Here is a 51113-nt window from a genome sequence, read left to right on the forward strand (position 1 = left end):
AAATATAGGAATACATGAAAAATATCCTATATATATATATATATATATATATATATATATATATATATATATATATAAATGCATTTTTAAATATGGAACAATCATGATCTGTTGGGCATTATAAGTTTGTTACCTTATATAAATGTTATATTATTTAAATTATAATAAATAATAAAACTTTATGTAAATAAGTTATTGAATTAATTATAAAATAATAATAATAATAAAACAGAAAAATCCATCTTTTTATGTTGTAGGTCACTGGGTTGGCTGAGCATCTTGGGAGGTAACTGGGCCCATAAAGGTTGAAAACCTCAGATCTGTTATTCCTACTATTTAATGACACATTTGATTTAGCTGCAAAATTCTGAAAATTTATTTTTCTTGACAATCCAAAAATTGTATACATTAATACATAAGAGTTATATTAATCAAGACAGTCTTACACAAAACACAGTATAAATAGTAATTTTATTATTTATCTCTTCAGATTTTTTTTTCAGTGTTCTCAAAACTAACATCTAGAGGTAAAATAAAAACAACCAACCTAATATAAAAACTGTACATGCCCTCCCCTATGTTCATATATTCACAGAATGTACAATCAATCTGTCAGTAACAATGTTGGAGAGAATCTGCTGGCTTGTGCATTACAATGAAAAATGATTTTTGCTGCTGCTTTACAATAATCAAAAGTTTCATTTTGTGCTAAATTAAAATCTCCCATAGGCAAGAGGCCATAGAACTTGCCTGAAATTTGAATAGCAATACAATCAAGCCCTATCAGAGCCTGAAAGCTGTTTATGTGCTACTAATATGTTCCATAACTTTTGTGTTTGTTGGTTTTATGTCTTCAGCATGTCTGACAATACCTTCAAAGTGAAATTATACTTCCTAAGTTAAAGAGAGGCTGCAGACCCTCTATCCCCATGTAAAATACGTTTTTTGGTTGGTGTCAGTGCAAGACATGGGGTTTATATGCATTAGTAGTCTCCAATCAGTTCATTTTTAATACACACAGGCAACAGTTCATTTGGATGGAGAAAAGTCTATGACTGTAGGGCTCAGTCCTGCTCCTCGTCAGTGGCAGATTGCTGTTCAGTAGCCTCATCCTCCGAGCTGGCCTGACAAGCTGATGTATGGAACAGACGCATCAGGTCCCGAAATCTCTGTGAAACCTGCAGAAGCACGGTAACATTGAAAAAGGCCCATTTCTATGCTGAAATGTTGACACTGATTTTCATATATACTTTATTATTCAGGTACCTCGCTGGCTGTTTTGTTTCCAAGCTGCTCTGACACGGCCTGAAAAGTGCTCTGACTTGCTCCTTGCTGTTGACAGGTAGTAAGGATCACTCGATCTGCCTCCCTTTTAGACAAAAACAGAGGGACATGTCAATTATTAGCATCATCAGATGATGCTTTCTAAGCAGGGGCATCTGCAAAATATTGATTAAACTGAGGCCTGTCTCACAAAGTCGGTTTAAGTGGCTACCCGGGTAAGTTTGAACAAACTGGTTTTTCTGTCTCAAGGTGGCAGGTTGTCTTTTACCGGTGTTCATCGCCATGGTCACTTGCGCTACAGTGCTAACATGTTCGGGAGCAGGTTTTATTTTGGGTTACAGATCGCAAACAGATACTGAACCAATCAGCTGAGAGTAAAGTGACATCTCTTATGCAATAAAGTCACTCTCCTGTACCTCGCACTAGAACCTCTGAAAAAATACTGTTTACAGAAGTGTTCGTAAGATAATTCACAAACTTTAAAGATGCATTTATTGTGTGACGAGTCTTTTCAGCAGAACAAATATTCTGGCAAAATTATATTGTAAACTATCATACGAAGTGACATAGCTTGTACTTTTTTTAAACTCCATTAGGCTTTTCGTTGAATTTAATATAAAGTCTCACATTTTAAATATATAGAATTTTAAACTTTTAAAATGAATAAACCTGTATGTTCTTACTGTGAACCTAAAAGGCTATAAATTCAATTACACATTATATTCAGTTATTTTTTCCAGCAGTCATCTCAAAATTTCTCGGGAGCAGCTGTGTTTTTTCTTGCTGTGTAAATGTTTAAATTCTTCATATATCATAATGATCTCTTAATCTTCAGCTGAAAAGAAGCTTAAATCACAATGACTCTCTCCATGCTTCACACATTAGCTGTTCGTGGCAAACATCACTCATTCATGTACATGCACTTCAGGGTTAAGCACAAACATTAGGATCAAACTCTGAGCTGACAGAGAACGTTTATAGCAAGCGTCTTGATATCGCTGAACCCGATGCAAACTAGTTCGGCTCTAATTTTGTCAACTCTGAGTTTGTTCAACTAGCTTCTAGGGATGTGCTCAAATAATCGAGTATTCTTTCTGCACCAGCTACTCGAGAATTAAAAACACTACTTGAGTATCACAAATTAATTTTCCTTTATGCATTTGCCTGCCGTGAGCAGCGCTGAATTACACAGTTTTCCCTCTGAATCGCTCACCAAATCTCACAGTTACAATTTAGACCACTGGGGGGTGCAGTGGATGTTTATCATCAAGGTGTTGGATGAAAGACGATGATGTGCACCTGTGATTTTGAAAGCAAAGTGTGGCAATACCAGAGATTCTTTTATTTTCTGAAATAACAACTCCGTGGCTCTAGAGAGAGCATACCGGTCAACTAGCGTTACGAAAGTCACCGTTTGTGGATACCGTACAACTGAATGGGGAGAGCAGTAAACTGACACCTACCTGTTGCAAAACTGTCAGTGTCTTTTCTTATAAAACAGCAATTTTATCGTAGTAAACTCCACAAACAGTTAACTCCAAAAGGATAGTTTAGTGTAAAACATGTTGAAGATTAGCAATAGGCGGTCAATTCATTAAATGAGCCGTTTCCTCAAAAAAGCAGTCTATTCAGCACACTGAAGCATCTCCTCTATATTCCACAAAAAAACGGCCTCTTGTCTCACCAGTATATCGCCCAGAGAATGTCTATGTGACCATCGCGTTATGCTAGTGTTTGCTAAGCTTGTAGGCTCCCTTGATAGAAGGGCTCTGGCAATACTTGTAATACATTGTTTCTTTTTTAATTCTACTCTATCTATTTGTATTAAGTTCTTGTTGGAGTCATGCAAACCAACAGATGATGATTAGTTTTTTTTTGGTAGAAAGAAAATGTGAAACTCGGAAGCTGATCAGACCAGTATGCGTGTTAAATCTCCAGCAGAGTGCATTTTATAAAAAGCAAACTTTCCCCACTTGGTTTTTTGAATAATTACATGTGAAATGATAAAAATGTGATAGCCTTTATGTAGACTAAGAGTTTTATCTGTGCATTGCCCACATCATAGTTTGATGAAGGTATCTTATTTTGAAACCGTTCTTGGAAACGTTTGTGAATAAAACAAAATATGAGATTCATGTACGTGTCATACGTTTTATTTTTAACACGCATTTTAATTTAAGATTAATCAAGTACTCGTATTTTTGTGGGTTAGAGTACTCATCTACAAAACAAATTACTCAAAAAATCCCATCCCTGCTAACTTTGTGAAACAGGTCTCAGACCAACATTTCACAATAAACTCCAGCATTCTAGTGTGTGGTTTAGGATCTAGGTTTTCTAGTGGTTCAGAGAAGGAACCATAATTCCAAATAAACTAGGGTAAATGAAAGACATTGTTCTTAACTTTGAGAGGTCATACATGTTTTTTTTATTCATTTCATTTTCTTCCTGAGGTCCACTTATACTGAAGAGGTATTGTTGGTCTGTTCATATATTTAAATGTATTCATCTGTCTGATGTCAGTAAGTGGTAGAATTTGATTCCTTATAATATGACCCCGTTAAAGACAAAAATAGATTTAGCACAACAGGGCAGTGTTTGGATAGTGAAGTAATATTTGACTGGTGTTGAGAAGGCTTATGATCTGTGGCCATGCTCACCTGGTCCAGAGGATGACCTTCTCTCCACTGGGAGTTAGGGATATGTTTTTGGCACAGACGGGCGTGTCTAAGGCAGGACTCAGTGTGCTCTGCTGAATGGCATCTCTCTCTCCAGTTTCAGCTGCATCCCTGCTGTCATTAAGTGAAATCGTGTGAAGTCTCCCTTCTCCGTCTTTTTTCTCCTCATCTTCCTCATTCTGTTTTTCCTGCTCCTCTGGGACAGGGGAAGGGTGTCTCTCACCTCCTTCCCACACAGGCCCATCACCATCTGCAGACCAGGTACAGAATATTTTTATTTCGAAAACACTTTCTAGATAACTTTAATAACGTGTCAGAGCTCTTTGTTGGTTATATACTACATAACAGTGAAGTCCAGCACATACACTCAAAAGCAGACATCAAACAAGAATGACTGTAGATGCTGCTTTCACAATTAAAACACTAGCGTAAATTAAATAAAAAGATTTGAAAAAGCGTTACCATTATGTGGACTGTTTGCTCCGCTACCAGACTCATCTTTAACCTCCTTCTCTGCCTCTCCATCCTCCACTTGTCCTCTTGCCTCATCCTTGTCTTCTCCTCTTTCAGACTGTGTATCGGCAGATGGATATGCAGAATCCCGACTCTTCAGCACTTTAGAACCATTGGTGGCCTGCAGACACAAAACAAAAATTGAGTTCTGATCAAATGTGGAAAACACAACATGGTCACTCATTTATGTTAGTCTCCAAATGCTACCAACATAAATTACACAAATGACATTTTCCATAAAACAATTTTACCACAGAAGAACAGGCACCTTGTTGCTGTGGCAACGTAAGCATCCTTTCCTCTTATGCCTGCGATGTTTGGCATCATGGCTAGAGTCATGACAGGGACAGGAGCAATCTTTCTCTGGCCAATCACAGTCCTGCTGACAACAGAAGCTTTAATATTCCTCTCTTCACATAATCACCACATCAGAACTAAATCACAATATTACCAACTACATGCAAAAGAATGGTGAAAACAACTTTGAATGTGAAAGTAGAGTGGCAAGAATAAGTATGTGAACCCTTTGGAATTACCTGCATTTATGTATACATTTTTAAATTGTCTTAAAATCTGTTTTGATCTTCATCTAAGTTACAATAATGAACACAATCTGAATGAGCTTTATTGCCAAGTATGCTTACACATACAAGGAATTTGTCTTGGTGACAGAAGATTCCAATGCATAAACAATACAACAAGACAGAGATAATAATAATTAAAAAAAATATAATAAAATAAAATGTAAATAGAAAATAAGTATATGTAGAAATACACAATACACAATATATATATATATATATATATATATACACACACTATATTGCCAAAAGTATTCGCTCATCTGCTTTTAGACACATATGAACTTAAGTGACATCCCATTCAGAATCAATAGGGTTTAATATGACGTCGGCCCACCCTTTGCAGCTATAACAGCTTCAACTCTTCTGGGAAGGCTTTCCACAAGGTTTAGGAGTGTGTTTATGGGAATTTGTGACCATTCTTCCAGAAGCGCATTTGTGGGGTCAGACACTGATGTTGGACGAGAAGGCCTGGCTCGCAGTCTTCGCTCTAATTCATCCCAAAGGTGCTCTATCGGGTTGAGGTCAGGACTCTGTGCAGGCCAGTCAAGTTCTTCCACACCAAACTCGCTCATCCATGTCTTTATGGACCTTGCTTTGTGCACTGGTGTGCAGTCATGTTGGAACAGGAAGGGGCCATCCCCAAACAGTTCCCACAAAGTTGGGAGCATGGAATTGTCCAAAATCTCTTGGTATGCTGAAGCATTCAGAGTTCCTTTCACTGGAACTAAGGGGCCAAGCCCAGCTCCTGAAAAACAACCCCACACCATAATCCCCCTCCACCAAACTTCACAGTTGGCACAATGCAGTCAGACAAGTACCATTCTCCTGGCAACCGCCAAACCCAGACTCGTCCATCAGATTGCCAGATGGAGAAGCGTGATTCGTCACTCCAGAGAACGCGTCTCCACTGCTCTGGAGTCCAGTGGCAGCGTGCTTTACACCACTGCATCCGACGCTTTGCATTGCACTTGGTGATGTATGGCTTGGATGCAGCTGCTCGGCCATGGAAACCCATTCCATGAAGCTCTCTACGCACTGTTCTTGAGCTAATCTGAAGGCCACATGAACTTTGGAGGTCTGTAGCGATTGACTCTGCAGAAAGTTGGCGACCTCTGCGCACTATGCGCCTCAGCATCCGCTGACCCTGCTCTGTCATTTTACGTGGCCTACCACTTCGTGGCTGAGTTGCTGTCATTCCCAATCGCTTCCACTTTGTTATAATACCACTGACAGTTGACTGTGGAATATTTAGTAGCGAGGAAATTTCACGACTGGACTTGTTGCACAAGTGGCATCCTATCACAATACCACGCTGGAATTCACTGAGCTCCTGAGAGCGGCCCATTCTTTCACAAATGTTTGTAGAAGCAGTCTGCATGCCTAGGTGCTTCATTTTATACACCTGTGGCCATGGAAGTGATTGGAACACCTGAATTCAATTATTTGGATGGGTGAGCGAATACTTTTGGCAATATAGTGTATATATATATATATATACACACAAGTATGTACAAATACAAACACAAATCTGTTATATACAGATGCAAGGGAATGTATGGCAGAAGAGGTAGTGTATGTTGGATAAATATAAATAGACTAAGCTGTGTATTGCACATAATTATTGCTCAATGTGGCAGTTATTTAACTGTTCATAAGATGGATAGCCTGAGGGAAAAAAAATGTTCCTGTGCCTGACGTTTCTTGTGCTCAATGCACTGTAGTGCCTGCCAGAAGGCAACAGTTCAAAAGGTAGTTGGCTGGGTGAGTTGGGTCCAGAGTGATTTTTCCAGCCCTTTTCCTCACTCTGGAAGTGTATAGTTCTTAAAAGGAGGGCGGGGGCAACCAATAATCCGCTCAGCAGTCTGAACTGTCCTTTGTAGTCTTCCGATGTCCGATTTCATAGCTGAACCAAACCAGACAGTTACTGAAGTGCAGAGGACAGACTCAATGACTGCCGAGTAGGACTGTATCAGCAGCACCTGTGGCAGGTTGAACTTTCTCAGCTAGCGAAGGAAGTACAACCTCTGCTGGGCCTTGTGTCAATGTCTCCCACATCAGGTCCTGTGAGATGGTAGCGCCCAGGAACCTGACATGACTCGACTGCTGCCACAGTGCTGTTTAGAATGGTGAGCGGGGTCAATGTTGGGGTGTTCCTCCTAAAGTCCACTATCATCTCCACTGTTTTGAGCATGTTGGCTCCAGCTTGTTTTGACTGCACCAGTGAGCTAGCCGTTCAACCTCCCTTCTGTATACAGACTCATCGTCATCTTGGATGAGACTGATGACAATAGTGTCATCTGCAAACTTCAGGAGCTTGACAGAGGGGTCCTTGGCAGTGCAGTCATTGGTATACAGGGAGAAGAGTAGTGGGGAGAGCACACATCCCTGGGGGGCACCAGTACTGATCGTACATGTGCTGAAGTTAATTTCCCCTGTCTCACTAGCTGCTGCCTGTCCGTCGAAAGCTGGTGATCCACTGACAGATAGACATGGGAACAGAGAGTTGTGTAATTTAGTCCGGAGAATAGCTGGGATGACAGTGTTGAAAGCCGAACTGAAGTCCACAAAAAGGATCCTTGCATATGTCCCTGGTCTGTCCAGATGTTGCAGGATATGATGCAATCCAATGTTGACTGCATCATCCACAGACCTGTTTGCTCAATAAGCAAATTGAAGGGGATCTAGAAAGGGTCCAGTGATGTCCTTCAGGTGGGCTAACACCAGTCTCTCAAATGACTTCATGACCACAGACGTCACCGAGCGATGGGTCTTTAGTCATTAAGTCCTGTGATTTTGGGTTTCTTTGGGACAGGAATGATGGCGGAGCGTTTGAAGCAGCTTTATAAGCAATCTGTTTTAACTAATAAAACAAAAACTATTATATTGCCCTTTTACATACTGAATACATCATTCAAACATTCACAGTGTAGGTTGGAAAAAGTATGTGAACCCATAGGCTAATGACGTCATCAAAAGCTAATTCGAGTCAGGAGTTAGCTAACCTGGCATCCAATTAATGAAAGGAGATTGGAGGTGTGGGTTAGAGCTACTTTGACTTATAAAAAGCAGTCAAACATTTTGAGTTTGCTATTCACAAGAAGCATCGGCTGACGTGGACCATGCCTCACAAAAAACAGATACGACCTACGGTCAAGAATTGTTGCTTTGCATAAAGCTGGAAAGGATTACAAAGTTATCTCGAAGAGCTTAGATATTCATCTGTCCACAGTTAGACAAACTGTCTATAAATGGAGGCGATTTAGTACTGTGGCTACTCTCCCTAGAAGTGGTTGTCCAGCCAAGATGACTCAAGACACAACACAGAATGTTCAGTGAGGTTAAAAAGAACCCTAGAATGACAGCTAAAGACTTCCAGGAATCACTGGAACTGGTTATCATCTCTGTTCATGAGTTTACTATATGGAAAACTTTAAACAGGCATTGTGTCCATGGCAGGACACCACGAAGTCGCTTGCTGCCTTCCAACAAAAACATTGCTGCGCACCTGAAGTTTGCCAAGACCACCTTGACACTCCACAACGCTACTGGGAAAATGTTTTGTGGACTGATGAAACTAAGGTTGAATTGTTTGGGAAGAACACGCAGGAATATGTAAGGTGGCGGAAGCATCATGATTTGGGGCAGCTTTGCTGTTTCGGGCCTGTACCGCTTGCCATCAGAGGGAAAAATTAATTCCAAGTTCATCAACGTATCCTACAGGATAATGTCAGGGTGGCTGTGCACCAGCTAAAGCTCAGTAGACGTTGGGTGATGCAGCAGGACAATGGAAGTAAATCCTCTACAGCAGTGGTTCCCAATCCTGTTCCTGGAGGCCCACCAACACTACACTCCCTAATCAAACACACCTGATTCAACTCATCAGCTTGTTAGTGGAGACTCCAAGACCTGAATTGGGTATGTCAGAAATGGGAGACATACAAAATGTGCAGTGTTGCGGGGCCACAAGGTACAGAGTTAGGAACCACTGGTCTACAGAATGACTTTAAAAAAAAAAAGAAAATCCACCTCTTGGAGTAGCCCAGTCAGAGCCTAGACCTTAACCCAATAGAGATGCAGTGGAATGACCTCAAGATAGCCATTCACACCAGACATCCTAAGAATACATCTGAGCTGAAGTAGTTCTGTAAGGAAGAATGGTCCAAAATTCCTTCTGTATGTTGTGCAGGTCTAATCCACAGCTACTGGAAACGCTTGGTTGAGGCAATTGCAGCTAAAGGAGTATCGACCAGTTATTAAACACAAGGGTTCACTTACATTTTCCACAGCACTGTGAATGTTTAAAAGAATTTGTTCAATAAAGACATTAAATATTATAATTGTTTGTGTGTTGTTAGCTTAATCACACTGTGTTTTGTCTATACTTGTGATTTTGATGAAGATGAGATCATATTTTATGACCAATTCATGCAGAAAACCAGCAATTCCATGGGGTTCACATACTTTTTCTTGCCACTGTGTATTATTGGTACGAACAACATGAAGACACCTTGTAGTTGCCATGCGTGCGCATTTCTTTCCTTCTCTTGCTCCTGTTGCTAATCGGTCGTATCTTGTGTGACTCTTCGTCCTCCTCCAGATCAGGGAGTGTGACCTCCTCAAATCCCCCCCGTACTGCTTCACCAGAGCCCACATTTATCCCTCCTTCTCCATCTGTCCCAGTCCCCACATCCTCTGGCCAAAGCGCCTCCTCAAACTGGCCAGGACGTGCTGGAGGTGGACGCATCTCATCGAAAAACATCCAAAATTCTCCCTGTAGGTGGGTGTGGCCTTTAAGAAGGGTGGCCATCTGGGCTTTGAGCTGAGTTCAAAAGCAAAAATAAAGGTAATTTATATGACAAACACTTTCAAACCTGAACAATAAACAGTCTTAGTTCTGCCCTGAAGAACTTTTGATCAATTTCCTGCTTACTCTATGAAGCCACAGACAAATCAATAATTAAATGAAATTAATGGACTAGCTATTTAATGCTTATAAGTTATGTAATGCTGTCTAATCATAAATCTAGGAAACTGCAGAAAAAAGTTCATTCATCTATCCATACCTCTTCAATACCAGCAGGATTAAGTGCAGTTCCACTCTGCAGTGCTCTTACTATCTTCTGATAATGAGATGGATTCTCCCCAAAGCTGATCTCCAACTGCCGCAGGAACCGCCGACTCCTCTCAAAGGACTGCTGCTCCTCAAACTGGGGATGGGAGAGAGAATAAGTGAGAGAGAGGACATTTATAATAGTCTTCTATTCTCAACTGTAACATACTAAAGTACATGAATGAAATGACTACATTATGCATGGCAGTTCTTTGATCTGGTTGAAGTCCTGCATACAAAACTTTCTCTCTTTTTTATCTATAAAATGGTTAGAAGTACCAGTCCACACTCCAATGCTTGTTCGGGCAAGAGGAAGGCAGCAAAGTCCTTGAGGAGATCAGGCCAGTCTCTGAGCAAAGGTTTCAGCTGGGAGAAAAGCTCTACAATACTACGGCTGTTGCCTGCCTGATCAAACTCATAAAGCAGCCCAAAAAACTCCTCTACCTTACCAGGGGCGTCTTGCAATGCCTCACGCACCTAAAACAGGAAAGACGAGACAGAAAATGAGTGTTTCTCCAGTGGAAGACTCCTACAAAAGTAAGGGAGACTCTAGTTTGTTAGAGATACAATGGATGGATGTGAGCTAGCAGTCTGACCCTGCTGAGATAAGCCTGGGCAAAGGCCATGTCTTTGCTCTCTCTCATGGGATCGTTGTCTAGGATGTGGTCATCATAGAGTAGGAAGAGCTTTGCTGCATCTTTACTGCCTCGTTCCTGACGGCGACAACGCTTCAGACTACGAGAAGGGGGGCGACCACGCCCTGCAAAAATAAATAGATTAATTAACGTGAACATTTCACATTGATAAAGGCGGGAAGCTCTATTATTTATTTAATTATTTATTATATTTGTAATGCCATATCAGCATCAAAGGCTATTTTCATGGCAAGTTCCAAGTAGTCTAAGAAAACAAAATGAACATCCATTTAAGAACTTTCTGAATAAAATCGTTGTCTAGTGGTATTAAAAGCAGGACAGTCTTGTAAAAAATGTTTAATAGTCAATGGTATCTTACAGAAATCACATGATGGTGATTCTTCACCTTTCAATAAAAACACGTGCAAGTCTTGAATGAACAATACAACACCTTGTATACACAGTTCGATCATGTTTAGTTTCAAAAGTAAAAAGCATCTTTTATTGATGACAGGGTTGACTTCATATAATTTGTTATGAACACTCATTCCATTTGTCACTTTTTTGAAATATACAAGATCATTACAGGTTTGAGATCTAATGGTGGGATTTAACATTCTATAATTCTCAATTGGAGGGCTTCCTTAGCAACAGTATCTGCCTATTTGTTACCTGATTTCAATATGGCCTTTTATCCAACAGAAAACCATGTTAAAATGTTTCTGTAAAAAGACACTTTAGCTATTATGCTGACAGTTATGGAATGTTCAATGTTTAAAGATTAGAATGCTTGAAGGCAAGATTTTGTGTCTGTGCAAATGAATAAATTCTGTTGTTGAGCACTATCTATCTGTTTTAGAGTTAGGAGCAAAGCACAGGCCTCAACTGTAAAAACTGAGCTTTATCCTGGTATACGAATCCCTAAGTCTTGTTGTCCAAACACTACTGCTGCAGATACAGTGCATCCGGAAAGTATTCACAGCGCTTCACTTTTTCCACATTTTGTTACGTTACAGCCTTATTCCAAAATGGATTAAATTCATTATTTTCCTCAAAATTCTACAAACAATACCCCATAATGACAACGTGAAAGAAGTTTGTTTGAAATCTTTGCAAATGTATTAAAAATAAAAAACGGAAAAAAAAAAAAAATAAACAAAAAAAAAAAAAAAAATCACATGTACATAAGTATTCACAGCCTTTGCCATGACACTCAAAATTGAGCTCTGGTGCATCCTGTTTCACAACAGGAGCACAAACCAAACCATGAAGTCCAAGGAATTGTCTGTAGACCTCCGAGACAGGATTGTATCGAGGCACATATATGGGGAAGGGTACAGAAAAATTTCTGCAGCATTGAAGGTCCCAATGAGCACAGTGGCCTCCATCATCCGTAAATGGAAGTTTGGAACCGCCAGGACTCTTCCTAGAGCTGGCCGCCTGGCCAAACTGAGCGATCGGGGGAGAAGGGACTTAGTCAGGGAGGTGACCAAGAACCCGATGGTCACTCTGACAGAGCTCCAGCATTTCTCTGTGGAGAGAGGAGAACCTTCCAGAAGAACAACCATCTCTGCAGCACTCCACCAATCAGGCCTGTATGGTAGAGTGGCCAGACGGAAGCCACTTCTCAGTAAAAGGCACATGACAGCCCACCTGGAGTTTGCCAAAAGGCACCTGAAGGACTCTCAGACTATGAGAAACAAAGATTGAACTCTTTGGCCTTGTTGGGCCTCATGTATTCAGATAGAAGACAAAGGCAGGCCTAACAGTCGTAAAACCTAACTCAGCCCCCACACATTCCATGTCGTAAATTTTACTGATAAAAATCGCGCCAAAATCAAACAAAGGGAGTCCAAAACAGACTACAAATCCAGGAAGCCTTGCTCACTAAAGGATTGAGCTCTCAACTCCTACTGGATGAGGCACACAACAGAACGTCCCTCAAACATGACATCATCAGGAGTTCAAATAATTCTGAAACGCTTAAAGATTTCGCTTGCAGCGACTTCGTTCACCGAATACAGACGTAGCTTTTTGCTGCTCTCCGGTGCAGCCTCGTGGCATAAGGAAGTAATGTCAGACTTGAAATTGTAGCCATACAATCTCCATCTCGCTGGACGAGTTGAGATTACTCTGTGTTCAATAGAACACTCTAACAGATCCGAAGGAGACAGCCGAGCAATTCGCATCTTCATCCGTTGGCCTACAGAAGTGAAGAGATTAAAGATTTCTCTTCCATCTTCAATCAAGTCGACATTTCTGAGTTCTCCGCCAGCCCGCCGAGAATCAACAGCCGTACCGCCAGCCGACAGCGCGAGGAAACGGCCTCCCGTCATCACCCGAGCCTCAAGGAACCGGGTCAAAGTTAAAGGACGGAGGAAAACACATTCTACCTGTGTCCTCATGCGATTCAAGTAAGAGGTTACGTCTGGGCAGAGATAGAATATTATAGCGTGTTATTCTTGTGTTTCAAGGTTTTTGCTTGTACAGTTTACGGACCGCCATTTCTGCTCATTATTAATACTCAGGGTATTAATTATCACGAATTTCTTTTGCTGTACTGTGGTCCAACCAAATTGGATTGTTGTGCAATTTCGCCGTCGTGGGTGAAACAGAAACTGAGTTCATCCATTAAAGAGAAATAACGCAGGACTTTTACGAGCCCCGCTCGTAAAACCGCGTCTCTGAGTGATGAACACGGCTGCTTTCTCTCCAGCTATCGCGAAATCAGCTTTCGGGCTGTCACTTAATAATCTCTCTCTCACTAACCACACTGACACACACACACACTGTCACACACACACCTTATGTGTTATAAGATTATTTTATTTCCATATCTAATCATATCACTGTTTAGTTTGTAGTTGTAAGTCGGAAGTTTATTGACTGCATTGTATTAATTATTAATTGATATTACTGCATAAATAAATTTTTGTTTATATTACAAAGAGAAGTGTTTTGGTTTGTTTTGCATACGCCTGTGTCATGCTGACGGGATGTCAGTGCTCGGATTCAAACCTTCATTCATTGTTTTTTTCCCCGAAAATCGATATTCTTCGGATGTCGATTTTCCTAAGAAAACAATCTAATATTGAGACTGTTTTACTATTTGGTTATTAGTCCCTAATTCTAGGGTGGTGCCCCGTCAATGTTAATCTTTATTAATATTCTATTGATTTTTGATAATTGTTAATTATCTTTGATTGAATTTGAATGATCAATAAGCTAGTGTTAATTTTAATTAAAGTTTCATCGGTTAACAATTAACGATTATCTTTGATAATTGTTTTTTTAAAGGATTAAGAAAAGCTAACATTGATTCTCATCAAAGTTCTATTGATTTTAATGATTATCTTTGATAATTATTAATTATTGCTAATAACCAAACTTGCTCCTAAACGTAGCACACTACATTTACTGGAGTCCCATATGAGGTTTTAATGAGTTAGATCCAATTAATTAATTAAAATATTGATTAATAACTATAGCAATAATTATTAATTATTTTTGATAGTAACACTGATCTAAACAACCAGTAAAGCCCTACAGCCTGAATGGCAAATGTCATGTCTGGAGGAAACCAGGCACCGCTCATCACCTGGCCAATACCATCCCTACAGTGAAGCATGGTGGTTGCAACATCATGCTGTGGGGATGTTTTTCAGCGGCAGGAACTGGGAGACTAGTCAGGATCGAGGGAAAGATGCATGCAGCAATGTACAGAGACATCCTTGATGAAAACCTGCTGCAGAGCAGCTCTGGACCTCAGACTGGGGCGAAGGTTCATCTTCCAACAGGACAACGACCCTAAGCACACAGCCAAGATAACAAAGGAGTGGCTCCGGGACAACTCTGTGAATGTCCTTGAGTGGCCCAGCCAGAGCCCAGACTTGAACCCGATTGAACATCTCTGGAGAGATCTGAAAATTGCTGTGCAACGACACTCCCCATCCAACCTGATGGAGCTTGAGAGGTCCTGCAAAGAAGAATGGGAAAAACTGCCCAAAAATAGGTGTGCCAAGCTTGTAGCATCATACTCAAAAAGACTTGAGGCTGTAATTGGTGCCAAAGGTGCTTCAACAAAGTACTGAGCAAAGGCTGTGAATACTTATGTACATGTGATTTTTTTTTTTTTTCATTTTTTATTTTTAATACATTTGCAAAGATTTCAAACAAACTTCTTTCACGTTTTCATTATGGGGTATTGTTTGTAGAATTTTGAGGAAAATAATGAATTTAATCCATTTTGGAATAAGGCTGTAACATAACAAAATGTGGAAAAAGTGAAGCGCTGTGAATACTTTCCGGATGCACTGTACATGATTAGCCATCTGTGTATACAGGTTTATGGAGTGGAAGACTGCATCTTATGTCTAAGAATTACCATTTTATACAAATTTGGATGGATCACCCTTTTCTTATGTTGCTTTTTTTAGATTCCAGGGGGTATAGGGCATAAATTTGTCTCTGTTAGGATGTCTAAATTAATATTCATTTTCTCCAATTGGGGTTTTATGTGGATCCCAAGAGGACTAATGTACCTGGGTCTGGCTTCATACAAATGTAGATGTTGACGGTGGAAAACTGAAGAGTAAGCTGGATTGTGATGGTTTGCCTTAAGGTTAACTGCATGATGAAGAGCCAGTTTCAAGCTCCAGTTGTGAGGCGATGGTCCTTTGCTTCCATATACAAACTTTGAACAGGAGAAGTCCTGAATGCTTCCAGAAAGTTTTAATCCTGGATGATGTGCAGTATCCAGCATTTTTATGTAGGATTTCCTGGCAGAGCCATAATGAAACTACGCTTCCGTAGTTGACATCACTTGGGATCGGACCAGCAATGTGTAAAGGTGCAAAAGTATAGTCAAATTTGCACACTTATTTTGTCAGTACCTTTATGATGTTGATCGTTTTAAGGCAACAATTTTTTATTTGATATGTTAAAAAGATAAGTCCTACAAACTTAGTCTCTTTTATGACCTTGATAAGTTCCCCTTCCATGAAAAGCTCTGGATCCAGATGCTGGGATCGCAGAAGGCAAAAATGCATACAGACAGTTTTTGATTCAGAACATTTTTATATATTTTTAACCGACCAATCATTTATCTTGTTTATATAGCTCAATTCTACTAATTAATTTCAAATATGACATCACACAAAACAAGACAATAAGGGGCTGTTCAGACTGAATGCTTTCTTATGTAGAAAAAAACAACTATTTACCAGTTTCATGTGATGTCACTGTATGACCGCGCTGCCATGTTTGTGACCAAAATTCCATTTTCCTTCATTGTGCTGCGCTGTGAGATGTGGCGAAAGTTGGCAAAACTTTTGTTTGTATTTATAATTCTTGAAAAGGTGACACTGCTGTTTAATTACCAGAGCAAAAAAATATATTTTTTCAATAAAGTTGTCTCTTTTAAGTGACGCAGCTTAATTTTGCCGAAGACAAGCAGTGATGAAAGCAGAGAACAGGGATAAAAACACTTGTAGGTTTTTGCTAATTTATTCAGACATGTCAGTTCTCTGTACGTGTCCATTATATTTATAACATCATCGTTTTGTAGTCAATAAACAACACATCATAACATTATGACGCACAGAATTATTCACACCGCCAGACTACAAATGTAAACATATTATTCATATACACTAATATGCCTCGGTTTCTTTCTCTGCATTCTTCATGGGTTAAAAGCAGCTCTTACATTCACACAGACGGGATTATCACATACGTTTTGTAATATTGTGACGAAATCAGATCAGAAAACAACACAAACATGTGTAACTTCTGAATGAGAGATGTTTACGGTGATGTACTGGTAGGCGTGTGCACTCGCCGGTCACACAAAAGACTCGCCGGCATACGGAGGTAAATCGTGGATATTTAAATGTCCGCAAAAGTCACATTTGGCAGTATTTGTGCAGAGCTCAGACCTGAATACATATTTCCTGGGACTTGGCATTGCTCAAAAGCATTTTTTGATGTTTTTCTTGATATAGTTTTACAGGTGTTTCTACATTCACAGCCATTGTTTCCTCCCGCTGATGGTCACAAATATGGCGGCTGCGGGTAAAATGTCACGGAACAAAATGCAGGTGTCTCGAAACAAATAGTACTTTTAACTTGACAGAACATCTTAAAAATGCTGCGCTCCTGTGAAAGATGCTTAAAAATTAACAAGACACGGTGCAACGGTCAAAAGACGTCTATCCAGCGCATGTTTACAAATGAAAACCAATTAAAAACACAGACAGACATAACAACGTGTTGGGAGTGCACGGCCCTTAAGATGTAAACAGATTGATTGCTGACCTTTGCCACGACCTCCTCCTCTCCCGCTGGTCTGTGGGGGGTCATCCCCGGGTGGTGCATCTCCCTCAGGAAGCTTTCCACCATCCCCTTCCCCTGCTTCCATTTCATCACCCTTCATCACCCCATCCTCCTCATCCTCAGAGTTCTCCTCCTGCGAATTCTGGGATGCAGGGGAGTTCTGGGAGTTTGGGGAGGTGGGGGATGTTGGGGAAGTGGGGGAGTTTTCCTCGTCTGAGTCTCCCTCTCTGCACAATCTCCTCTCCGATGCCAACCAGGTCAACTTCTCCATTGTCTCCTACAGAGAGAATTGTATTTGTATAGCACTTTGCACAATATGTATTGTTTCAAAGCAGCTTTACAGAAAATCATGCCTTAATGTCTTAAAACCCACCAGTAAGCAAGACAAAGGGTTCGTGGCAAGTAAAAAAAAATAAAAAATCATAAAATGTTTAGGTAGTGGAGGGAGAAAAACCTTGGGAGGATCAGTTTCAGATCTGGAACACATCCTCTACAGTATATGTAATAATAGTAATTTAATGTCACAAACAAACCTGAAGTTCAGGCACTGAAAGCACTGATTCCTCTGATGCTGATGACATCACTTCCTCCTCATCTTCATCCTGTGTTAGATCATCAAAATCCTCCTCTTCCTCATCCCGCTCTCCATCTCTATCTTTCTCTCCATCTCCATCCTTCTCTTCCCTTCCTTTATCTCCACTTCCATTCCCATCTCTATTTCCACTGCCGCCTTCATCTCCATTCTTCTCTCCTTCTTTATCTCCATCACGTTCTTCATCTCCCCCACTCTCCCTCTCCTCTCTTTGTCTTTCCTGCCCATCACCCTCATTTCCATTGTTCTGTTTCTCTCCCCCACTCGAGTGTTGCTCCTTACCATCTCCTGTGCTGTGTTTGATCACTCCTGGGGTTTCCTGTGTATCAGACCCAGACTGGACAGGTTGACGCTCTACTGCAACACTATCCTGTTTCTTTTGCTCACTAGCAGACAAATGCCTTGTCTCATCACCTCCAGAAGAGTGTCTATTGTCCCTCTCCATCCCATCTGTGGCTTCAGCACCACCATCCGTGCTGGAATCAGTGCTGGTCAAACTGGGCTCTGGGCTAGAGGAGGACTCTGAGAGCGCCAGGAGAGGACTGCCAAACAGAGCACTTGCCATCTCCTCTTCCCATCTGTCTCCACCCATTTCTTCTTCTTCCCCCTCCTTTCTATTCCTAGCATCTCTGTCTCTGACAGGCAAAGATGTTGCTGGTGTTTTGATGTTTAAAGGCACCTCAGTCCCTCCTGTGTTATTTAGCACAATGGAACTAGTGGGAATCTCAGAACAGGCAGTTTGCTGTTGCGGCAACATTGATAAACTCACTGGTGCATCTTCAGCAGAAAGTCGAGCAGTTTGGTTTAGAACAATTGAGTCGTTGGGCAGAAGTAGAAACTGAGGCTCTCCTATATGTGAAACAGTCTGAACTAGCACAAACTGAGAACCTTCTGCTGGTGCTGCTGTGAGAGGTGAGAGGATCCGTGAGCTGGCTGATGGAACACTGCTTGTAAAAGTCATTAGTGATCCAGAATTATGATTTATGGTCCTTTGTCCATTTTCAACACTATTTTGGATGAGAGTGTCCTTCAAGGTTTGCAAAAAGTTACATTCTGCTGCAAGTGTTGTTCTACTCAAAGTGTTCTCCAGAGCCTGTGTTCCAGGGACTAACTGTATGACAAGGTCCTGAAGGGGAGGGGTATAAGACGATGTGACCAGTCTCTGTTCAGCAGTCAGATGACGGGCATTTTCTTTGGCCGGTGTGGAAGAAGGATCGATAACCACCATGGTAGAAGTGGTATCTGATGCAAAATTCGGTGTAAAATTCAAGGATACTGCCTGGTCCATAACAACAGCAGAATTATATAAACTACCTATACTCCCAGATGGCAGGGGCAATAATTGCGGCAGTTGGGTGGCTGGTTTCAAAGGTGCAAGTTTTCTTGGGAAAGTCTGTTTCTTGCGCTTATCTGACATCTGCTGCACTCGGGGCTTGCAACATGTTTTAACCATCCTGGTGGTAAGAAAAGGGCTGTCAACAGAAGGAGATGGGGACATCTGAACTAGAGTGGGGGGCAAGTTTGCAGGATTGTAGGCTGGGTTACAAGACCCCAATTCTGGAGTAACATACTGGAAGTTAATAGGAAAAGGAGTGCTAAGTGGCACAGTCCCATGGGCCGGTGCTAGAGGGGTTTGGACCAATGGGAGGACCCCATTTGCAGGAGTGCTAGGTCCTTGGGCCAACAAAATTACACTACGAGATGGATGTGCTGTGGAGACACTGGTCAATAAATTACCAGTACCTGTGGGACATATAGGGGCTTTAGCCAATGGCAAAAGAGCAGGTCGGGAAAACCCATGCAGAGGCCGGGCTTTGGTGTGCAAAGAGAGACTTGCTTTCCTTGAGGGGTGCAGGCGCAGAGAGATGCCTTTGGGGAGGAATTGTGGGTATTGTATTCTTTTTGGGAAGACATGGGCAGGAGATTTGTTGGTTGAGGTCACCTCTGAATTGGTCTGTGAAACTGCCCTATGGATGTGTGGTAAACTTTTCTGTAAAGAGAAATTTGAAACCAACAGGATAATGTCTGAAATCAGTACTATTAAGATGATCTGGTGTTTGATTTGGGTAATGAGACCAAGAGGGGATGAAATACCCGGAGCCAGTTGGGCATGACATTCTGCTCTCTCTCCACAGGAGGGTGCTCCTCTCCTGGTAATACAGGTCTGCACATTACTGGCAAAGGAGGAACCACGCCATTCTGGCAGTAAAACTAGAAAATTCAACAATATTACATTGTTATAATAAAGTAGAACTCACAATTAACATTACTTAATATTAAGATATTTTTCAACAATTTAGCTTATCAATTTGCTGCATTAGAATGTGTTGGAACTAAATTACTCAAGATGGCGCCGGGTATGGCTGCTGCGTTGCGAGCTCCGACACAACATAGTAGTGTTTTGTTTGTTTTGTTCACAATTCTTATGTTTTTTGTCTTGGATGTTGTCTGCCTTATTGCCTACGACAGACAAATACTTTTGGACATTGGTTCAGCAATTTCACACCGTAAACCGGACTTCAAACTTCTCGATGCCGACCCGCTGTTTACAAACACGCAAGTGGAGCCCTTTGTCTGGGCAGCACGGCCGCGGAAACGCAAAAGGAAAAGGGGAAACAGAGCCGGCGTTCTCATCGGAGTAAGACGCCGCGCAAATCGACCCCTGCTACCCACTATTCTACTGGCAAATGTTCAGCTTCTGGATAACAAGCTCTGCGAGCTGAAAGCGCGGATCCCTTTCCAATGAGATACAAGGGACTGCTGCATTATCTGCCTTACGGAAACCTGGATGTCTGCGGAGATTCCAGACTCAGCCATTGAACCCGCGGGGTTCTACGTGCACCGAGCGAACAGAGCGAAAGACCTCTCAGGTAAAAGCAGAGGAGGTGGTGTATGTTTTATGATTAACAAATCCTGGTGTGATCAGAGGAACGTTCATTCTATCAAGTCTTTCTGCTCTCATGATCTGGAATTTCTTACGCTTCTGTGTCGACCATTCTGGCTACCGAGGGAATTCACAGCGGTCATTATCACAGCTGTGTACATTACCCCACAAGCCGACACAGACCGGGCACTCAAGGAACTGTATGGGAGTATAAGTGAGCAGGAAACCGTGTACCCTGAGGCCATGTTCATTGTGAACGGGGACTTTAATAAAGCCAGTTTCAAATCAGTCGCACCAAAATACCACCAGCACATTAGTTTCAACACACGAGGGGACCGGGTTTTGGACCATTGCTACTCTCCCTTCCGGGATGGCTACAAATCCCTCCCCCGCCCACCATTTGGCAAATCGGACCACTCTTCCATTCTGCTTCTGCCCGTTTACAGGCAGAAACTGAAACAGGAAGCACCCACCCTCAGAACGATCCAGTGCTGGTCGGACCAATCAGATTCTACGCTACAGGACTGTTTTGATCACACGGACTGGGAGATGTTCCGGTCCGCCTCTGATGACAACGTCGAGCTTTACGCTGATAGCGTAATGTGTTTCATCAGAACGTGCGTAGAGGACGTCGTTCCTACCAGAACAATACGGATCTATCCGAATCAGAAACCTTGGATTAATAGCGATGTTCGCGTGGCACTTAATGTGCGGACCTCCACTTTTAATTCCGGGAACGCGGAGGAGCATAAACAAGCCAGTTATGCCCTCCGAAAATCAGAACCGCAAAACACCAGTACAGGAGCAAGATTGAAGGACAGCTTAACACCACCAACTCTAGAAGCATGTGGCAGGGAATTAACATCATCACGGACTTTAAAGGGAATAAAAACTCCGCCATGAACACCGCTGCCTCTCTCCCGGATGAGCTAAATACTTTTTATGCTCGTTTCGAGGGAAATAACACCGCCCTCACGGAGAGAGCTCTCGCGGCTGAAGCTACAGAGGTTAGTTCACTCTCCATCTCTGTAGCGGATGTAACCCGATCCTTCCGACGGGTGAATATCCGCAAAGCCGCGGGTCCAGACGGCATTCCGGGCCGCGTCAGAGCGTGCGCGAACCAGCTGGCTGGTGTTTTTACGGACATTTTCAACCTTTCCCTCTCTTTGTCTGTAGTCCCCACATGCTTTAAAACATCCACCATTGTGCCTGTTCCAAAGCAATCAAAAATAACTTGTTTAAATGACTGGCGTCCTGTTGCTCTGACCCCCATCATCAGCAAATGCTTTGAGAGACTAATCAGAGATTACATCTGCTCTGTGCTGCCTCTCTCTCTTGACCCGCTGCAGTTTGCTTACCGCAACAACCGCTCCACTGATGATGCCATTGCATCTACAATACACACTGCTCTCTCCCACCTGGAAAAAAGAACGCTTTTGTGAGAGTGCTGTTTGTAGACTACAGCTCAGCATTCAACACCATAGTGCCCTCCAAGCTCTGGGCTTAAACAGCTTGCTGTGCAGCTGGATCCTGGACTTCCTGTCAAGCAGACGCCAGGTGGTTAGAATAGGCAGCAACATCTCATCACTGACCCTCAACACTGGAGCCCCACAGGGCTGTGTTCTCAGCCCACTATTGTATTCCTTGTACACACATGACTGTGTGGCAACACATAGCTCCAATGCCATCATTAAGTTTGCTGATGACACGACGGTGGTAGGTCTGATCACTGACAATGATGAAACAGCCTACAGAGAGGAGGTGCACACTCTGACACATTGGTGTCAGGAGCACAACCTCTCCCTCAACGTCAGTAAGACAAAGGAGCTTGTGGTGGACTTCAGAAGAAAAGACAGAGAACACAGTCCCATCACCATCAATGGAGCACCGGTGGAGAGAGTCAGCAGCTTCAAGTTCCTGGGTGTCCACATCACTGAGGAACTCACATGGTCCATCCACACTGAAGTCGTTGTGAAGAAGGCTCATCAGCGCCTCTTCTTCCTGAGACGGCTGAGGAAGTTTGGAATGAACCGCCACATCCTCACACGGTTCTACATCTGCACTGTAGAGAGCATCCTGACTGGCTCCATCTCCGCCTGGTACGGCAATAGCACCGCCCACAACCGCAAAGCACTGCAAAGGGTGGTGCAAACTGCCAGACACATCATCGGAGGTGAGCTTCCCTCCCTCCAGGAAATATATACAAGGCGGTGTGTGAAAAAAGATCGGAGGATCATCAGAGACTCCAGCCACCCGAGCCATGGGCTTTTCTCACTGCTACCATCAGGTAGGCGGTATCGCAGCATCAGGACCCGCACCAGCCGACTCCATGATAGCTTCTTCCCCCAAGCAATCAGACTTCTGAACTCTTGATCTCCCACGATCAAATACATCAGCACTGCACTTTATTACTCTTACTCTTATATCTTACACCGGACTGTCATAAATTATATTATTATTATATTCTCTCTTAACAACTGACTATCAACCGACAGCCTGAATGTCAATACAGTACAATACTGTACATTCTATATATACTTTATAATAAAAATATTTATATATATTTTTATTTTTTATTTTTATTGAATGTGTATCTATATATTGCGTATTGTATACTGTACAGTGTATGTTATTATTTGTATATTGTTGAGTGTAATTATGTGTATATCAGATGTTTAAATTGTGCTGTGTTAATTTGATGTTATTGTAAATTGGTACTGTCTCATCACTGTCATGACTGCTATGTTGATCGGAACTGCACCCAAGAATTTCACACACCATTGCACTTGTGTCTATGGTTGTGTGACAAAGTGATTTGATTTGGAACTAAATTACATGTCAAAGGTTTTGACACACCCACTCATTCTTTTTTACTACTATATTTCACATTATACAATAATAGTGAAGACATTTGCTCTGCACACTCTGGGTACTACACTTGTTGCCTGCTTTTCCTTCATTATCTGGTCCAATTCATCCATTTCAATTGCCAATTAAAATGTTAGTTTTGTAAAGAAATTCATAAGTATGCACACTCTGTTTGTATACAAAAAGAATATCAAGTATATTAAACAAACTTTCTGATCAAAAGTTTTGAAAATCTTGAGAAACAAATTCAGTCACGTGTCAAAACCTTTGAATTCCTTCACACTTAGTAGTGTGAAGATAGGAAAGTGCAAAATAGCGGCAAAATGAAACGTCCTCCGCCATACATACACAGTTCAAGACAATAAATAGCAACTGCATTATATTCATAGTGCAAAGCATGAATGCATCATCTAGCAATTCTACTGGAGGTGTGTGATTAAAATCAGCATGTTATGGAGTGAAGATAATCAGAGTATACCAGGATGGACAGATGGTTTCTGAATCACCTTAATGATGTTGTGTGGAGCTCTGCTGGACGCCATGTCCTTTACACGCACACGCAGCTGCTCCTGACGCTTGGGCCGGATCAGATACTGACTCATCAGCTGATACGGAAACTCTGTTTGAGCAAAGTGCTTCAACCCTAAGACTATCAGACTGTAGAGAGGTGTGAGAGAGAGAGAGAGAGAGAGAGAGACTGGCTGAAAGTATAGCACACTATTTGCTTTAACACGAGTCAAACTTAGCAAAAAGCCCATATTTAAGGAGCACTAATTTTACCCTAAATAAAAAGTTGGCAGATGCCATTTACACCCTGGCTGGTACAAATAAAGATAGATGCTATTTACAACCCAGTGCAAATAGTGGCAGATACTATTTGCGCCCCTATTTAAATACTAACATACAGCATAGGGAGCTATACTGCAGCATCACGGCAGTGTGTTTATTGTGCTTATTTTGAGTCCCACAGTCACCCTACACCAATTCTTGCCCCTTAACCTAACCCTTAACTTCCCTTAGAAAAATTAACCAGTATCACCATGGTATTTTGTAGTAAAATAGTAACCACAAAATTAAAAATGATTACTATATTAACACTATATTACTGTAGTAACACCATGGTTAACTGCATCAAAACTATGGGTTATTTGTTATTAGTAGTAGTATTAAAAGGAAAAATGAAGAGTGGAGAGAGGAAACAGTATGGTAAAAAGAGTGGGACAAAAAGTGGAATCGAACCTGGGTCTCCACACGAAAAGCATATTCCCACCAGCGTTACCCCCCATGCCACTGCAGCAACACTTATTGCGGCAGTTGTTGCAAATGTCTATGTTTCTACCAGAAAATTGGGGTGCAAATATCCATGCTAACAATAAGAAAATGAACAGTACTTTTAAAATAATATGTATTAAAACCATGTACACTGACATGGGATAAAGAATCCAGTCATATCAGTAGCCTAATTAAAGTTTTATATAACATGGAGCAGATCGCCTCATGGGGGTCATCATGCTGAGATCACATGGCCAGCCAAATACTACTCACTTTATCTCAGTAAATAGCCCCCTTATTGGGTACTTTGCTCATGAAGTAAATTAATCATGGCTGATTGTGAATCGTGCATTTCTACAATGGCACCATTAACTGAAAACTATTGCTTTGCATGATGCTGAAAACACGCCACTGGGTGTCAGTATATGTCCAGGACAACAGCTTACAAAATTACTGAGTGCACCTTCTAAAGGTCATCATTTACTACTTTCAAAAACTGTTAATGGCTAACAACAATAATTTCCATAAAACATGGAAAAGGGAATCTATGGTGGGGAATTGATGTTAATACGTACCTGTCTTCTCCTTTACTGTAATAATATTTGCTGCGTGGGGCATGCAGGGCTGGATCCAGACTGCAGTGTGGTATGAGCTCAGGGTACAAAAACACAGAGCGTGTAGCAAACAACCATGCGAGACCAGCAGGGAGAAATGGATACGGACGGACTGTAGAAGCACAGAAAACATCCTGCCATCAGATATACACACTTCCATGTATGAGCACTTTTTTGGGGTCATATGAATTATTTATGAGGTGCCTGACCTGCATGCCGGCGTGTGGGTTTGGGAGGGAGATAAAGAGGAGAAGGAGATTCTTTTAACTCATCCAGTAGGTTAAGGGATGGCTGCAAGTTACACACTCTGAACATGCTTCTAAAACCTGGATTAACCACTGATCTGCCCTCCTCGGCTCTCTCCGCAAATGACAGCAATTCACTCTGTCAACCCAAGAAGAGAAACAATTACAGTAACATTATATCAGTGACTCACACAACATCACTAAAAGGGACAATTTACTGTGAAACTTCCTCATGTCCTGTGTGGGTAAATGTCTATGTTGTACTACGACTTGTCTCAGCACAGCTGTCAAGCTAAAACATTAAATGTCATTTGTCTTCTACCTGTTTCAGTATTAAATTGAATTTTTTAGGACAAAGTCTGAACCCAGGAAAAAAACTTTAAGGGTACAGACCATCTAGAAGTCAATCAATACTATCAAGTAAAAAGCTGTTATATTAGACATTCATTTGGTTATAATTTATGTAGTTTTAATTTAGGGATGTGCGAGACTAGTTGACTAGTCAACTAAACGGTTCTGATGCTGCTAGTCGACACTGGAATTACTAGTCAGTTAATATTTCCCCCCATTAAACTGATAATAATTTTTACACATTTACATTTGGCTTTATATATATATATATATATATATTTTTTTTTTTTTTACAGAGGCTGCACTTAAATTACTGTCATATTAAATGTTACATATTTTAAATAGAATTAATAATACAAATATTATAAAAAAAAAAAAAAAAGAGGATATCTGGAGCAGATACAGAGTTTAATTTCACCTCAGGCTGCGCGTGCTTCTTCCCTCTCTCTCGCGGCGCGCGCAGGAAAATATCCTCTCGCTAGACAAGCAACTCAGCAAAGTAGTTATGAAATCAGTTCGGTGGTGCGGGAATCAGCTTTCCAAATGTTTGAAAGTCCCTAAGGATGTTTTAACATTTGAGTCTTCTTTACATCTGTGCATGCTTGTACATTATTTTTCCGCTGGGCAGGATTTTCAAGCGCAGGATAGACGCCTCAGGTGAGTCAAATCCTGTCTTTCACCGGACCATGTCGACGTGTTAATTTTACTCATCAAAAAATTATGTTTTTGAGTAAGTAGCCTAGAAAATAACTGTTTTAGAATAGGTATGCAATTTTTTTAATCTGCTGATTAAGAAAGCTATTTTCAACGAAGTGCCGACTGCTTGACGTGTTAAACTATCTTTTATTCTGTGTGCATGTCATGTTTAGAGTACATTAGGTTTATTGCAGGCTGCATCACAGGCCTATGTTTTCTATCCTACAGCTATTTTTTTCTTAACTGTTAATGGTTAACGTTCTTTAATGAACAGCTGTCATATTAGATCAATGGTTAATGCACGACTACACGTCCTGAAATGCGCGCAACTTTTCAGCACATTTTTTTCTCTCTCATAGATTTGGCTTAGTCTACCTGTTAATTATTTTCAACAATGTCCTGACTGTTTTAATAAGTTAAGTAACTTTTACTTGGTGATTTCCATTTAAAACAGGCTTTTAATGGTTGTTCCATTGATCCTGCAATATTCATTCAATTGTTTTCAATAAATATGTCTATTAAATATTCGCTAATGTTGATTCAGTGAATGCGTGTCATGTTCTATATTTAATGTACAATGATCATAATTCAAGGGGAGCACATCACAGATAAATGCCCCATTTCAGTGGAATTTAGCGTCGGATTTGGAATACATTAAGTATTTTTAAATGGGTCGCATAAAACATTTTTTTTTTTTTTTTTTAACTGTTTTCTGAAGGTTGGTTTCTCTTTAGACTAGTCGGTTACAAAACTTCCATTTAAACAACAGTCAAATTAGTTGTAGCGCACATCCCTAGTTTTAATTAATGAATTCATTAAATGTTCACTTTCAAACCATGCTCATCAGTCTTTCGTTTTCTGTGGAGTGCCTGACAGATTCTGAACATATGAAATTAATTTCTTCCATTCCCAGTTTTCTTACCAGGAAAAGTTTGGTAGTTTGAGTTTCACTCTGTAGCGCCCCCACATAGCTGCAAAGCATATTGACCTGCGTCAATAACTGGACATGCTGCGGGAAGAACAGAATAAACAGAGTTAATTAAAGCAGTCTGTGGTCTTTTCAAAACAATGCAACAGCCTTTTTTCCTTTCCAAGTAATTTTTTAGCAAAATTGTTTGTAAATGGCCTGACTGATCATATTGTGCGAGTAATTATGTGTGTAGGGTCTGACACTTACTTGCTGTATCTGCTGCTGTAGCTGTACTCTCTGAGTGGATGTGACCACCAAAGGACAGTTGGGCTGCAAAAGAACCATACCAGGCCCAGCTGCAGGTTGGGTAGCCCGAGCTTGGTTCTCCCGCCTCTGCTGAAGTGTATCCATTTGCTCTCTGACTGTACGCCTGCATGCCGTCAACATGTGAGCCAGCGGCTCCTCAAATCTGATAGACACACATCAGAAACAACAGAGAATCTTTAGAGAGTAAAGGATCTTATAACAGCAGTGTATCAGAAACAGAGAATCTTGGAGAGTAAGGGATCTTATAAAAGCAGTGTATATAATGTGTGTGTAAAAAAAAAAGAAGCTCTTAAAATTATGACAAAAGAAAGCTGTTGAAGCGCCATACTAATGAGCAGCCTCAAACAGTGCCTAAACAATGCCAACAGTAGCCTAAAACAATGCCAAAAAAGCAATTGGTCATTTTCCCAGCCCGCACGGCCTAGGTAACTTCAGTCAAAATGGAAAGTCTTTTCAGAAATTATTATACCTACGAAAGATTAAAGCTTTTTTCTTTAAAATAACGTGCACTGATGAATAATGCACAATAAGACTGAGAACTTGTATTAAGAAAGTTTATAGTTGAAAATGAAATTTATTTTTTTCGCTTTTTGCCCAAAGGAAATTTGTGGAAAGACATTCTTCTCCCCCCACCCCAATTAAAATGTTTTATTGATTCGTACAGATAACAAAGACAAACAAAACATATATACACTGAATCAACATTTAACCCCCACTATTACCCCTCCCCAATCACAAACCCCACCCTGACCCTCAACGAACATCCCTGTGGTCACATATAAGTATACACACACACACACACACAAATAAATAATCATCATCATACACATTTCAAACTATGCTTCTCTCTCCACAGCCCCTCCACGAGAGTCCCCCCAAAACATCTCCCATTATCTCTTGATAGAAGTTGAAGCTCTGTCCTCCAGATTCTGAATTAGCAGGGAGTAATACACTGATGCCTCATGCCCTTTTCCAAAAGCAGTAATCACCACTCCCAGAGTATCTGCCACTTTATGGGGGTGTATGCTACACCCAAAAATAGTACAAAGCAGATGGCGCAGCTGTAAATAACTAAAGAACTGAGATCTGGGAACCCCAAAATGTTGAACCAAAGTTTCAAAGGATCTCAACACTCCACTCTCATATAGGTCACCGAGTTTAGTAACCCCCCTCACAATCCACTCTGACCAGCAGAAAGGAGGCTTATTAATACATAACTTTGGGTTCAGCCATATGCTCGAGGCAACATTTATTTAAATGTCTGAATTAAACACTCGACACTTTTGTCCATACCGATTGCAAATGCGAGATAACGGGGTGTAACTTAACTTCTCTGATTAGTTTGATAGAAAGGCTTTGCAATGGCAAAATAGGGGCAAGAACTTCCTGTTCAATACAAAACCAGGGATGGGCCCTCTCAGGTGGAAGCGACCAATGAGCCAAATGTCTGAGACCGAATGCATAATAATAAAATCTTGGGTAGGCCTAGCCCATCTTTGTCAATCGGCTTATGCAATTTATTAAAATGTAATCTGGGATGTTTACCATTCCAAATGAAGGACTTCGCTATGCTATCAAATTACTTGAAATAAGAGAGGGGGACATCTACAGGGAGAGATTGTAGCAGGTAGTTGAATTTTGGAATACAATTCATTTTAATAGTGGAAAGACATTTTTAATTATTTGTCAGCTGTACAATTAAAAGCCAAGTATACAAAAGTAGGGCTGGGTATTGATACAGATTTCCCGATTCGATTCCAATACACAAGCTCTCGATTCAATATCTATTCATAGGGGTATATTTCAGTTATAATGTTCCTTTTGGTACATATGAAAGCAATTCACTCCCAACTAATGCTGTTATTATACTGGGGACCTTCTAACTAGGTACATTACGAAAATATTAATTTGACTTTAGATTTTATTTGTTTTTTATAATTTGTCACATTTTGGCTTTTTAAAAATGAATAAATCCATGTATTCAAACAATAAATAAGATAATATTTCACATTATTTTTTGTTACATGTTTATTGTTTAATTGCATATTTTTTACTATTTACATTGATTTGTTGAACACATGCTAAAACCGGTACTGTCTCTTTAACAAAACCGGCATTTCTGTAAAGAGCATCTGTAGAAGAGTGCATGTTACCAAGAGAGACTCGAATGATTTTATCTCATCCGTGCTATGCATGATTAGAATGAAATGTTTCTTTTTTGGTGTTTTTGATCAACAACCGACTGCAGAGAAAAGAAAGGGTATTAAGAGAGACATTATTTAATGACAAATAGGTCACGTGGATCTTGTCTTTGGACACAAACGGAACAACTTTTACTCTCAACAGACACTGAAACAATTTTGCAGCTGAAATCTCCTCCACTATACTACACAATTACTGATGAGTGAAATGTAAACATTTACCAGCCAGTTGCCAAATATATAAATTTTAGTCGCATAGCGTGAAATTTGATTGCAAATGCGACTGATTTCCTCTCAATGTAGTTAAAGTTTGCACACAGAGTAAAAGATAGAACTTGGGATTTAAGAATCGATATTGAGATTGTTCAAATTAAGATTGCGATGCATCGGAAAAAATCTATATTTTTACCCAACCCTACACAACAATACGACATTGAAATGGACTGTACTTCCATCCCTCACTGCCTTATTGCCAATTAGTTGCATTAAATATGCTGTCTACTCATGCAAAAGCTCTGAGAAATCATATTTATGCTACAATAACAGCCTTAGCAATAGCCAATATAATTATTACTAATTATTTTGTATCGTTTCTGCTTTATAAATGCTGAAGCTCATGTGTTGCATAATTTTTAAAATCCAGCAGATGGAAATCTGGAGACTATTAGCTTTTAAAAAACTCCCCCCAAATCCAACATTACATAATGAAGGAAAAAAAAAAAATCTCTCCACCATGAACTCATTATGTTACCTCATAGCCATCAATCTGACCAGCTAATTAAACTGAACAAGCTTTTCACACTATCTGTAGCCTACAGAATGGCCATTATAGGGATCTGTCCATGGCACGAGTGTAGATGAAGACAGTACAGACATCAAAGTACCTCAATAACATTTAAAAACTCCCATCAGCTATACCCTGTGTCTGTATCCAGAACACAGTGATGAACAGGGATCACATACACACATGGCGAGCTGTAATTAACCCATGCTCAGTGTAAATAAAATATGCAACAGGGTTATTATAGTTTTTAAATGTAGCTTTTATTTCTATTTTTTCTTTTGATTTAATATCGTTTTTGGTTAATTTTCACTTTATGACTGTTAGTTTTACATACCGTCTACATCGCATGCATCCACTGACACAACACGTCGCTTCGGCTTGAGGCTGTCTAAACTGGATGCATTGAAGTGAACGTTCTAAATGACATGCAGCAAACACAGGCCAATCAGCTGTGAGCCTGACTTCAGCAAATGGCTAAATGGGTGAATTCTGGTAAATAACCTGTATTCTACTTTATTTTCATGGAAATCAAACTAGTCTAAACATTTACTTATTATACACACTCACTGAGCACTTTATTAGGAACATCAGTACACCTACTTATTCATGCGATTATCTAATCAGCCAATCATTTGGCAGCAGTGCATTGCATAAAATCATGTAGATACGGGGCAGGAGCTTCAGTTAATGTTCATATCAACCATCAGAATGGGGAAAAAATGTGATCTCAGTGATTTCGACTGTGGCATGATTGTTGGTGCCAGACGGGCTGGTTTGAGTATTTCTGAACTGCTGATCTCCTGGGCTCATCGGACCGATACCCGATCCGTTTAAAAATGTCAGTATCAGAGCCAATACCAATCCAGGTATCGGATCGGTGCATCCCTACTTTTCAGTACAATCACAGTGATGTAAAGACCTGTACAGTACTCAACAGAGAGGATGTGAACGGTGTGTGTGCAGAGGCCAGGGTACACACTGTGAGTGTGTGTAACTATAATGAATGTGTGCATGTAGCTCTGTAGCATCCATATTGTGTCCTGGTTCTGCAGTGATACAAGTGGACACATTAGAGCGTCTCTCTGCCTCCCTACCCAAACAGACACAGCACTTCTCTGCTGCTCTGTCCCAAAGGGAGGACTTGTGTGTCACATGTGCGCGTGCACACACACACACACCATGAGATTATAGGATCTCTGCTGACCTATGGCTTAATAGTTTTTGGCTGGCTGATGAGTGTACTAGGCAACAGGAGCGTAAGCAAGACAAGGTGTTTATATAAGCATATAAGGTGTGTAAACATAGGCTACGTGTTTTACCTGATGGCTTGAGGAACATTAAATTGCAGCGTGTCATTCGCCTCCTCATCATGTTCCTCATCTTCCTCATGACCTTCCTCATCCAGTTCATTAGCTGCCAACTCATCGTTGAACTGCAGAGGAGATAAGACAAAATGAGTGAGGAGTGTCTGGCTTTAGTTTGTTTCTGCATGTGTAAAGACCTCTTACCGTCTCAAACAGCTCTTCCATGAGCTCATTGACTTCCCTCTCTGTGAAAAAGAGAGATACAAATTACTAAAAAGCAACCTAAACAAACCAAAGAGGATATTACACATTATATCAGGCATGTTTGCAAAAATGCATGATCTTGCAGAGCTCAAATTGGACTCACTTGTGATACGAACAGCACGATCATTTCGATAATCTTCCAAATCAGGCTCATCTAAATCATCTAAAAAGTTATACTCAGGGTCATCATCTTCATCACCCTCTTCTGAAAGAAAGAGAGAAATAAAGAGAGACAGTCATCAGAAAAACTGTATTTTCCATGAGTGAGAGAATACACAGAATGTTGATGCTGTGAGGAGATTGGGGAAAAGGACAGAGAAGAAATACATCATTTAGAAAACAGAGGTAGTACTTAACTGCTGGCGCACACACATATACACATTAAACTCATCTTACACACAGAGGAAGCCATTATGGCATTGCAAAAAAAGTGCATGGACAGTAATTGTGTGAGAGCAGTGGCTCGGCATGACAGACTCATGGGTTGTGAGGTTTTTTAAGGACACGATCACATACACAGTTTCTTTGATACAGCCCAAGCCAGTAAACAGGAAGTGTGAAGAAAATCAAACACACTGAGTGCACCAAATCATTTTGAAAAAATGTTTCATTCTTTTTGTTTGTTTAAAATAGGTTTAAGAGTAGCGTCTGGAAACAGGGTACAAAATTAAAGGGATAGTTCACCTAAAAAAAGAAAATATTGCCATCCTAGATGTGAATGACTTTCTTCTGCTGAACACAAAGATTTTTAGAAGAACATTTTAGTTCTGTCAGTCCCTGCAATGCAAGGCAGCATAAAAGTAATCCATAAGACTCCAGTGGTTTAATCTATATCTATATAAGCCATATGATAGGTGTGGGTGAGAAACTGATGCTGCCTTTTATGTCATTTTTGGAGCTTCAAAGGTCTGGTCTCCATTCACTTGTATTGTATGGACCTACAGAGCTGAGACATTCTTCTAAAAATCTTTGTTTTTATTCTGCAGAAGAAAGAAAGTAATACACATCTGGGATGGCATGGGGGTGAATAAATGATAAGAGAATTTTCATTTTTGGGTGAACTTTTCTCAATTTACCCACCATTGACAGTTGTGGTAAAAAGTTAGTTCTGGGCCCTGTTTGTAAGTTTACAAACTTATGTGTGTTATGTGTAAAGGTCTTACATACAGGAAACAGAGTCAAAGCAATCACTGCTCGTATGCATTATTCTCTCTCTCTCTCTCTGACACGCTCAAGCTGCTGACCTTCATTGTCCAGGTGAGAGGTCATGAGTCCCTGCAGCCACTGAGTCCATTCGCGGTCCTCTGGTGTGGAGACATTATCGTACATATCTGGTGTGATGTCTGGTGCACGTAGCTCCGCCTCTAGCTGATCCAGAGGTATGTCTCTCAGCGGACGCTTTGACCGAGTCCGACAAGCTACCAGATTGTCGTTCGGCTCTCCACCACCACTGTTGCTCAGAGTCTTGGGCAGACAGAAACATACCGATTTTAGAGACCAAATCCGACCCTCCAGTTGGAGACAAATATACTAAGCAGAGAGATTTTCTGTGCATGTGAAATTCTATACCTGGTAAGGTTCCATACAGAGAGGACTGAGTTCGAGCTCTTTATCCACAGCATGGAGTTTCTCAATGAAGGGGTCAGTGGCCCTGAGGGACCGTGAGGGGCCACAGGACTGAGGAGGTGGGGCAGGGGGACCCATAGGCACTGCCTCAACTCTCAAGTGTCTGGATGGTCTTAGTTTCTGCAAGAAAGGAATAAAGGAAAACCAAAAAAAAGAGACAGTGAGATTTAAATAAGAGAGATAAAAGGGTTTAGAAGCCTTAAAAACTCAGCTAAAATAATAAAATTTAATAAGTCAGCAGCATGTAATCTTAATGATGTAAAGAGCACCGGTCTAGGGCTGTTGCTGGCATCATCACATTTGGAGGGCGAACGAGAGAAAGAATGTCGGCTTCCATGCGGTGAGGAGCCTGTGCTATCCACATCACTCTCCATAAAAGTCTGAGGAAAAAAAAAAAAAAATCATACATGTACACATGAAAACTCCAAACAGAACTTCTCAATTTAATCCTTTTAATTCTCAAGCCAACACATTTTTATGTTCATGATCTACACCTCCTCAGCAGTTTCATCTTCCTCGTCTTCGTCAGGACAATACTCTTCATCAGAGGAGTCCTCCTCCTCTTGCAGGGGAATGTCCACAAACTGGGGTGGCTGAGGAAAGTATCCCAACGTATCAATTATCAGTGGACATCAACAAAAAAGAAAACAAAATATTCACAGGTGACATCACAACCATTAATTTACCTTAATCTCATTTGTCTTCTTTATTGGTGAGATATTCCAGTTGCCCATTCCCTGAAAAGCCAAACAAAGCTGCAATTATAGAGTATGATACTCTTACATATGAATGTTTAAAATCTGAAAAGAAATACAACACTCACCACCCCTTTTTCAACAACTTCTTTGAGCTTTGAACGTGTCATCTTAGGCTCCTGGATTTTAAGTAAGAGGAAAACAATTAACAAAAGAGATGAAATCATGGAATAGCTACAATATTCAAACAAAACACTATGCTGGGTAATAAAATTACTTTCAATGCTGCACTACCAAAATAATTGCTATGTTCATATTAGGGCTGAGTATTGATACAGATTTCCTGATTCAATTTGATTCCAATTTACAAGATCGACTCGATTCTTATTTCGAGTCGATATTGATTCATATGGGTATATTTGCTTATACTGTATGTCCATTTTGCTTACATATAAAACAAATTCTCTCTCAGCTAATGCTGTTAATTATAAAGGAATCTTCTAACCTTCTAGGTAACCCTTCTAGGTACAATTATAAAATTTTTATTTTACAAATTATATTTTCATTAGTTTATCTTTATACTGGTTTAATTTTTAGTTTTTTAAAATGTTCAAATTCAGTGTATTCCATAAATAAACGTCTTGAAATATAATACATAGTATAAATATTTTTGTTATTTCTTTTTTTTTTTTTTACATGCATAATTTGTACAATTTGCAAGCACTGTATTTATATTAATATGTAGATCACATGCTAAATCGGTACTGTCTCTTTCTTTTTTTCTCCCAATTTGGAATTCCCAATGTGCTTTTAAGTCCTCGTGGTCGCGTAGTGATTCACCTCAATCCGGGTGGCGGAGGACGAATCCCAGTTGCCTCCACGTTAGAGACCGTCAAGTTATCACGTGGCTTGTTGAGCATGTTGCCACGGAGACATAGCGCGTGTGGAGGCTTCACACCATCCACACTCAACTCACCACGCGCCCCACTGAGAACGCACCACATTATAGCGACCACGAGGAGGCAACCCCATGTGACTCTACGCTCCCTGGCAACCGGGCCAATTTGGTTGCTTAGGAGACCTGGCTGGAGTCACTCAGCATGCCCTGGGATTCGAACTAGCGAACTCCAGGGTGGTAGCCAGTGTCTTTTACCACTGAGCTACCCAGGCCCCCTGGTACTGTCTCTTTAAGACTACTGGCATCAGCCAGTGAGCGCATACGTGTTCAGTGTAATTAGAATTAAATACTTTTATTTATTTTTTTTAACCAACAACTGACAGTAAAGAAGAGAAAAGTTATTGAAAGAGACATTATTGAATGACATGGATTGCATGGATCTCATCTATGGACACACAGGATGAGTCAAACCAAACTTTTTCTCTCAACAGGCAGTGAAAGGATCTCGTGCTAATAACTTCTTCACCACTATACTACTCAATTACTGGTGAGTAAAATCTAAAAGTTTAACAGCCAGTGGCTAATCACAGACATTTTTACTCGCACTGCATAAAATTCACATAGAAGAGGGTTGCCACATACTGTCAAAGATCGATGTTGGGATTTAAGAATCGGTATCAAGATCATTCAAACGAAGATCAAGATGCATCAGGAAATCTATATTTTTACCCAGTCCTAGTTCATATACACTCATTGAGCACTTTATTAGGAACATCAGTACACCTACTTATTCATGTGATTATCTAATTAGCCAATCATGTGACTGCAGTGCAATGCATAAAATCATGCATATATGGGTCAGGAGCTTCAGTTAATGTTCACATTAACCATCAGAATGGGGAAAAATGTAATCTCAGTGATTTAGACCATGGCATGATTGTTGGTGCCAGACAGGCTGGTTTGAGTATTTCTGTAACTGCTGATCTTCTGGGATTTTCACGCACAACAGTCTCTAGCGTTTACTCCGAATGGTGCCAAAAACAAAAAACATCCAGTGAGCAGCAGTTCTGCAGACGGAAACGCCTTGTTGATGAGACAGGTCAACAGAGAATGGCCAGACTGGGTCGAGCTGACAGAAAGCTACGGTAATTCAGATGTCAATGTGAACTTTATTTATATAGCACTAATAAAACAACATTTGTTGACCAAAGTGCTTTACAGACAAATACAAAAATTAAAAGAAAGGGCACATCAACCTCTCTTATTTTTCTTTAAATATTAAAAAGTTTAAAAAACAAAAGTAAAAACAAAACAAAAAACATGACATGTTTTATCAAATAGAGGATTTAGGCAGTATTTTAAGGCTGAAGAGAGATAGTGGGATAACCACTCTGTAGAATTGTAGTGAGCAGAATAGCATCTCAGAATGCACAACATGTCAAACCTTGAGATGGATGGGCTACAAAAGCAGAAGACCACGTTGGGAACTTTATTAGGACCACAGTGTTCCCAATAAAGTGCTCAGTGAGTGTATCTTTTACTATACTAAGTAGTTCCATTAGAACAGTAAAATGCACTGCTCATGTATTAAAAAGAAGAGGGAAGCTCTTACAAACATGGGCATGTCCTGGGTGTCTCTTATGGCTGCTTTCATCATGGCCACAACATGCTCATTGGTTACCACCTCCTGAGGTCAAACACAGAAAGTCATCTGTTAAATAGTGTGCAATTTGTTTCTGTTTACAGTTGTCTTGATTGCAACATTTTCATATGGTGATGATCTTTTCTTCATTTTCTTGATGGTTCAGAAAATAACCACAGAAGACCACAGAGAGCTTCAATACTTGGAGAAGAATATTTATAAGGCCCAAAAGTTTAAATAAATTTCAGGCATGTTTAAATCAGACTCACATGGATAATGTTTCGAACGTTGACAGAGGAGAGGTTGAGCTTTTTCGATTTGAGGGTTAAATCTCTGTCCAACTTCCTCAGATCTTCCTCACTCTCATCCTTTTCCTCAAGCCCTTCTTCCATCTCCCCCCTGTCTCCATCCTTCTCAGGGATCTCTCCTTCCTTTTGAGTTATTACACTCTTCTTTACATTCACTCCATTCTTTCTCTTAAGCCACTCTTCCCCTCCAAACCTGTCCTCATCTATGGATCGTCAAACAAAGACAGTTTAATCAGATCTAAATGAACCAGTTAAAAAAATAACACAGAAGTCCATATAACATATAGTTTTAAATAACAACTGACTAATGAGAGGAAGAGAACAAAAGTAATCTGCTAGTTTGTTTAATAGCAAGGCTGAAACATAAGGCAATGGAATAAAGGTTACTCACCCACAGTGATGACAAGACCCAGCTCTGCATCCTCCTCTGACAGCAGTGGGGATGAAACTGGGGTGGAGGACTGAACACCACCATCCTCAAAAAGGTCTACACAGAGAGAGAAAATAAACACATAGCAAGCTCTCATATAACTGTCACTCAAGGAAGAGCAAAGAGCAGTCTCACCATTACCTGCACTGGATTTCTGTTCCTGGGAATCACACTGCTGGACGTGTTTTTGTGGAAACAGTGTGTGGATTGAGGTCCAGCTCTTTCTCTTAGTGGGGGTAGAGATCTTCCTCATCCAGGAACTAGCGGAAAGTTTGTGTGAGAATGGCGATCTGCTGAAAGATTTCCTCTTAGGTGCTTTGGCAGGATTGGGTTGTGGGTCTGTTGAAGTCGACTTGCGTTTCCAACCCATTTTCAAAACGCTTCGGAGCCTAAAACACAATTCAAGAAAAACAAGTGATACAACCCTTTGTTTAACGATAGAGACTTCAACTAACCCATGTTTACAGTCCTTGTTCACGTCATTCAAACTCTGAACGGGCCATTATGGAAGACACAACATAGCCAGCCATTTCGACGAATTAAAAACAAAACAATAAAAAGCCACCATTTATACTCTGGCTGTGTCTAAATACAAAGTGAGCTGCCTAATTAGACAATATTTTAGGCCATCATACGTGCAAAAATCCACTGGGATATAATAACAGCATGAAAAACAAAGTGCCGTTTTTGGTTCCTTTTCAACGAGGCTTTATCTGATACACTAGTAGAATCACGGTAAAATATGCTCATCAAAATATGTTTATTTAATAGCAATTCATTGTTAATGAAGTGCAGAGAGATGGATTGTTATGAATCTGATTAATCTCCTCTGCAGTCAGTTAGCTCATTGGCTAACTGAAAATAGCATCCCTCCACTAAGCAAACCAAGCCAATCGAAAATATCTTATATTTATAACATGCAATTGTGTTGTTTGATCTCTTCATCTTTCGAAAGGTAAAAATCCATCTTACCCACGAACAAGTGTCTGAAGCCATCAGAAGCTACAATCCGATACACACTAGCCCGCCGCTTCACAACAAACGGCGGGTGTTACAGTCTTTTTCGTCCCTTGTAAACATAAGCGATAACAATCCGTTCCCAAACCTCAGTCCCGCGGACCGCAGCTTCCTCCTCCTCCTCCTCCTCCTTCTTCTTCTTTTTCTTCTTCTTCTTTCGATTTAATGGCGGGTTCGTGTCATAAGCACATACCGCCACCGACTGTACATTGTGCATCCATCATGGTGACACTCTATCACATGCTGTGCATTATGTAGTGCAGTGTTTCACAACCACTGTGCTGCGGCACACTAATGTGCCGTGAAAGATAACACTTAACACTGGCATTGAACGGAGCGTAGATGTCTCGACTCAACTCATGTAAAATGTGCTTTACAATGACGAAAGAACATTATTATTCAAAATTATTATTATTTGTCTGTTATTGCCCTTTTTTTCTGATAAAAGTCATGCTCAGCAGTTTAAATCTGTAGGAAAATGTTACCATAGATCTGCTTTGTGTTTATAATTCTTATACTGAAGTCAGCAGATTTGTAGTCATGCAAGTTTTAATGAAGGAGAAGGATGTTATTGAAACTCACTATTATTAGACTATTATTGTTGTCTTTTTGGATGAAAAATGATGTTCAAACTAAAGGAAAACTATAGATCTGCTTTGTTCTTTTAATGCTTAAACTCTAAAGTCTCTTGATAGATTCCGGTCGTGAACGACTCAAAATGATTCAGTGACTCGCTCATAGCACATAAGGCTCTCATTTGTCGCCACCTAGTGACATTTCCAGAAGGGGTCACTGAACTAATCAGTTCATAAAATTTAATAAGTTTGTGAAACAGAAGCAAACCACACCAAAATACCCATTATTTTTGCAGCTAATTCTGCAAAATTGTGCAGTTAATTTGCTATACTTGAATCATTAAAATTGCTGGAATTGGTGCTTTTAGCTAATTCTTTCAAAAAAAAAAAAAAAAAAAATCCCCGGAAAAAAATTTCATGGACCAGTGATTCTCTCACCTTTTTTGCCCTTCATGAGTTTGCATTCCTGTAATTTGCTGTGACATTGCAATAATTAATTTGCAAGAACAAATCTACAAATTAGAAAAATAAGCAAATTAGTTTTTTTTCATTACCCAGTTAGCGCTCTTGCCACCTGTGACCTCATTACACAGCATACCTACATCAAGTCAAGTCAACCTTTATTTATAGAGCACATTTAAAAACAACAGAAGTTGATCCACAGTGCTTTACAGATCAAACAAAAAAAATGACAGTGTGATATAAAAACAGATTGATTTAAAGTTAACTATAAAACATAATAAAATAAATAAAAACATTTAAATACAACATCATGTATTTATCAGTTTCAAACTATTCAATGATATATTCAAAAGCTACAGAATAAAAATATGTTTTTAAAGAAGATTTAAAAATGGCTAATGATGAAGCTGACCTCACATGGAAAAGAAGACTGTCACAGAAAAGGCACTGTCACCCTTAGATCTATAGTGGCAATGAGGAACCCTTAATAGAAGTTGATCAGAAGACCTGAACGCTCTGGTGGGGGAGTAAGGGTGTAGAAGGTCACTGATATATTGGGGCGCGAGACCAGATAGTGCCTTGTAGACAAAAATCAGAATTTTAAAATCCACCCTGAATTTCACTGGAAGACAGTGTAGAGATGCTAAAACCGGGGAAATGTGATCCCTCTTTCTTGACCCTGTTAAAAGGCAAACTGCCACGTTTTGAACCAGCTGTAGGCGGGATAACACATAACAATGTGCAATGAGTTACAGCAGTCTAACTTTGATGTAATAAGTGAGTGGATCACAATTTCCAAGTCTCTAAGGGAAATAAAATGTTGTATTTTAGCAATAGATCTCAGGTGGAAAAAGCTACCCTTGACAACAGCACTGATCTGCTTATTAAGAAGTAACGAGAAGTCTAAAATCACTCCAAGATTTCTTACATGATCTTATACATTCGACGACAGAGGACCTAACTGGGCAACCAGGCCAGGTAAGGAGGACATGGTGGAACCTAAAATCAGAACTTTTGCTTTCATTTAATTATAAGAAATTGTTTGCCAGCCAGTGTTTAATATCTTTGAAGCAATTTAGGGTGTTCTCAGATGAACAATTCTTGTCTACACTCACTGGGAAATAAAATTGGGAATCGTCAGCATAACAGTGATACAATATGCTGAACTTCTGAAAAATAGAGCTCAGAGGAAGCATATACAAGGAAAATAACAAGGGTCCTAAAATCGACCCTTGAGGGACACCACACTGTAATTGAGCTGTCATAGAAGAAAAATTACCTAATTTTACAGAGAAGGTCCTTTCTTTTAGATAGGAGGAAAACAACTGGAGGGCCATACCCTGGATGCCAACCATACATTCGATTGAGAAGAATATTATGGTCGATAGTGTCGAACACGGCACTGAGATCTAATAAAACTAAGACGACAGGTGAACCTGAATCCACAGAGAGAAAAATATCATTAGTGACCTTCAATAATGCAGATTCATTGCTGTTCAAGGGTCTGAAACCAGACTGAAATTGATCTAAAATGTTAAATGTATTTAGGTAGGAGTAGAGCTGCAAATAAACAACTCTCTCCAAAATCTTGGAAATAAAAGGCAGTGTAGAGATTGGTCTGTAATTGTTGTGTATTGCTGAAGTTTTTTTAACAAAGGATGAAGAATTGCATGTTTAAAACTACTTGGAACAACTCCACTTGCTAATGAGCTGTTAATTATAGCTGTCACACTGGAACTGATAGTCATGAAAACTTCTTTAAGAAAGCGTGGAGAAAGAATATCCAGCTTCTAACTGAAACACTTCATCTTAGAGACTATATCTGCTAACTGTGCTGACGATACTGGTTCAAAGTGAGTCAGAGAACTGGACGGGGAAGGAATTAGTGGCTGATCAAATTGTGAAGGTGCAATTGCACCTTTAATCTGCTCAATTTTGTAAGTAAAGAAATTTAAAAATGTTTCACAGGTCTCTTGGGTGACGTCCAGCATTTCTAGTTGGGTTTAAAACAGAATCAATTGTTTTGAATAATACTTTTGTTGATTTGTGTTATCAGAGATTAGAGGAAAAACTTAGCTTTCGCTTCCTTTACAGCTCTCTTATAGTAAGTTAAACACTCCTTTAAAATGTCAGAAGAGACCTGAAGCTTGTCTCTTTTCCAATTGTGCTCAGCTTTTCTGCACTCTTGTCTGAGAACGTGGGTGACATCATTAAGCCAAGGCTGTGAAATACCCTTAATTCTCCTTGGCTTGAGCGGAGTGACATTATCAAGTGTAAAAGTACAAGATTTATTAAAAGCTTCAACCAATGATTCAGTGTCGAGTCCAGCCAAGACATTATCTGTGAAATGCATTAGATAGACTTGATAGTGGTGTTCCGTGGTATTTTTTATTCGTAAAAAGTGTGTCGTGGCAGAAAAAATGTTGGGAAACACTGATGTAGTGTATGCTTTCCCTGTGATGTGTGATCTGAACTGCTGCGTGTTCAGCTCCTATGCCCCAACCACCTTATCTAAGGTGTTTATCAGTTCTGTGTGTATCCAATTAATTGTTATGTATCCTCTACTATTTAATTAGTATTTTACATTATTATATCCTTCAATCAAGTCTAGTTTTTTTTTCCAGAAATTCCATAACTACCCTACAGTTTCCTCTAACTTCTAGTCCTTTTCCCAACAACCACCATAACAAATCCATATCTCCCTCCTTTCCTTTCAAACTTTATCACATTATTTCCTTTCTACCTTAAACTGTTCACATTTTAACATGACATGTTCCACAGTTTCTAATTTGCCACATTTACACCTGCCTGTGTCATGTTTTCCTATTATTGCCATAGATGCCTTAAGTCCCGCATGTCCAAATCTTAGTCTTTTTTTTTTTTTGTAATTAACATTTTTTATTGTTTTATATACACCACAAACAAAAACCCAACACATATACTGTACAACGAATTAACATTTCACATTCAAACCCCACTAATATCCCTCCCCATTCACCAACCCCACTCTGACCCCCAACGAACACTCCTGTGGTCCCACATAATAACACACACACACACAACCAAAAAATAAATAAAAACAAAAAAGAAAATATAATAAACATACATAATTAAACTAAACTACACTCTCCACATCCCCTCCCTGAAAGTCCCCCACTAAAACTAAATAATTGCCCCATTTCTTAACAAATAAGTCCCAAAACCCCAGCTTTACTTACCCCTTCCTCGAAAGCAGCCACCCTCCCCATTTCCACACACCACTCCGAAAAAGAGGGCACTCCATCCAACTTCCATCCTCTTAAAATTATTTGCCTGCCGATCATGAGACTGGTCAGAACCCAATTTTTTATGTGATTATCCCCCAAATTTATAACCGCCCCATCACCCAAAATAGAGAGTCTGGGACAAAGTAAAATTTGAGCGCTCAAAACGTCACACTCTTGATAGAAATTAAAGCTCTGTCCCCCAGATTCTGAATTAACGGGGAGTAATACACTCATGCCTCATGACCTTTTCTAAAAGTAGTAACCACCTCTCCCAGAGTATCTGCCACTTTAGGGGTGTGTGAGCTACTCCCAAAAATATTACAGAGCAGGTGGCGCAGCTGTAAATACCTATAGAACTGAGGTCTGGGAATCTCAAAGTGTTGAACCAAATTTTCGAAAGATCTAAACACTCCACTCTCATATAGGTCACCGAGTGTAGTAACCCCCCTCACAATCCACTCTGATCAGCAGAAAGGGGACCTTTCAATACATAATTTGGGGTTCAGCTATATGTTCGAGGCAACATTTAAATAAATGTCCAAATTAAACTCTCTGGACACTTTTGTCCATATTGCGTGTAAATGCGAGATAACAGTGTGTAACTTAACTTCTCCGGTTATTCTGATAGAAAGGCTTTGCAATGGCAAAATAGGGGCAAGAACTACTTTGTACTTCAATACAAAACCAGGGAGGGGCTCTCTTAGGTGGAAGTGACCAATGAGCCAAATGTCTGAGACCAAATGCATAATAATAAAACAAAATCTTGGGTAGGCCTAGTCCACTTTTGTCAATCGGCCTATGTAACTTGTAATCTGGGACATTTACCATTCCAAATGAAGGACTTCACTATACTATCAAATTGCTTGAAATAAGAGAGGGGGACATCTACAGGGAGAGATTGTAGCAGGTAGTTAAATTTTGGAATACAATTCATTTTAATAACATTAACCTTCCCAGTCATAGATAAATGTAATGAAGCCCACCTGCCCACATCACTCGAAAACCTTTTAATTAAGGGGTCAAAATGAACTAAATCAGACAAATTTGCTGGGAATAAAATGCCCAAATACTTAATGCCCTGTTTGGGCCACTGGAAGGCGCCCGGCTTGAAAGCCGTTACTGGGCAGTATGCTGTCAGAGCCAAAGCTTCGGATTTAGACCAATTGACTCTGTATCCTGAGAATTTAGAAAAGGAATTAATAATTCTGTGGATGCAAGGCATAGATCTAGTGGGGTCGGAGATGAATAACAAAATATCATCTACGTAGAGCAAAAGCTGATGTGCCATACCTTCCGCCACCACCCCTGGAAAATCATCCTCCTTTCTTATCGTGGCTGCTAATGGTTCCAGGGCAAGACAGACAATAATGGGGTAAGAGGGCAACCCTGCCGGGTGCCCCTATCCAGAGTAAAATAATCTGAAATTAATCCATTCATTTGTACTGCTACCGGGTGTCTATAAGGTAACTTAATCCATCCAATAAAAGTTTTTCTGAACCCATATATTTCCAAAATCTTAAAAAGATAATCCCATTCTATCATACCAAACACCTTTTCGGCGTCAAGTGAGATGGCAGCAACCAGAATCTGATCATTCGCCACTGACCACATAATATTGATGAAACGCCTAATGTTATAAGAAGAGCTACGACCCCGAATAAACCCCACCTGATCTATATGTATAAGAGATGTCATAAATTTACTTAATCGGTCAGCCAGAATTTTTGACAATATTTTAACATCTAGCTGGATCCGGGAAATTGGACGGTAACTCTTACACTCACTTGGATCTTTGTCTTTTTTAAGAATCAGACTGATCCAGGCTTGTGTCATGGTTGGCAGACGCTTTCCATTCTTTAATGATTCCGTGTAAACTTCTAACAAAAGTGGAGCCAGTTCTTGACTGTAGGCAAGGCCTTAATTACCTCGCTAAGCTCCTCCAATGTTATCTTAGAATCATTTTTGATATATTTGAACATTTGCTCTGTTGTCAGTTTAGGGATTTCTAATGGTTCCACAAAATTTCTAATATCCTCATCAGTAGATGAAGATGTGGAACTATGGAGATCAAGATAGAATTCTTTAAAAGCATTATTAATATCAATGGCCAAGGTAAATATCTTGCCACCAGCAGAGGGAATGGTAGAAAAAGACTCTCTCTGCTTTATATATCTAGCCAAAAGCTTCCATACTTTGTCCCCTGACTCAAAGTATGACTGCCTTGCCCTGAATAGCCAAAACTCCACCTTCCGTGGCAAAATAGTATTATATCTGTATTTTAATCAGGTCAATTCTCTGAGGCCATCAGACGACATTCAGCGCTTCAGCTCTGTCTCTGCACTTTTAATATTCACTTCCAACTCCATGAGTTCTCGTGCTTTGGATTTTTTGATGAATGAGGCATACTGTATGATCACGCCCACAGAGGACACTGAGGACCAGTTGGTCTCCATATAAACATTGATTTCAGCTTTTAACATTTGTTGGAAATCAGGATTTTGCAAAAGGGATACATTAAAGGGCCAACTATATGATTTCTTTTTCTCCGTATGTGGCAACACCTCTAAACACACCAGGGCATGATCTGTGACTAAGATGTTTCCAATTGAGCAATCCACTACAGACTAAATGAGGGACTTAGATATATATAAAAAAATCTATTCTAGAATAAATCTTATGGACTGATGAAAAAAATGTATAGTCCCTACCAGATGGGTTAAAAAGTCTCCAATTATCTGTAAGACCAATATTTTTACACATCCTGTGAAGTGTCAGTGTTGCTCTAGGGGGCTTACAAACATTTGCTTCGCTATGATCAAGGACTGGGTCCATCAAAAGATTAAAGTCTCCTCCCAATATATATCATGAGGGGTGCCCACGGCTTGCAGCATCCCTTCAAGATGGAAACATCTGTGAATTAATATCTGGATATCTGCTTACCAGTTTTTCTCTTCTTGTGGTATACTCACTATTATGAAACGTGGCCGGAGCCCCAAACAAACCGAACGGAAGTGTCACAAATTGGTGTAATCTGAACGGTGTGGAGAAAGCCATTTTTTCATAGGAAATTGGTGTCAAGGGGATCTGCCAATAACCCTTTGTCAAATCCAGTGTCGAGTAAAAACGAGCAGTGCCCAACTGATCAAGCAACTCATCAATACGAGGCATTGGGTAGGCATCAAATTTAGACACCGCGTTGACTTTTCTATAATCCACACAGAACCGTACAGACCCGTCGCTCTTAGGCACCAGAACAACTGGGCTGGACCAGTCACTGTGGGATTCCTCTATTACTCCCATATCGAGCATTGCATCCAATTCTTCCCAAATTATTATTTTTTTTTATGTTCAGGCAATCGGTAGGGACGGGTACATACCACCACCCCCGGCTCAGTCTCGATGTGGTGTTGGATGAGGTTCATGCGACCCGGTAGATGGGAAAACACATCTGCGAATTCTTGTTGTAGTTTGGCAACCTCTGCGAGTTGGCACGGTGAGAGGCGGTCTCCGCAAGTGACCGGGGTGATGTGATTGAATTTTGTGTTTACCTCCGGCCCGAGTTCCGCCCTTCCTGGAACTATCGTAGCCAACGTCACTGGGGCCTCCACAATTTCAGGAGGTTGAGGTGATATATTTGACATGTGCCCCCTCTATCGGTTCGCTTTACCTCATAATCGAGTTCCCCCACTCGTCGTGTGACCTCAAAGGGTCCTTGCCACTTGGCGAGTAACTTGGAGCTTGATGTAGGGAGTAATATGAGTACCTTATCTCCCGGTGCAAATTCCCTCAGCCGAGTTCCCCAGTTTAACAGTCGGCTCTGTCGTTCTTGAGCTTGGAGCAAATTCTCCTGTGTTAGTTGCCCCGAGGTGTGGAGTTTTTCTCTAAGATCAAGAACGTACTGAATTTCATTCTTACTGTTTGAAGGTCCCTCCTCCCAAGCTTTGTGTATGACATCAATCATGCCATGCGGGCGCCGCCCATACAGCAGCTTGAATGGGGAAAACCCAGTGGAGGCTTGCGGGACCTCTCGTACTGCGAATAACAGGGGATCGAGCTATTTGTCCCAATTTCTAGCATCCTCGTGCACGAACTTATGAATCATGTTTTTAAGGGTTTTATTAAAGCGTTCCACCAGGCCATTTGTTTGTGGATGGTAAACGCTGGTGCTGATCGATTTAATGCCCAATAATTCGTAAAGCTTGCATAGTGTTCGTGACATAAAGGTTGTGCCCTGATCGGTGAGGATTTCTTTTGGAATCCCCACCCGGGAGATTATTTTGAAGAGTGCCTCTGCAACACTTCATGCTGAGATGTTGCGCAGAGGCACTGCTTCCGGATATCGCGTTGCATAGTCCACTAGGATCAATACAAGCAATGTCCGCATGCTGACTGCTCTAATGGCCTGACGAGGTCCATTCCAATTCTCTCAAAGGGGACCTCAATCAGCAGAAGAGGGTGCAATGGCCCTTTTGGGGTGGCCGGTGGATTCACCAGCTGGCAATTGCGGCATGCCGCACCAGAGCGCTCCTCTGCAATTGGGCACACCACCATTTGGTCCTCCGCCATCTGGACCGCTTCCTCCAGCGACGCCGGGTGATGGCACTGGACCCACTACGCCATCTCTTCTGGAAGCTGGCGGATCAGCTGCTCCAGCACCACTTGGTCGACCACTCCCTCAACATCGCAGTCCCCTGCCCGCAGCCATTTCCGGCAGGCATCACGGAGCCTCTGAGAAAAGGCAAACGGGTGTGATGTAGGTTGGTGGGGGACTTGATGATGTTGGACAGCGGGAAGGACTCCATGGGGCGTGCAGTCTTCAAATCAGATCCCGGGTTTCGGCACCAGTGCAACAACGAAGGACACCGGGAACTGGATTCTTCAAACACAGGTAAGGAACTTTTAATTGACCACTTCTCTGGTTTACAGCTTCACAATAACACATCAGCTTCACACTAACTCATTAGTTTTACACTAACACATCAGCTTCACAATAACACATCAGCTTCACAGTAAGGCTCTCGTCCCGGTTACTCTCTCTTGATATGGCGCTGGCATGGTCCTTTTATGCCGCTCTCCCCAATCTCACTACAATTAGAGACAGGTGTTAGTCATAATTTGGCTCAGGTGTATGCACCCTTACCGCTCTCTTTCTCCCGACGGATGCTCGACCACGCCCATGCTGCCACAGCATGATCATATACAGATTCTTTAACAATGTGTTGTGTGCATTAAAATCTCCAAATAAAACTTCTCTACCCCATGCCCTGTTAATCTTACTCCATAGTGTTGTAGAAATTAGTGTTGTCAAAAGTACCGGTACTTCAGTACCAAGTCGATACTAAAATAAAAAAGATATAACAATACCAGTGTTTCTGCAGTACCGGTAGTACCGAACACTGACTCAATCCGGTACCAGCGCGCAATACGACTGACACACCACTGCTTTAAAATGCTAATTTTGAGTAAGTGCTCTGCTACTCCTTACACTGAAATGGCTAGTTAATCAAATTAAAATCATGACATGTCCTAGCGTGATTTATTAAACCGCTAAAGGCTGCAATCTTCGTGTGGAAGAGCTGCGTACTTTGAATGACTGTATAAATCCGACCCTCATACATATTGAGAATCATTCACATTGTATCAGATGACAGAGCAGAGCACTAATCTACTGTGAACCGCAGCACGTGTAAACTATATATTAATATAATTAAATCACAGCATTTGCACTTTAATCTCAACTCAACTTTATTTATATAGTATTTAAAACAATAGAGTTGACCAAAGTGCTTCACAGTAATACAATTTAAAACATAACATTTCAAAATCACCACATACACAAACACCAGTAAATTAAAATACAAACACTTCAAAACTCTGTCCTAAATTTTAATTGTCAGACTCAAAGACCAGTGTAAAGAGATGAGATTTCAGACATGAAATAAAAAGTGAAACTGTTTATCCAGAAAGTGAAGATTCAGGCAAAGAATACACTTCATAATAAAAGCACATTTAAAAATATAAGCTAGAGCCTTGAAATTGAAGAAATTGTGACAGAAATATATTACAAATGTATAGTAAAATGTAATATTTACTGTAATAATACTAATATTACTATTACTACTACTACTACTACTAATAATAATAATGAAGCAATATATCACAAGCATGACTGCTGTAAAATAAATGTTAGGCAAAAAAAAAAAAAAAATGCAATGATGACATGTTGAAAAGATTATTCATTTGTTAAAAGATTTAAGAATGAATTGATTAGACACCATTTTGATGATGAAATTAAATTAAACTAAAACATAGAGTTCTGAAAAATAATAATAATAATAATAACAAAAAGGAAAACATGATTTGGTAAAGAATAAAACAGATTTCAGTAGGGCGCTACTTAAAAACACTTTGTCACGTATCCACCGGACTCCCTCTCCCTCACCGTCTGTCACCTGCTCTCACTCGCCTGAGTTCTAATCACTTACACCTGCAGCTTATCATCACCTCGTTTGGACATGCACTTAAACATCACTCTCAGGCTGTGGCTGTGGCTGTGTCTTGTTTGGAAGGATGCGTCCTCCGGAGGTCGTGTCCTTTGAAGGCTGTGGTATACCGAGCGGCCTCCTTTAAACAAGTCTCGTTTAAATGAGATGGCTTTCGTAGGACAAATGGAAACGTAACGTAACATAACATGGCTGCTTTTGGACTCAAGATGGCGCAGAGTATGGCTGCTGCGTTGCGAGCTCCGACACAACATAATAGTGTTTTGTTTGTTTTGTTCACAATTCTTATGTTTTTTGTCTTGGATGTTGTCTGCCTTATTGTCTACGACAGACAAACACTTTTGGACATTGGTTCAGCAATTTCACACCGTAAACTGGACTTCAAATTCCTCAATGCCGACCCACTGTTTACAAACACGCAAGCGGAGCCCTTTGTCTGGGCAATCCGGACGCGGAAACGCAAAAGGAAAAGGGGAAACAGAGCCGGCGTTCTCATCAGAGTAAGACGCTGTGCAAATCGATCCCCGCTACCCACTATTCTACTGGCAAATGTTCAGTCTCTGGATAACAAGCTCTACGAGCTGAAAGCGCGGATCTCTTTCCAACGAGAGACGAGGGGTCTGCTGCATTATCTGCCTTACGGAAACTTGGATGTCTGTGGAGATTCCAGACTCAGCCATTGAACCAGTGTGGTTCTCCGTACACCGAGCGGCAGAGCGAAAGACCTCTCAGGTAAAAGCAGAGGTGGCGGTGTATGTTTTATGATCAACAAATCCTGGTGTGATCAGAGGAACGTTCATTCTATCAAGTCTTTCTGCTCTCCTGATCTGGAATTTCTCATGCTTCTGTGTCGACCATTCTGGCTACCGAGGGAATTCACAGCGGTCATTATCACAGCTGTGTACATTCCCCCACAAGCCGACACAGACCAGGCACTCAAGCAACTGTATGGGATTATAAGTGAGCAGGAAACCGCGCACCCCGAGGCCGCGTTCATTGTGACCGGGGACTTTAATAAAGCCAGTTTCAAATCAGTCGCACCAAAATACCTCCAGCAAATTAGTTTCAACACACAAGGGGACCAGGTTTTGGACCATTACTACTCCATCCCTTCCGGGATGGCTACAAATCCCTCCCCCGCCCACCATTTGGCAAATCGGACCACTCTTCCATTCTGCTTCTGCAAGCTTACAGGCAGAAACTGAAACAGGAAGCACCCACCCTCAGAACGATCCAGTGCTG

At 40.6% G+C, this 51113-nt stretch overlaps 1 protein-coding gene across 2 annotated transcripts; it reads right to left on the reverse strand.

The window, feature by feature from the left end:
* Positions 1–225: 225 nt before the first annotated feature.
* On the reverse strand, positions 226–39178 carry gon4lb (gon-4 like b). Of its 2 annotated transcripts, none has more exons than XM_051721965.1 (31): positions 39021–39178; positions 38190–38437; positions 38010–38105; positions 37580–37821; positions 37281–37355; positions 34899–34949; positions 34762–34812; positions 34570–34668; positions 34345–34455; positions 34019–34195; positions 33694–33913; positions 32553–32654; positions 32390–32430; positions 32201–32313; positions 27837–28038; positions 27582–27668; positions 25577–25751; positions 25329–25479; positions 23988–24138; positions 19824–19940; positions 17671–19719; positions 17120–17414; positions 10766–10929; positions 10449–10646; positions 10123–10266; positions 9567–9878; positions 4744–4857; positions 4425–4596; positions 3945–4212; positions 1267–1369; positions 226–1178 (listed from the first exon to the last, which is right to left on the reverse strand). In XM_051721965.1, the coding sequence occupies exons 2-31, from the start codon at positions 38416–38418 to the stop codon at positions 1065–1067; spliced, it is 6423 nt and encodes a 2140-aa protein (XP_051577925.1). In that variant the 5' UTR covers positions 38419–38437; positions 39021–39178; the 3' UTR covers positions 226–1064. The 2 variants fall into 2 exon arrangements, with proteins under 2 accessions (XP_051577925.1, XP_051577926.1); XM_051721966.1 differs by having other exon boundaries at positions 233–1178; positions 4744–4854.
* Between the last annotated feature and the right edge of the window lie 11935 nt (positions 39179–51113).

The sequence above is a fragment of the Myxocyprinus asiaticus genome, chromosome 16 (assembly GCF_019703515.2).
Source record: "Myxocyprinus asiaticus isolate MX2 ecotype Aquarium Trade chromosome 16, UBuf_Myxa_2, whole genome shotgun sequence".
NCBI classification, from domain to species: domain Eukaryota; kingdom Metazoa; phylum Chordata; class Actinopteri; order Cypriniformes; family Catostomidae; genus Myxocyprinus; species Myxocyprinus asiaticus.

Bases quoted from the DNA above. Each gene is read 5' to 3' on its own strand.
- gon4lb (XM_051721965.1), bottom strand. From the start codon at position 38,418: ATGGGTTGGAAACGCAAGTCGACTTCAACAGACCCACAACCCAATCCT. The intron at 34,456-34,569 runs GTGTAGATCATG...TTTTTTCCTCAG, and splicing joins AAGATGAAACTGCTGAGGAG to ACTTTTATGGAGAGTGATGT. The intron at 9,879-10,122 runs GTATGGATAGAT...TTTTGAACTCAG, and splicing joins ATCCTGCTGGTATTGAAGAG to CTCAAAGCCCAGATGGCCAC.